This window comes from Pan paniscus, chromosome 4 (genome assembly GCF_029289425.2).
Source record: "Pan paniscus chromosome 4, NHGRI_mPanPan1-v2.0_pri, whole genome shotgun sequence".
Lineage (NCBI taxonomy): Eukaryota > Metazoa > Chordata > Mammalia > Primates > Hominidae > Pan > Pan paniscus.
This window is the reverse complement of record NC_073253.2, coordinates 168822721-168894663: the sequence shown is the minus strand read 5'-3', so window position 1 is coordinate 168894663 and position 71943 is coordinate 168822721. Positions and strand designations below refer to the sequence as shown.

Here is a 71943-nt window from a genome sequence, read left to right as displayed (position 1 = left end):
TTAAATTGGTTTTCTCTCATTATAGAAATCTCTTAGGTCAGCTGGAGTTTCCATTTTCCTCCCAGTCAGTTTGGAGCCTCCATCTCTCGCTTGAGGGTCCCTCGTGCTTTCCTCCCTCTCCCTGGCAGTGAGATGTGATCACGTATTCTCACTGTGGAGACCAGATATCCTGAGAAAGGCATCTGCATCCCATACGAGCTTGGAGTGTGTCTCACAGGAGAAGGGGGACGGGAGGGAGGCGGGGAACGGAATATCCTGGCCCCTGCAGTTGCGGGAGGAGACCCCGTGGTCCTTCAGCTTCAGGATTTAGAACTCATTTTCTCATTTATTCCAGAAACATCTACGAAGCATATTGCTGGGTGCTTGGAATGCAGAGATAAATAAAACACACTTGCTGCCTTCTAGGAGCTCCCTGTCTAGTGGAAGAGACAGAAAAGCAAAATTTAAAAAATATATATGTTCAAATAATTGCTTTAATATGGGTCAGAATATATTCCAGCCAGACTAGAGGCTTTCAGATAATGTTTATCATAAACTAGAGTCTCTCTCTCTCTCTCCCCCCTCTCTCTCTCCCCCCTCCCCTCTCTCTCTCCTCTCTCTCTGTCTCCCCTCTCTCTCTCTCTCCCCTCTCTCTCTCTCCTCTCTCTCTCCCCTCTCTCTCTCCCCTCTCTCTCACACACGCACACATCACTGTACATACATGCACACACACGCACACACAGGTGTGCATACATACTAGCTAACATGGTTATAGCACTGCCTAAGTAAACAGGTAGTCTTGTAAGATATAGATATAGATATAGATATAGATATAGATATAGATATGCACACACACATACATACACACACATATATTCACACATTCACATATGTATGATATAAATTATATGCTTATATATTAATGTAATATACATTATTCACTTAATCTTCATGAGAAACTATGAAGAAAGTACTGTCATTATCATTGTTTTACAGATGAGGAACTTGAGACACAGAGAGATTAAGTCACTTACCAAGGTCATTGCTAATATTAGGTTGGTGCAAAAGTAATGGCGGTTTTTGCCATTACTTTTTAAAATGGCTAAAACCGCCATTACTTTTGCACCGTCCTATAACTATAGAGCCAGACTGGAACCCAGGTAGTCTGGCTTCAGAGCCAGTGTTCTTCATCCTATGCTAGAACCACACAATAAAGAGTGATGTGCTCTTGCATTTTCTCATCTAGCTCATCTTTCAAAAGGTGCTGGCCAAGATCCATGACCCCAATTTTCTGACCCATTTATGGGCTGTGAGCCATGGTTTGTGGAGACTAAAGTGAACCCTGGAAGGAGTGCTCAAGTCCTCCCAGAGAATCAGGAAGAGTGTCACAGGGAGGAGATGCTTGTGTTGGGGCTTCAAGGATGACTTGGAATTTGGCAGATGAAGAAGAAGAAGGGCAGAATAATTCATGAAGAACAAGCATATGCCAATCCCCAAAGTATGAGCAAGCATGGAGGCCTAGGGTCCAGGGATCCCCCATTGTAGAGCAGTGCTCAGGTGTGGTGGAGGCCGAGCAGGTGGTGAGACATGAGACTGGCAAAGACCAGATCACAACAGGCCTTGAATGTCACACGCAAAAGCATGGGCTTTTCCTGAGGGCAGTGGGCATGAATGAATTTGAGCAGGAGAGGGACATGGCCTGTTAGGAAGATCACTGTAGCTCTAGGGTGGATGGCCGCCTGGACAGGGAGAAACTCAAGGCTAGGAGACAGTGTAATCAATAAACCTGGCCAATGGTTGCAAAGGCTGTCATTCATTGGGCATAATCAACAGGGTTTGGGGTTTTTGCCCAGTACACCAGTGTGTGACATGGAGCTTCATCTACCCAGAGGGATGTCTTTGTCTCATTCACCTACAGACACCTTACAGGATGGTGGTGGTCCTGACTTGTGCTAGTCAATGGGAGTTGGGACAGGGCTGAACTGAGCAGTGGTATTTGAGGAAGCGATGGGAGATTAGTCGCATGAGATAGAATGAGGCAAAGTAATCTGGTGGCCAACCAGCGTCAGGGCTGAGGGAGAGCAGAGAGGTGGGAATGGTGCTCAGGTTTCGGTCTTGCTCAACGAAATAAACCTTTAATCCTTTACTTTTACACAAGGGGTTGGCAAACTTTTTCTGTAAAGAGCCAGATGGAAAATACTTTAGGCTTTTCAAGCTCTGTGGTCTCTGTCATAGCGACTCCACACTGCCATTTTATTGCTAAAGCAGCCAGAGACAACACATAAATGAACTGTGTTCTAACAAAACTTTATTTAACAAAACAGGCAAGGGGCCAGATTTGGCCCTAGGGCTGTCATTTGTTGACCCCTGTACTATAGCATGAGGTAAGCAAAGTGCCAAGTAGACTGCCAACTAGGTGTGCCAGGTTGCTATTAAGTGAGAGAAAGGCAAGAACCCTTCTCAGACACAGAGGAACTATCTATCTCTCCTTGAGGGTGCTTCATGATCATAAAAAGATCCATCTGAAATTGTAGAGTAATTCCAACATCTAGCCCTGGGAAACCAGCTCTGGCAGGATGGAGGCAGGGTGTCTAGCCAGACGCTCAGTCTCTGTTACAGTCAGAGTGGAGGTCCTGGTCTGATACTACCATTGGGTACAAATGCAACACAATAGTAACACTAGCGAAACTTCATTAAATATTCTTTCTACACCAGCAACTGAACTCATTTAATTCCAACAAAAACCAGCAGGGCAAGTGGGTGCTATTACACATCCCCGTTTTACAGATGAGTAGACTGAGACACAAAGAGGCTCAATACCTCACCCACATCATATGGCTAGCAAGTGGCAGAACTGAGGCTTGCAACACAGGCAGTCCAATCCCAGACCCTGACTTGCCAACCACTCTCCAAAACGGAGGCCGTCAAGTCACATGGATGCCCACTGCCATCACGGCAAACCCACATGCTAGACCTGACACTCAGGCTGAAGCTACTCAAGGACTTGGGAATCTTTTGTTCTCTGGCCTGCATGGTGCAGTTGTTGAAAACAAGCAGATGCAGGGAGACAGACCCATCTGCTTCAAAACCAACATCAGCAGCCACAGAGGAGGCACAGCTCTCTGAAATCTCTTCTATTAAGCCAAATGGTTGTCAGAATTAGTTCGGATGAACTGAATATATTTATATGTGAAGGTATTGCTGGAGGGGTGGGGGCAGAAAACGAATGATCTCTGTGTGCTTGCTCTGCAAACACCCACCAAGGACTGCTGGATACCCTGTCCCTGACCTCCTGGAGGGCTCCCTCTGGGAGGCGGCCAGGCACAGAAGCAGACGGTTCAAATGCCCTGGACGTCATGCACAGTGGGGTGAATCCAGGGTGCACTGGGGACACAGAGCAGGGATATCTGCCTTAGCCTGGGCACAGGAACCTGGATCCAAGCCCAGATTGGCTGAAGGGTCGAGTGGCAGCCAAGGATATTCCAGGCAGGGGGAACAGCATCTTCAAAGACAAGGGGGATTTGAGGTTTTGCTGAAGGTGAAGACATCATGTAGAAAGGATCCAGTTGGAGAGACTGGGGACAGGTACTAGGGAAGTCTGCCACCCAGCCAGCTGGCCTGGACCACTGTGGGCTAGAGGCCACCTTGTTCTCAGCTCCTCTCTGCAACTAGAACAGCCTCTGAGTTCTAGATGAAACACAAGGTGCTTGCCAAGAATGTGGTAATGCCAAGAACACTCTGCTGAGGTTGCATCTTGAAATAGTAAAAACGAGAGATAGTAAATCACTGCTGTCACACTATGCATTCATTATACCTGCGCTTGCAGAGGTTTAATTTGCTACACTCACTGAAAGTGTGAAAGTGGGCAGACATTAATATTGCTGTCAGCCCTTTGTAGTATTAAAAATGTTAACAGCTCCCGTTTTAGGGGCCCTCACATTGGCCAGCACATTGCCTTAGTGCTTTATATATGATGCTATCCTATTTAACAGAGGGACAATTTGAGGCTCAGAGAGGTCCAGTAACTTGCTCAGTGTCGTATGTTGAGGAAAGGAAGAAGTCAGGGCCCAAACCCACATCTCCCTGACATCTGAGCCCAGGGTCCTCCCTCTGGGCCCCCTTGCCTTGACATCCTATGATTTAAGGACTTTGTGGACTTCTGAAAACGTTTTCATCTATTGTTATATTTGCCCCTCCAAGGAACCTTCTCATAAGGTAAGGAATCTTGGCTCAGAAAGCTAAACTGTCTTCTCCAAGGTCACACAGCTTTTGAAGGGGCAGACTGGAGACTTGAACCGAGCTCTCACCACTGCAAAGCCAAAGCTGTCTCTTTACCATGGCTCCCAAGTTCACAGCAAAGAAAATGGACAGCTAACATTCCATGCAGCTATTTTTTTTTTTTTTTTTTTTTTGAGACAGTCTTGCTCTGTCGCCCAGGCTGGAGTGCAGTGGCACGATCTCGGCTCACTGCAAGCTCTGCCTCCCGGGGTCACACCGTTCTCCTGCCTCAGCCTCCTGAGTAGCTGGGACTACAGGCACCCACCACCACGCCCAGCTAATTTTTTTTGTATTTTTAGTAGAGACGGGGTTTCACCGTTTTAGCCAGGATGGTCTCGATCTCCTGACCTCGTGATCCGCCCTCCTCGGCCTCCCAAAGTGCTGGGATTACAGGCATGAGCCACCCGGCCGCAGCTATGATTCTTTAAAAAAAAAACCCACACTCGTGTTCTCTTGATCTTTGGCAGGTATTCGTTAAACAATCAAAAGACAAATACCTAGGAGAGCGGAATGTGCAGGTCACAGCCAGAATGACATCATAAGGAGCAGACTGTGCCAAGTACATTTCATTTCCTCTGACAGGATGGCAGGCTGGGAGATACAGCCCAAGCCACTGACGTTGTCAGTTCCCTTTGTTCTGAAGGACAAGCTAGATCAGCTCCACAGAAACGACTGAGGACAGAAAAGGAGACAAGTCATGCCACACACCCACAGAGGCACACCCACATAGACCTTCACAGACACACCAACACACACTCACAGGCACAGAGAGACACGCAGACAGGTAGACACACTGAAAGACATATCAAAAGGCACACGTGTATAGAAACACACAAAACACCCACACATCCCCAGAGACACACGTGCAGACTCACAGATACACACACACAAATACACACACAGACACACAGTCATGCAAACACACCTGCCTCTCTTCCATGTGTAGTCATGCAAATACAGACAGGCGCAGATACACAGACATTTTACACACTCACAGAAATGGGTGCAGACACACACACACACACACAGACACACATACATGCATATATCCACATCACCCCTTGCTGCCTACTCAAACCCCCTCCTCAGTAGTCCCGGAATTATATTCTTCCCACATTGGAGACTTGGGAAAAGGAATACCTCTGGTATTTGTGCATTTTCTTGCCCCTTTCTTGCCTGATGTCTTTATCTCAAAGCTTGAGAAATGCACCCTGGTAGATATGCATTGTTAAGAAAGGACACGGTCCTTGGAATTACGCTGGTCTGGGCTACAATTGAGGCTTAGCCCCACTAGCTGTGGGAGACTTGGGGAAATCTCTCAAGCTTTCTGAGCCTCAGTTTTCTCATCTGTAGAAGGGGCCGATAATAACTGTGATGAGCCTGCTGGACTGGAACCCTTCGAAGCTTTGGCAGTCAGCGAGGGAGGAGCTGCCTATACTACTTATTTGTAGTTTTTTGAATGTCTGTCTCCCTTGCCAGCCTGGGAGCCTAGCACAGTGTCTGTCAAGCACGTAGTAGGTGCTCAGCAAATATCTGTGAAATGAATGAATCAAACAAGTCTATATCCTTTGTGTTTAGCACAAGACTTGGCGCAAAATATGTGCTCAACTAAAGTGTGTCAAAAAAAGTAATACATGATTATGTATTATGTATGATTATGAACCACGTTCTGTTATATGCCAGGCACCTCTATGACTTCATTTTATCTTCTCCAGACCAAGAAATAGACACCTATTTCTAGACTAGGAAAATGAGACCCAAGGAAGTTAAATGTTACCCAAGTTTCCCAGATTCCTGGGGAAGCCATTCAAAGCCAGGCCTCTGATTGCTAAACTGACACTCAAAACAACAACTGTAGACTCTACGAAGAAATGGATGAATGAATTTTTCCCTGTGTGACACAACTCAGTGATGACCTCCACAGCCGGCTGTGACTTATCCAGGTGTGAGGTAACTCTGGAGAATGAACCGTCACGTTGTCTTCAATCCCAGGGTGATGGCTCAGTCTCCAGCATCTGTCTGGAACCTTCCATGGGATTGTATTTTGAACATATTACATTACATTTACAGATACATATAGTGGATATCCATAGATCTATATCTATATATAGATATAGATATCCAAAAGCCGCTGATGTTTGCATTTCTGCGTGCTTCCTCTCAGCTTACACACACGCACACGCACAAAGCACACATATATTATATATATGTTTGTGTATTATATTACTATATATCTGAACATTTGTCGTTTGAGGCCCATTCTAGCCCCAGATGTTTTTCTTCTATGTTTGTGTAAACCACACAGCCCCACCCAGAATCTGTCAAATATTTTCATTTCCTTTGCCTTGGTACAATCCGTGGGTTTAAAACTCAACCAACCTGTAGGCCAATTAAGCTACTTTGCATAACAGCCGCTTTTGGCAGTGATGGATGGTGCCTGGTTGAGCATCTTGCGAATCCCGAAAGGCTCCTACCTCTGTATTATCTGCATGCCTGAGACCTGCTCAGATTCCCCTCTTTGGCCCCCTCACCCCCGCAGTTTCCCTGAAAAAAGGAGGGCTGTGCAGAGAAACTTTGCTTCTGTCTGGGGCAGGCAGAATATGGATAGAGACACAGAGCACAGAGGTCAGACTCTTTCCCCACAAAGGAAAATAAAAATGTCCGGAGGTAGTGGCCTCCTGGTAGGCAGGGGGCCAGGGCAGGCGGTGGTGACTCATCAACACCAGGTGGCCTGACTCAAGGCAGAGCAGGAGAGTGTCTCCGGCTCCTGTAATGAGCTCCACACTTACTCATAGCTTTGCCAGGCTAAGCACGGAGACATCTGAGGGCAAGGGAGGCTCTATTTCTGATAGCTTGACCCCAAAGATGACGTAGGTTGTTGTCTATCACTTTCTTTAAAAAAATCACTCTGTTGTGGCCAGGCACAGTGGCTCACGTCTGTAATCCCAGCACTTTGGGAGGCCAAGGCGGACAGATCACCTGAGGTCAGGAGTTTGAGACCAGCCTGACCAACATGGAGAAACCCCGTCTCTACTAAAAATACAAAAATTAGCCGCGTTTGGTGGTGGGTGCCTGTAATCCCAGCTACTCAGGAGGCTGAGGCAGGAGAATTGCTTGAACCTGGGAGACAGACATTGTGGTAAGCTGAGATCATGCCACTGCACTCCAGCCTGGGCAACAAGAGTGAAAGTCCATCTCCAAAAAAAAAAAATCACTCTGTCGCTTCCCAGTTGCACACTCTATTCACTGGGGAGCCCTGCATGAACAGAGCAGAGTTTTAAACACTGCTTTAAAAGCAGTGGCCAAGTAGCCCATATTTTCCCTACCTTAGCCACCTCAAATGCCTCTCCCCACCAGCAGCTACCTGAAATTCCCCATTAGGAGTTCACTTCATGAGACTGAACTTAGCCCTCTCCTGGGGTTGTTCTTTAAACTATACCCTCATGAGGAGTGAGATGAGATGGAGGGAAAGGGTGGTAACAAAATAAAGGAGAGAGCTACTGCTGGCCCAAGCCAGACACTTGACAAAATCATCTTCTGGACACCCACCGTCCCTAAATCTCATTTTCAGAGATACTGCAAGGGACAGAAAGAGGACGCGACCTCCTGAACATTCACAGAAAGGCTAGATTCAAATGCAGGTGTATGTGGCCCCAATATACTCTTTCCACATATCCCTGCTGACTCCCGAATGCTTTACGGTCCTACGAAAAGACTGCAAAACACCACACTGTGTCTGCATCGGGATTACAGATAAGAGTCCACTCAAGTGTCAAAGCTAATACACTGGTAGGACCCAGAAAAATGTAATGCTTCAGGGAACACTGGTCTATTTCATGGAAATATTGAAATTTAGAATACACTGCCCATCTTGCTAGCAAGGAGACCAAAAGCCCGCAGTAAAGGATGGCAGAGCAGAAGGAAAGAAAAACGTGGGTCTCCTGATGGGATAGTGAGCTGCTGACTCCAGCCCTGGAACTCTCTTCTTCAGCGAGTCTTAATGCCTTATTTATCTGGGCCACTGTCAGCTGCACTGTTTTTTTCCTCTCTGTTGAAAACATCCTAATTGACTACCACCCATGGCAACTATGGCAAAGTACTAGAGTTCCACAGCTGCCTCTTGCATGTACTTCCAATCTGGGCTTTTCTGCTCCAGAACCTTCTGCTAAGGTTCAGAACTGCAACACTGAGAGGTTTCTTATCCACAGGATCCTGACTCCTTCCTGGACTTCAGACTAAACCAACCCTCTCCTCCTCCCCAACCCTTTTTTTTTTTCCCAGACACGGTTTCGCTCTGTCACCCAGGCACCCAGCCTGGAGTGCAATGGTGAAATCAGGGCTCACAGCAACCTCGACCTCCCGGCCTCAGGCGATCCTTCCGAGTAGCCACGACCACAGGGGTGTGCCACCATGCCTGGCTAATTTTTTTTTAAAAAAATAGTTATATAGATGGTTAGAGGTAATTTTGTCCAGGTTGGTCTCAAACTCCTGGGCTCAAACAATTCTCCTACCTCAGCCTCCCAAAGTGTGGAGATTACAGGCTTGAGCCACTCCATCTGAACCTCAACCTCTATTTCTTTGGGTGTCCGTCCTGTCAACTTGGCAAATGGCACCATTAGAGGGCTTGGAGTTGCCCTGGTTACCCACATCCCCTCAGATACCCAGTCTTGCCAGCCCTACCCTCCAATCTGGGAATTTATCCCCTGCACATCCCATCCATCTTCCCAGTGCAAGCTTCAGGTTGCCTTGCCGGTATGGCTGTCCCAGGCTCCTCACTAATACCCTATCTCCAGCCCATCCTCTACCCTGGCCCAGGAAGAAAACACTTTCTAAATACAAAGCCTGCCGTATCACCACATGCTTAAAACTTCTCCCATGAGTCTACATTTCCTGAAGATAAAATCCAAATGCCTCACCCTGACATCCAAGACATCTTGTTACCTGATTCCTACCCACTTCTCTCCAACCTTATCTGCAGCCGTTCCTGGAGACACAACTTGTGTTCCCTTCAAAGAGACACAACCACACCACTGACTGTTCAGAGGCTGTCTTCCTACCACCCCCCCGCAACCTTCGGACGTACTCCTATCTCTGCTGAACTCCCCTTTCCTTGATTCTATAACTCCAGTCCATCCTTCAAGCTCAGTCCTGGGCTCCCAGAGGGTCAGCCTGCACGGAGTGCCTCCTCTGGCGTCTCTTATCACACTATGCCTGTCAATCTGTTTGCAAGCCTGACCCCCACTTTTCCTCATTAGGCTGCAACTTCTGAGGACTGATGCTAGGTCTTTATTTTGTTTTATTTTTATTTATTTATTTATTTTTTGAGATGGAGTCTCGCTCTATCACCCAGGGTGGAGTGCAGTGGTGCAATCTCGGCTCACTGCAACCTCTGCCTCCTGGGTTCAAGCAATTCTCCTGCCTCAGCCTCCCAAGTAGCTGGGACTACAGGCATGCACCATCACACCAAGCTAATTTCCGTACTTTTTATAGAGACAGGATTTTACCATGTTGGCCAGGCTGGTCCCGAACTCCTGGCTTCAGGTGATCTGCCCACCTCGGCCTCCCAAAATGCTGGGATGAACCAGTGTGTCCAGTCTTGGTGCTGAGTGTTTTACTGTTTTTGTCTTTAGCACCCAGAACAGTGACTGACCCATGGCAAGAGCTAGTAAATGCATATTGGATGGATGTGAGGGGCAGATAGTGTTAAGAAGGTCTGTGGTTTCCTCTGGCTTTTTATTTTCCTGCCTTGGCCTTCCCTGCTTGAAGTCAGTTGAGGCTGTTCCCTGTGACAGCAGAAAGGAGACAAAAATGAGTCTTCGTTGGCTTTTCAGCTTTGAAGATGAGTTTCTCAGGAGATTGGAAAAAAATCATGGCTTAGCCAAAAAATGCTGGAGGAGGACATCATGAGCAAAAGCTCTCCCTGGGGGCCTGTGGACCAAGAGAATGTTCCCAGGCTGATGTGGAAAGGTTATCACAGCGGGAGTGCTGAGACTGTCAGTGTCCTCGAGAAACTGATCTCTGTGCTCTGCTCTCTCAGCCAGGTGTCAGGGCAAAGATAAAAGTCCCTAGAGGCATGGCCCATGAAATCTCACAGCAGAAAGGAAGAGGGGGTGCCTAGGGATGAGGGAAGCGCCAAAGGAAGTGCCCACATAGTACATCTAGGAGACTCGGGGCTTACATACCTCATGGATCCTATGAGAAACAAGAGATAGAACAGTGATGACTGTGAGCCCCAGAATGTCACAGAAGCACAGAGTCACCTGACTGGAGACAGGTTGCAGACAGCAGCAAGGGACAGCTCCATGGTGGCCTGCATTGACCCATGACCCAGAATGATAAATGCCAGGGACAGGTGGCATGGGAGAGCAGGTGGCCATCCTTCTATCACCTTTGTATAACACGCAGAAATGCAATCTCTGGGAAAAGGAGGGGCAGATCAGCTGAGACTGATTTGTTACCTACCTGGGCTGAGTGGAGTCTCAAAACAGGAACTGAACTCAATTATGATAGAGATATTTCTATCTACCCCACACCTGAGTTTATGGACTGAAACTTATACCTTCTACAAGCACAGGACTGAACTCAGATGATAAAAAACAACATGCCCCAAACACACACATATTCAGAGCTGGGGCCGGGCCTGAAATAAGGTCCATCTCTTTCCTCCATTCTGACTGCTGGGGCAGTGCAGCATGACATGCCAAGAATCCGTGAACTAGATCCAAAGTCTCTCTGGTTGAGGATGACAACTACAGCTGAAGGTCCAAACACAGTTAACCATACAAGGAACGAGAGTTGAACGGTCAGGGCCCAGGCTTCTGCTTGAAGGCAACATTTTGGGGCTACCCAGTACTGAATAGGGCTTCAGGCACCCCTCCTTCCTGTGGCTCAGAAGCAGGGTGTCCAAGAAAGCCTTCTTGGAAAAAATGAGGTTGGGGATGAACTTTGAAAATGAGTAGAACTATGAAGGGAGAGAGGGAAGAGTCACCAGGAAAACAGAACTACACAAGCAAAGGCCCCATGGGAGGAGGAGTTGGGCTTGCTCATGGAAGGAAACAGGCCCCATGTCTGGAGCCTGGGAGTGGAGGTGGGTGGATGAGGCAGGACCTCGCTTGGCACTTCCAAAAGCCAATTGGCACCTCCCTGCCCCGAGTGATCCCTTCTTCTGATGTTCATGCCCATGTGGAATCCCCTCACTTGAGTTTGGGCTGGACCTAGTGACTTGCTTCTGATGAATGGAATAAAATAGAGAAGGATGCCCCTTCTGGGGTTTCGTTATAAAAGACTTCCGTCTTGCTCCCATTCTCTGTCTTCCGTTCTCACTAGCTCATTCTGATGAAGCAAGCTGCCACGCTGTGAGCTGCACTATGGAAAGGCCCATGCTGCATGGCACTGAGGAGCCTCCAGCCAGCAGCCGATGAGGAGCTGGATCCTGCCAGCCACCACGTGAGTGAGCTGGGAAGCAGATCCAACCCCATATCAGCGCTGAGATGGTCACAGCCCCACGGACAGCCTGCTTGCAGCCTTGTGAGGGACCTTGAGCCTGAGGACCCAGCTAAGCCACACCCAGCTTCTCAACCCAGAGAAACAGTGAGATGATAAACTGTGCTGGCTTTTAAGCCACTAAGTTTTGGGGTAATTTGTGACACAGTAATGGATAATTAGTACAGCCAGTAACATAGGCAGATGTGAGACAGTGCAAAATATTTTCGATTTTAGTGGTTATCCTTTGGGTTTTACAGTGCTCCAGGTAGGTTCTCAACCTGGTACCCACATGTAATCCATCTGAGCTTCTGGTTCTGAACCTTCCTGATTCCTAAAATCTATGTATCATCTGAAGTTGGATGAAAACCGATGTTGCTTTATTAACATCGAGGTGGTAGGTGGGCAATGGGAGGTTGAAAACGTCGGGGACTAACCTCAACTGACAACCTATTGAACTCTGGCCCCTGCAGGATATTTTGCTGAGTGTTCAAGTATCTCACTGATCCTTAAGGGTATCCATGAATCCTGAGGTGTGCAGTTAAGTAACTCGCCCAGGAATAGCCAGCCAGCCAGAGGTGTGGCCAGGACCTTCCTGCAGCTCTGCCTTTGAGACCAGCTGTATGCCACAGGGTTCTGACCTTACTCTCACCAGTGGCCCTTTCCAGAAACAGCTGGTCCACTGAGTGAGGACTGACGGTGGAGAAGGCAGAAAACCTGAGATACTTTATTGTTCCTGGGGAAATATGCCCAGGAAACCTTTCCAGGGAAGTTGAAGAAGCTACATGTTGGCTATGGCAGAGGTGACATTCTGCCATTGCTCTCTACTAACAGAACCCCTATTATTATTGGGAGCGTCTACCTGCCCCATAAATTTCCCAGCCCCTCTTGCCGTAGAGGGTACCCAATAAGATGTAAGTTGAAGTCATTGGGAGAAGCTTCCGGTAAAGATTTTTTAAAGTGCTGACTCATCTGAGAGGTGCCTCCTCTTGCACTTCTTGCCCCTTCTTGGTGCCGGGAATGTGGACATAATGGCTGGAGCTGCAGTAGCGTTTCATGACCATGCAGTGACCTTGACAGAGGAAGCCACTCTGTAAGGGTAGCAGAGCACAAAGATAGAAAGAGCCTTGTCTTCTTGGAAGGGATAACTGAGGAGCCATCATTCTAGCCTTTGACTATTTGCATCAGGATTTATTTTATATGAGAGGAAAGAAAGTAAACTCTTTTGCTGTTTAAGCCACTGGTATCTGGGTTTTCTGTTACAGGTATCTGGTACTAGCCCTGAGTGATATACTTGCATTCTTAGTAAGGTATTTAAGCAGGATTTGGGGGTTTCATTTTTAAATGGCCAGGATCCCAGACTCTCAAAAAAAAAAGTTCCCCTTCTCCCTCTCTTAGTTGAATAGTTATTAGAGTGCTCTCCAGAATACAGGGACACTGAAATTTCCTGAGCACCTGCTTTACCCCACGCACTGTGCTCAAGTTGTATTCTTTGTACTTGCCTCACAGTGAATTTGTGAGATGGGATCACCAACCCATTTTATGGATGAGGAAATGGAAGTTGGACAGACTATACCACTGTTCAGGGAGACACAGCTAGAATCTGAACCCAGACCTCTCTGACTCCATGGCCCAGACTTTCTCTGTCTCCTGGGTCTAGAACTCTGTGTTCCGGTTTGGGCAGAAGGTGGGGCCAGTTGGACCATTCAGAGGGCCCTGGCTCAGGGTACCATCCCTAACCCCAAATCTTCCACCTGCAGCCACAGGCAGAAGTCTTCTCCACTGCAAGGTGATAAAGCAGACAGCCCAGCTGGCCGTCCTCTCCTCACTCGCTGCCATCCTATTTAGTGGCCATCTGGCTTTCATCTCTGTGATTCTCTGACTGTCCCTCCTCGAGGTCCCTCTTAAAGAGGCAGACACCCTGTTTGGCTTCAGTAAAGGACCTCCACTCCCAAGCCAATGCATCCCCAGCCTTTACCAGGACAAGCCTAACAAAGAAAAGGCCACACAACAGGGGTTTCTGGTAGCAACACAAGTCTATTTCAAACCTCGGATTAGAGTATCCGAAAGGATTACCTGTTCCAAGCAAACACATTCCCACCCTCTGGCAGAAATGCGGTTGGAGCAGCCTGACGCCACGGCAGACTCCAAATACTCTCCACTGAAGCTTGCTTTATCCTGTTTGAAACTCCTCTGTCTGTCCCCAGAGAGTCTGCAAATACACTCTTTCTAGGAGTTGATGGAAAATTAACCCACATTATGAGAGAGCTAGTTGATGCTGCATTGGGGACAGGAAGGTCCATTTGAAAGGGGGAAAAAAACAACAAAAAAAAACATGTTCTTTGTAACCAGGACAAGGCGAACCATGCCTCCTCTCTATTGGTCCAAATCTATGCCAGCCTCCCACTGGCATCTGCGGGTGTGCTGAGAGCAAGCTATGGATTTCTATAGAGATTGTCACCATGGTACTAGGTATCTTATTCTGTTATGTCAAGAGGAAAAATAATCAAAAGGTCAAAGGAAGAAAATCTGCCAGAGGGCTTTTCAGTCTACAAATATTTATTAATGCTTTGGTGTGTTCCCAGCATCACATTAGATGCTAGCAATAGCAAGATAGGCCCAGAGAACTCACCTGTATTGCAAATCCACGGTGCGGCTATAACACAAGCCTAGCCACTGTTTATCCATGATCCGATTTCTCTCTCATGGCAGCATTGAAAGGGCAACAGCAAAATCCCTATTTTCTCAATTGGGGGATAAAATGAAGTGTAAGTGACTTGCCCAGGTGCATCTAGAATTTGGGATGAAGGGTGTGGTCTGGACCAGGCCACCTCAGTTGGAAATAGACAGTATGTGCGGTGGGGATTTGGAATATAAATGAATGAAAGGTCTAAGATGTGAGACAAGGGAGCCCACAAGGGTGTTGAGCACCTGCACCTAGTCACAGGGAGACTCTCTTGCCTCCCATTGGCTTGAGACGCAGGGAAAGGAAACTGCATTACCAGAGTCCGGTGGGGGCTGCAGTGGAGGAAGGGGCCTGGGCTTGGAGCAGGTGAGAGTTGGGCAGAGAATGGACAGTGGGTGAGATGGGAAATCAGGAGTCGTCAGCACAGATACGCTTCCTGACCAAGCTTGGGTCATGATCCCCACCCTGGTGTTGAAGGCCTGGGACAGGGGATGCATCCCTGTAGTCATTAATCAGTTATCACTGCACTAATTCTGGGAAACAACTACCAAACTCAGTGGCTTATGCTAACAAGCCTTTCTATTTCTTACTCATGAATCTGAGAATAAGTTGTGTCCCTGCCGGGAGGGACTGGGCTTGACTCTAGACTAATGTTGGGTTTGGGTCTGTACTGTGTCCCTGTCATCCTGTATAGACCAGGACACATGTTTTTCTCACTGGATAATAGGGGCACAGAAGACCAAATCACACAAACACATTTAGAGCCTCTGCTCAGCTCGCAAACACTCATGTGCCACCGGTTCACAAGAGTCACATGGCCAAGCTCAACTTCAGTCCCTTGGAGAGATAAATTCTCCCCTTCAATGGAGAGATACTGAAAAGTCATGTGATGAAGGGCATGGATGTCTAATTCTCTTACGGGGGAATGAAGAATCGAAAGCAATACTCCCATCTATTCTATTCCCCAAAGTAAATAAAATGTTAACCCCAAACAAGAAATAAACGTAGGTTGAAAACCACCAATGCCCACCACAGTGGTTTTGCATAATGCCCACTCGGACAAGTTGAAGAAGTTTGGTGGCAGGGGGCGGGAGTGAAGATATTTTCACTGGATTCTTTCTTGTCCTTGGGTCAAGACATGAAAAGTGCTGGTCAGTGCGACCATAGAGGCTGGGATGGGGCAGGTCTCTGATGGAGACTTCAGGAGTCTGAACACAACGCTGTCCCATTTGTGACATTTATGAATGCCGTGATGATGAAATTCAGAGAAATGATGAAGTTGGGGATCATACCCCAACTCTGGGTCCTGAAACATTTGGAACTCCAACATATTATGAATGTCACGTCTGAGAAACTGAATCCAAACTCACTATTTTCACAGTGGTTGTTATCGGTCCTGCCCATTGGGCTTCAAAACCTGACCACATGGGCAAAAAGTTTGTGAGATTTTGCTTAGTTCTGTGTTCCTAATTATAGCCCTTCTCTGAACCTCAGTTGACTCATTTGCAAAATGGGACTAATAAGACCTGCTTCAGAGACATATGGAGACAACTCAAAGCAACACTGTGTGTGAACTAAGCTTGGAACCCATGAGGTGCTCAATGCATGTTGGTGCCTAGGCACCCTCCCCTTAGACGCACGCCCATAACTGGTGGCTCCAGAGGACTCAAAGATCATGTTTTGTAGGGTGTGCCCAACAGAAAAGCTGATGAAGCAAGCACTCACTATTGGAGATGGGAAGCCTGCTCATTCCCGCACTTCAGCCCTCATTGGAAGTGGCCCATTCGACTTCAGGCATACTGCTGAAAAGGACATTTTGACAAAGGGTAGCAGGTTCAGCAAGAGCCACAGGAGAAAAAAAAAAGGAACTCAACATCCTTTCTAATAAAAAAAAGTTGGAAGAACAGAGGAGCATTAGGAAAGACAGAAATACAATGCCAAATATTTGCCAGAGTGACTTCTATTTTGAGAATATAGAACACTATCAGATGCAAATGGCAGGCTGGGGATTTTAGCTCAAAGTAGGGAAGGAATTTGCACCCATAACAGTTGCCTGAGTTTAGAACACACGGCCTTATCATGGGGCTTGGGTCAGACATATCTAGTTCAAATCCTGCCCTAGCTCCTCACTCCTCAGACAGCCTTGGGGCAAACATGTCTACTTCTGTAGGCTTCAGTCCAGACCAGAGTTTTGATCACATTAAAAGCTAAGAAAGGGGCAACAGATGACAAAGATTCTTGGATTTGGCCTTCCAATCATTCCCCCAACCCCCAGAACCAGAGACAAGGCAGAAGCCATAGGAGGGGAAATACTGATCCTCTTGGTGCCAGAGAACACGGAACAATGGGAAGGTCATGGTTTATCGCCTGCACCTTGCAAGATGGCAGGTTCACAAGAGAGAGTGAAGGAGAAGGCAGCATTTGCCTGGTTCACGCCATCTCTCCAGGACCAAGCACAAGACCTGACATAATGGCAGCCCTTGATCAATATTGGAAAGCAAGAAAGAAGGCAGGAGGGAAGGGAAGGGAAGGGGAGAGGAGGGGAGGGGATGGGAGGCATTCTATGTGCTAAGCCCTCCACTTTACAGAATCTAACCTTCCCAAGTACCTGGTAAATCAGGGATTATTATCCCTTATTTTCCCAATATGTGGAAATTGGGCTTAGCAATTTACCTTTTGTAATTTATGTGACCTTGCGATTTGCCTTTTGCAATTTATGTAAACTCTCTGTGCCTCAGTTTCCTCATCTGAAAAATAGGAGGGATAATAATAACATATTTTGGCTCATAGACTTGTCATGTGAGTGCCTTGTCTGAGACACGATGAACTCAGATTCAATGTAAGTTATTATTATCACATTGCAAAAGGCAGCTTTGGGACTCAAGACCTGGTCTTTCTGATTGAAAGATTCTTTTTACCTTACCATGCACTTCTGCAAACAAACATTTAAAAGGGTCTACACTGTAATCAGTGCCCAATATATAAATTAATTTCCATTTAGTTTCCTTCTCCCAAGTTGAGGCCTGAGCACAATTTTGATAAGCTACAGATTTATAAATTACTCAGAGCTGGATTTACTGGGGAAGGGTGGTGAAAATGTGGCACAGGGCAGAGGAGGAGAAGTAATTCCTATAAAGTAGTGTCAAAGCAATAAATGCAGATCGTGGGATTCCTGATGATGACAGCTCATCGGCTTCCATGAATATTTGATCAGGTTGGGTTGCAGGAGTGTGGCCTGGAATTTCCAGGCAGGCTGTGGCTTGGGCTTATAAATAGTGAACATGCAGGAATGAAATGGACTCCCAAACCTGAGTATCCCTCCCACCAGAAATTTCTGCTGCGTCAACTGGGGGAAGGTGGTGGGTCAACTAGAGGGACCAAGGGGCGAGGAGGAAGAGGGGAGCTGCTAATCACCCACCATCACCCCACGCCTCTACCCTGCTCCCTCCAGTGCCCCCAAATGACCAGTGGTTCCCCTGGCACTGATCTGAGATGGCGCCATTAACAAGGGCCAGAAGCCATTTAGTCTGCGATGGAATAGCTGGGATAGTGTGAGCCAATCTCCAAGCCCCAGGCTGTCTTCCAGCCCTCTCAGGAGCAGCTCAGGTTTCTGGCCCAGTGAATGGCGCAAGCTGGGGCCTCTCTAAGCAGATCCGGTTACGCTCCCGCACTGCCTGCCGAAGCCAGGGACACTCAGTTAGAGGAGATCAGACTCTGGCTTGTTGGTGACCCTGAAGTGAGGGCCTATCAGCCCTAACCATCTCCACTGCTGCATCCAGGCTTATGACTGTGACCTGAACCTTTGCTTAAGGGGGAGACCATGGACACAGGAAAATTTGGTTTTCCAAATTTCCAAATCCTAGATCTGCCACTTTCTAGCTCAGGGACTTCAGCAATCCTTTAGCCTCTCTGAGTTTCAGTTTTCTCATCCTTAGTGTAGGGATGATATAAATATCCAGCTTGTGCCTTTATCAGGAGATATAAGTGAGATGGGCCATGCAAAAACTATTTTGCTCAGTGCTTAGCTCATACTACGTGCTTCATAAATATTAGCTACTTTTATATTTTGTTATCATTGCTGCTGCTAAGAGTATGTTTCCAGGAAACAGAATTCTGTGCCACATTGGCCAAGGTAATCTTTGTTAGACTCAAATGGAAAAATGAGATCGTGTAGTGTCCAACTATTTCTTAGGGACAGACTGCGGCCCAGATAAGCAACTTCCTCCAGGTCACACAGTTAGCTGGGGGCAAAGCTGAGCCTGAAACCAGGCCATGTGAGCCACATTGTCCTCCTCCCCCTTGTTGTACACTATCCAGTGTACAAAATGTTTTCGCGTGTATCTGTCTCCATCATGCCATGCTGCAGCAACACACATGCAGAACAAAGAGAACTGGGCCCGTGCAGCCTTGTCTGCCTCACTCACAGTGCATTCTGGGAAACTCCTCCAAGCCCTGGGAAGCCTTGACAATTAGCATCCTTCTGGCAGGCTTTTTAACGTCCAAAGGAAATCAGCATAGTCAATCTCTTTAGGATTTTAGTTTGAACTTTAATTTCAGCCCCAAGCCTCAACAATATCTCTGTTCTTTGCTCCCTCCATTTCATTTTTTTTTTTTAAGACAGGGTCTCAGTCTGTCTCCCAGGCTGGAGTGCAGGGGCGCAATCACAGCTCACTTCAGCCTCTGCCTTCTGGGCTCAAGTGATCCTCCCATCTCTGCTTCCCGAGTAGCAGGGACTACAGGTATGTGCCACAATGCTTGGATAATTTTTGTATTTTTTGTGGAGACGGGGTTTCACCATGTTGCCCAGGCTGCTCTTGAACTCCTGAGCTCAAGTGATCCACTCGCCTTGGCCTCCCAAAGTGTTGGAATTACAGGCGTGAGCCACTGTGCCAGATCTTACTCCCTCCATTTCAAAGGAGAGCTGGAGAAATGAATCTATCCCTGGGTGTGTGTGTATCTGTGTCAGTGTCTGTGTGTGTATGTAAAAATTAAAGCAAATGCTCATGGTACAGGATGTTTCCCCGCCCAAGGAAGAGCAAAGGAAAACCTGGGCTGTAAAACTTGCGCTCTGGGCACCAACCTTGCTGCTACAATATGGAAGTCACCTGTGTTGTTATGAATTTTAAAATGAACCTGAACTGAATTGTAATTCAGACAAAACAGTGTTTTGCCTAAAAACAAAACCCTAAAACTGTAAGCCACAAGACACATGGGGGGGTCAGGGTCCGGATGCAGGAGACACAGACTTCAAACCCAGACAGACTTGATTTCAAGTCTCAGCTCTACCATGCACTGGCCATGAGGCCTTGAAAATACCACTGAGCATCTCTGGGTCTCTGTCTTCTCATCTGTAAAATAGGGACAGTATCAACTACCTCATAGGCTCCTTGTCAGACATAAAATGAGAGGATGTATAGCAAGTACCTGATATAGGAAATGTGCAGTCAATAAGAGCTGTCATTAAGTGTGACTGTCACCATGGCATGACTTCCCCCAGTGGCATTTCCGGCAGAATTCCTAGATGGTTCTGCTGTGGCGGGGAGGCCTGAGAAAGCACTGACCCCTTCTACCCATTTTTTCAAATGAGGAAACTGAGGTCCAGAGAGGTGATTTAGAAGGGAACCAGGAAAATTAAAAGCTGGAAACGTCATGGAAAGTCTGTTCTTGAGCTGTTTCAGGGCAGTCCTGCTGACTCAAGGGGCTAGGGAGGGACGGACCGTGGAGTCAAATTTTTGAGACTTATTTACGAGACCAGGGCCCACAGCCTGGACCGCAGTGATGTCAGTGCCACAGCCAACTGCACCACCTGCTCCACCAGAGGATCGGGTGATTAATACTCTTAATCACTCTAAGCCAAAGTTCTTTCATTTGTAAAATGGAAATAATATTAGTTCCTACCAGTAGAATTATAGTGAGAATTAAATCAGATAGCACATGTAAATCCCTTAACATGGTGTATGAAATACAGTCAATGCTCACTAAATGTTTGGTACTTTTCATCAAGATGTTAGCGGCAATGGAGTAAATTGGTGCAAACTATTTTGGATACAATGTGGCACATCAAATTAAAACTGAACATACCTATGGCCCAGTGATTCCACTTTTAGGGGTTTATCCTATGGATATATCAAGATACATGTGTGAGAATGCTGACTGGAATATTGTTTGTAACAGCAAAACACTGGAAACAACTCAACTGCCTCAGTAGTGAGGGAACTGGTTACATCAATGGCAGCAATACCCACCAAGAAATGCCACGTAGTTGTCAAAGGAGAAATGCAGATTCATGAGTGGGATGTACAGAAAGATGTCCAAGGTATACTGATAAGTAAAAAGGCAAGTGATAAAAGAGGTGTATATATTAACCTGTCTCTTTAAAACTTTTTTTCTGAGACAAGCTCTCACTCTGTCACCCAGGCTGGAGTGCAGTAGCTCAGTCACAGCTCACTGCAACCTCCTCCTCCCAGGCTCAAGCCATCCTCCCAAGCAGCTGGGACTACAGGTGTCTACCACCACACTTTACTAGTTTTTTGTATTTTTAGTAGAGATAGGGTTTCACCATGTTGCCGAGGCTGGTCTCAAACTCCTGGGCTCAAAGAGATCCTGTAATCCCACAGTGCTGGGATTACAGGGGTGAGCCACTGAGCCTGGCCTTGTCTTTTTGTTGTCGTTGTTTGGTTTTGTTTTTTAAAGGCATTCTCATGTGCTTAGAAGTATTCTAAAAATATTCTCAAGGAAGTGTGAACCCAAAGTATCTGAGACAGTCTTAATCAGTTTAGAAAGTTTACTTTGCCAAGGTTAAGGACCCACCCATGACATAGCCTCAGGAGGTCCTGAGGCCAAAAATTGTTTGGCCCCAAGGCAGTTGAGATACAGCTTGCCTTTATATGTTTTAGGAAGACAAGAAACATCAATCAATATGTGTAAGATGTACATTGGTTCGGTCCAGAAAGGTGGAGGGGGTGGTTTCCAGGTCATAGGTAGACAAGAGACAAATAGTCGCATTCTTTTGAGTCTTTAATCAGCCTTTCACTGAATACACAATTTACATGCGGTGGTGGGGGGCGGGGGCATAGAAGAATAGTCACTTATGCCTTAGTCTGGCTCAGTGAATCAGCATTTTTACATAAACAATAGGGCAGAGGAAGCAATCAGATAGGCATTTGTTTCAGGTGAGCAGAGGGATGACTTTCTGTCCCACATCTGTGAAGATCAGCTGTTGGTTTACATTGCCAGGATGAAATTCAACAGAACTAATTTAGGGTGAAGATCTTGAGGCCCACAGGGAATTTCCTTGTGGGAAAATTGTGAGGAAGGTAAGTAGCTTTTAAAAATCTTTGTAGCTATCTTCTTCAGGAAGGAAATGGGTGGTGGGTTTGCCCAACATGGTTTCCAGCTTGACTTTTCCCTTTGGCCTAGTGATTTTGGGGTCCCAAGATTTATTTCCCTTTCACAAAATGATTAACAGTGATTATTCTAGAGCAGTGGTTTTGCAGGGGCGATTTTTCCCTCCTACGGGACATTTGGCAATGTCTGGAGTCATTTTTTTGGTTGTCACGGGGGGCGGGGAGGGGGTGCCACTGGCATTGAGTGGCTAGAGGCCAGGAATGCTTCTAAACATTCTGCAGTGCACAGGTCAGCACACGACAAAAAAAAGAAAAAAGTTTGGCCCAAGATGTCAATAGTGATGAGGTTGAGGAATCGCTGAGAGGTTTAAAATGTTGAGCGCTCTCCAATGTGGGGAAGAAGACTTATTTTTCATATAATGCTTCTCTGATGCTTGCATTACATTAATAGCAACAGCTACAAAATCTGCCCACTCTTAGCTATGAGCTAATGCGTGTAAAATGCCAGCATATAGTAGGTGCTCACAAGGTGTTCCTTTCTTGCTGGGCTCTGGCTTTCACATCTGCAGAAATGGGTGTGCCAACACCTGCTCTGGGGGTGGATGCAAGGCTCATTTTAGGCTACAGTTCAGGCCCTGACCACCTGGCTCTGGGTGCAGCTGTTAAAAGCGTCACCAACCTGCCCGGGGGCAGCTTCCCATATCCCTTCCTCTGCCACTGGTTATTCTGCTGAAGTTCAAGGGCCCCCAGCTGCTTCTCAAAGCAGGAACACTTGTGCAAAACACACCCTGAATTTGAATAGCCATGTTGCTGTGTCTCTGACAGACAGGGCTGCCAGATAAAATTCAGGACATCCAGTTAAATGTCTCATGCAATATTTGGTATATACTTATACTAAAGAATTATTCATTATCTGGAATTCAAATTAAATTGAATCCATATGTATATAGCTGTTGTTGCTGTTTTAATCTGGCAGCTCTACTGTCCAAGCAAGGTAGAGATGAACTGTGTGCTCTTTTCCAAGGAGCTAATCTCATCAGATAGAGATTTTGCTTTTGTTCCATCAAAAGTCTTGCTCACTTACCAAGGGAGCTTGGATCCTGCTGGGAGACTAAGATGGTCACTGCCTCTGACAATTTCGTAAAAATCTCAGGCTCCTGGGGCTTATTCAGGCAAGTTGGGAGGGACGTTTCTGAAACACGTTTGGCCCGGTCATTACGGAGGAGGAGGGATTGAGAGCAGAAAGCAGAAGCGAATGGAATTCAGGCCTCAGGATGCCTCCCCGGCATAGGCCCCATCAGAAGCCCTATTGTATGTTTGTAAGTTCAGATGCTCCTTCTTAAAGAGGCGCTACACACTGTATGAGCCCCAGGGTCCACCAAGTCTGGGTCTGGTCCTGGCTGAGAGGGCAGTGCACTGAAGCTGTTTATCCAGTACCTGCTACGTGCCCAGCCATGAGCACACTCCTGGGCCAGCATCCTGGGCTAGGGCTCACTGTGGGCATTCTACAAAGGGGGAAACCAAGGCTCGGAGTGGTGGAGTAACTCCCCCAATGCCACCCAGCTGGGAAGTGGCAAAAAAAAAAAAAAAAAGGATTTGAACCTGGGTTGAGTTTCCTCTTTGCTGAGAACAGCACCTCAGGGCCCTGGTTCCTTGGGGCCGGTCGAAAAGAGAGAGTTGCCTCCCTGAGGGTCTCTGCTGGGTGTAAGCACTGCAGAAAGGGGCTGTCTCCTTAGGGGAAGTTAGGGCCCTAGCCAGGGCCAGAGCAGGAGTAGGTTCTGGGAGCACAACTGAAAGTTTCAGAATTATGCTCAACATCTAAAAATATCAAGCACCGATTTCATGGCAGGCAAAGTTGCTAAGAGACTTCACAAGCATCATCTCATTTAACCTCCCGGCAACCCTGTGACAGTTTGATCACGTGCTGTGTTTTGCAGATGAGAGAACTGAGGCCCAAAGAAATGCTGTATGTACCCAAAAGCACCCGGTGGGTAAGGAGAACAAGGATTTGAAGCCAGGCCTTCTGAGAGAGGGGAGCCAGGAGAGAGGCAGCACTGGACTCCCACGCGGGGCAGCTCAGGGACTGTTGGATTAGTCTCCTGTTACTGCTGTAAAAGATTACTATGAGCTTTAGTGGCTGAAAACAACACAAATTTATTACCTTCCAGTTCTGAAGGTCAGAAGTCCAAAATAGGTCTCACTGGGCTAAAACCAGTGTGTCAGCAGGATTGCATTCCTCCTGGAGGCTTTAGGGGAGAAGCCATACCTTTGTTTTTCCCAGTTTCTAGAAGCCACCTATATACCCTGGTTCACGACCCTTCCCTCCACTCCAAAGCCAGCAGCATAACATCTTCCAGACTCTCTCTGACTCTCACTTTCGGCCTCCCGTCTCCATTTTTTAAGGACCCTAGCAATTACCCTGGGCTCAGCCAAATAATGCAGAATAATCTCTCCATCATGAGATCCTTGACTTCATATCTTAAAGTCTCTTTTGCTATGTAAGGCAACATAGTCACAGATTGTGTGGATTGGGACATGGATGGCTTTGGAGGGGCCATTGTTCTGGCTATCACAGTGCTGCCTTGGCCTTCGGTGGGCTTTACCTCTGTTCTGGGAGTGAGGGGTGAAGTCATAGAGCTGGAGGAGGGGTTAGGAATGGGGCTGGGCTGGTGGTTGAAGAGCGGCAGTGAAACAATGATCCTTGATGTGGGACCATGGGCAGGGGGGTCACAGGATGGCCTCCCTGAGACGTCTCCAGCCAAGAATCTGAGGAGACCACTCTGGGCACTGCCATCTTCCAAGGGGCATGGAACCATGCCAGGGGCCACATGGCTGGGCTCAGCACCTCTCAGGACTGTCGCCCAGGTCTGCATCATTGGGTGGGACTAGGGAGGGACTCAGACAGAAGGACATGTGGAGTGGCCCAGCGGTTCACAGCCAGTTATGCTAGAATAGTATAACCCTTTCACCCAGAAGTTCTATTCCTATGAGTTTATCCTGCAAATAGATCTACTCCTGCATGAAGTGATATATGCAAACTTAATTACAAGATTATTTTTAAATTAGAAATAACCTAACTGTCCATCAGTAGGGGACTATCCTGGTGGTACAGTCATAGAGTGGAGTTCTACGTTGTCATCAAGAAGGCTCTTTACATATCACCATGAAAAAAATCTCAGACAAAAATATGGATCAGGATACTATGTTGAGCATGCTACAATTAGTGCAAAACTGGACAAAAGGAAGAATGTATTATATATAAAATTTATATTTGCATAAAACATCACTGCAAGATGACGCATGAAACTGAAAGCATTGGCTGCCTTGAGGGAGGAGGAGGAGTGTGTGCCTGAGAGACAGGGTGGAAGGGAGGTTTGTCATGATTGACTCGTTTCACTTTTCAAATGTGGAACAATATGAGTATGTTCCCTACCAATAAATGAATGGTTAAAGTGTTTTAAAGAATCCTTTGAAATCATATGTTCAAAGAAATACTCAATTGTCTAAGTTGGAAGAAACTGTGAGCCAAGCTACCCCTGAGTGATAGTCTTGAGCATGAGTCTGCCCGTGACCCTTTTTATTTTTTTTATTTTTTTTTGAGACACGGTCTTGCTCTGTTGCCCAATGGAGCAAGCTCTGTTGCAGTGGAGTGGTGCAATCACAGCTCACTGCATCCTTGACCTCCTGGGCTCAAGCCATCCTCCCACCTCAGCCTCCTGAGTAGTTGGGACCACAGGCACGGGGCACCACACCTGGCTAATTAAGGGCCAGGGAATCTTGTTGCCCAACATAGTCACTTCCCTCCCACCATTCCCCACTCCTACACCCAGGGCCAGACAGCTGAGCATGTGGCGGTGCCCCGGTTCACCTTGTTAGTATTCCTCCAGACTTTGGCACACAATGATCCATCTATCTGGGGTACCCTCCCACCTGCTTCTTGCACTGCTTTCAGCAATGGCCATGCTCTCCTTGTCTGCCTGAGCACGCAGCTGAATTGCATCTTCTAGGCTCCCTTGCAGTTAGATGTGGTCAAAAGTTAGGGCTTTTAGGAGGTCACTGAGGTTAAATAAGGTCATAAGGGTGGGGCTTTAATGCAGTACAAGTTGTGGCTGTATAAGAAGAGGAAGATCTCCCTCTCCCTCTCCCTCTCCCTCTCCCTTTCTCCCTCCCCCTCCTCCTCCTCCCCTTCCTCCTCCTCCTCCCCCTCTCCCCCTGTCCCCCTATCCCCCGGTCCCCCTGTCCCCCTGTCTCCCTGTCTCCCTCTCCCTCCCTCTCTCTCAGCATTATTTTTATTTTCATTACCATCATCATCTTTATTGGCTTAGTATATATTTTTTGGCCACCCAACATCCCTCCTGTTCCTTCCCTTTCCCCAGGAGAAGCTGATCCAGGTATCCATTCTCTCTTCCTCCATGCTGCCCTGGGCCCTAGGGAAGCTGATTTTTCCACCTTAGCTCAAGCAGTGCCTTCGGTTAGTCAAGGGTCCTTCCCACCCCTGCAGCAGTGATTGGGTCTGTCTCCTTGTCGCCTCTTCCTGGTTCCTCCTCATTCCCTGACTCTGCAGGTCGCAGAGTCTGGCAGTGCTCAGTCTCTGACCTCTTTGCTTCTGTAGCTGTATTCTCTCCCCAGGCCGTCACTGCCAGATCCTTCGATTTAAATCCCATCCTTATCAGAGGTTCTCAACTCTGGCTGTACGATGGAACCACTTGGTGAGCTTGTAACATTCTCAGTGCCCCACTGCACCCCACCGGTTCTATCAGACTCTGAGGACTCAAGCATCCACAGTTTTGAAAGCTCCCCCGTGAATCCACAGAAGCCAGGCTTGGGAAGTGCCGCTGGAGGCAGGGGCAGAAGACCTGGAGGTCAGGAGGACCTCGGTTTGGGTGGCGGCAGTGGAGGTGCGAGCGGCCGTGCTTTCTGGGTGTGTTTGAAGGTAGGGTGAGCACTGTCTTCTAAAGAATCGGATGTCAGGTGTTAAAGCAACAGAGGAACCGAGGATAACACTAAGGTTTTGGCCTGAGGAACTGGACAGAGGACACCACAGGAAGAGCAGGCTTGGGGAGGGGTCAGAAATCAGATTGAGGTTCAGTTAAGTTGGAGACGATTATGATGATGATTTGACATCCAAATGGAGACCCTAAGTTGGAAGCTGACATCAAAATATGGACATCAAGGGAGAGCCACGAGTCGAGAGTCAGAGATAAGGATTTGGGAGTCCTCGGCACATAGACCCACGCCTCTCAACCTCATCTGCACGTAGACTCTCCTGTGTCTTTTATAAATCCTGATTCCCAGGCCCTATCCCTGACTGATGACATCAGAACCTCTGTGGGTGGGCCCCGGGCATCTGTATTTTCTAAAAGCTCTCCAGGTGATTCCACTGTGCAGCCAAGATTAAACACCTCTGTTTTAAAGCCTAAATGAGATTGGGACATTTCTCCATTCAAAATCCTCCATGGGCGTCCTATCTAAGTCGAAGTAGAGGCCGGGTGTGGTGGCTCACACCTGTAATCCCAGCACTCTGGGGAGCCAAGACGGGCAGGTCACCTGAGGTCAGGAGTTTGAGACCAGCCTGGCCAACATGGTGAAACCCTGTCTCTACTAAAAATACAAAAATTAGCCGGGCAGGTGGCAGGCACCTGTAATCCCAGCTACTCAGGATGCTGAGGCACGAGAATCACTTGAACCTGGGAGGTGGAGGTTGCAGTGAGCTGAGACGGTGCTACTGCACTCCAGCCGGGGCGACAAGGGCAAAACTCCGTCTCAAAAAACAAAACAACAACAATAAACAAAGTAGAAGCCAGAATCCTCACCACAGACCTCAAGGGCCATAGCTCCTGCCCCCACTTACTCCCTGACCCGGCCTCAAAGGCCATAGCTCCTGCCCCCACTTACCTCCCTGACCCCTCTCCTACAGTATCCCCCTCCCTCATTCTGCTTTAGTCATCTGGCTTCCTTGTTGTTTGTGAAACATACCAAGCATACTTCTGCCTCAGGGCCTTTGCACTGCTGTTGCCACTGCCTGGAACGCCCTTCCCCTCGATGCCCTCATGACTGACTCCCTCACCTCCCTCGGTCTCTGCTTAGACCACTCTAGTTAACATGGCTACTTCCCCCACGTGCACTCGCCTTCTCCCTTCCCTGCTGTATTTTTCTCCCTAGCACTGATCACATCTAACAGTATTGCATATTTTACTCATTTGTTTTTTGTCTGTGTCCTCCTGCTAGTTCTAATATGTCAATTTTTAGAACTTTCTTCTATTTTGTTCATAGCTATGCTGCCTATAGCAGGTACTTAATAAATATTTGTTGAAAGGAGAAATATGTTAACCCAGTCCTTGCCAATAGGAACCACAAGGGCTGACTTAGGAATGGGCATGAGGCCCAATTTAGGCAACGGAGATGCAAGGGAGGCTGACTGGAGACTTCTAGGAAAGCCTGGAAGAGACGGTGTAGATGTGTAGCTGCAATGCCACAACCACTGCTGCCTTGTGGGGTGAGGGATTCGGGTCGGGGTCAGTGCTGGCGGCACCCCAGCAGGGTGGAACTGAAGGAGAGGGGACACCAGACTCGGCCAGTCCCCAGCTTACCACTTCTTTGTTGTTTATGCCAATCAGAGACTTTTTGCTTTTGTTTCTGTTTGTTTTCATTTTTAAGATTGTCTGGGAGGTGGTTGTAGCATTTTTTTTTTTTTGAGACAGAGTCTTGCTCTGTCACCAAGATGGAGTGCAGTGGCGCAACCTCGGCTCACTGAACCTCCGGCCTCCTGGGTTCAAGTGATTCTCCTGCCTCAGCCTCCCAAGTAGCTGGGACTACAGGCGCATGCAGCTAATGTGTGTGTGTGTGTGTTTGTGTTTTGTAGTTTTAGTAGAGACGGAATTTCACCATGTTGGCCAGGATGGTCTCCATCTCTTGACCTCGTGATCCGCCCACCTCGGCCTCCCAAAGTGCTGGGATTACAGGCGTGAGCCAGCATGCCCAGCCAGTCATAGCCCTTTTAAACAAATTAAAACTCTCCAAGTATGACCTGAGTTTTTCTCAGGACACAAAAAGGATTCCTTTCTGAGGGCAGCACTCCCTTTAGGGCTGCAGCTCTGGAAGCCAAAGCATCAAGGAGTGAGTCCTAGTTCTGCCATCAACTTGCAAGTCTGCTTCCCAAGGGAGGCCTCAGTTTCCCCGTTCTTGAAGGAGAAAAGCCTGAATGTCTCCTCCCAACTGGGAGAGTCTATGATGATCCCTGATGTTTTGGGATTCTGTTCCTTATTTCAGCTTCACACTGCTCACGGAGTAGGCAACAGGACCATGCTTGCCAAATGAACTATCTGACCAAGAAAACCAAATCAAAGTGGTCCCACCCTTCTCTCCAGCACACGATGACGGGATGTAGCTATAGCTCAGCGTAGGGTGGCAATGCAGGAGCAGTAAAGGGAGGCGTTGGAGGGGTCTCAACTGAAGAAGACACTGGATGGCCTGAGAGGGAGGTTGAAGGTGGCATCGCTTTTCATGTGAGTTCATTGCTCACTTAACAAGCACCTACCAGGTGCCCGCTGTGGTGGGCCAGCACCCTCAGCAGGTGCTGGAGCCATGGGCTCTGATGTTAGTGTTGAATCCTTATGGAGTGCCAGTACTTTCTATGCATTGTCTCACTCCGTCTTCACAATATCCCCATGGGGTAGCTACCGATATAGTCTGTTTGGTACTTAAGGAAATTGGGGCCCAGAGAGGGTAAGAAAAGTGCTCTGTCTATTGAGTGAGAAAGTGTCACAGCTGAGATTTGAACCCAGGTCATCAACTCCTGACTCCCGAGCCATGCTCTTAACTACTTCCCAATGGCTCCTGCTACAGGAATTTGACCCTGTCCATTCACTGGACATAGGCATGCCCAGTTTCTGGACATCGACTCTGGCCCTGTGCTGGCAACTGAGGGTACAGCCAAAAATTGGACCCTCCAGAGCCCAAGGAGGGGCTCCAAGGTCTCAGCACAAGACCCAGCTGTCGAGATGCACGTGAGAAAACCCATAGCCTATTGGCCTGGTACCACACACAGAGGCCTGTTCCCACTTAGGTTCAGAGAGTTTGGCCCACTCATCCATCCATCCGTCCATCCATCCATCCATCCACCCACTTACTTATTCATAGCTCACTCATTCACTTAACAAACATTCACTCAACCCCTGTGGCCCACTCTGTACTAGGCTCTGTGCTAAGACGTGGGGATAAACCTAACCAAGAGAGACCGGGTCATTGACTCACAACTGAGGGTATAAAGGAGAGTCAGGCAGTAAACACAGAAGCAGATGAGATGGTTCAGGGTGGGGTGAGTGCTGGGAAGTCAATAAAATCAGACGGAGAAGAAGACAGTGACTGAAGAGAGACCAGGAATGAGAGAGGCAATTTAGGTGGGGCGGTTAAAGGAGGTCCCTAAGGAGATGACTTACAATGTGGCCAGAATGAGAAAGGGCCAGCCCAGGGGAGCAGCGAGCACAAAGCCTGCAGAGTTCAGAAGAATTGGAGTGTGCTAGGAGGTGATAGAAGGCCTCTTTGGACTGGGAGCAAGTGGCCTCTGTGATGCTGGGGTGTGGTCAGGTCCAGACCTGCACACCCTGTATCTACAACTGATGCTCACTCCAGCAGCCAGTGCCTGGCTCCTTCCACAGGGGCCTCTCTTGGAAACATTCCAGCTCATAGCCGTGACTGTGGTTGAGGCCCTTCCTTCTCCAGGGTGGGGCTGGCAGGTGTCACCAGTCTCTGCCGTCATGGGTCAAGGAGTGGGGCCTTCCTGAAAGGGCGTCAGCCGTGACTGACCTTAGCTTGGCCTCTACATTCTTCAGACCGTGGGTTTCTTCCCCCAGCCCCAGGGGTGGGGGCTTTCTGAAACCTTCTGTGCTGCAGCAGAGAGAGGCTAAGAGACTGGCCTGAGGTCGCTCAGCAGGTCCGGGGGACAGATGGGTCTAGAATTCCTCCTTTTTTGTCTCCAGTTTCTTTCCATGATCCTCCATCCTAGGTGGTCTCTCTCTAGGCAGAATATAGCCTTCCTTATTCCTGAACGTTTAACCCAGCCTGGGCTTGAATAAAGCAATATGTGGGGAAAAGGGCACAGTTTCCTTGGACCTGTGCTTTTCTTATATCAGTGTTTAATGTTCCCTATACTCATCCATTTGTCCATTTATTTGTTTCCAGCAGTCATATATTCATTCAACTCAAGAATCACAAAACATCCACGCTGTGAATTACCAGGAAGAACAAGTAGAGGCCTTATCTTTCATGATCTCACAGCCTAGCCAAGGGCTCAGGGTACATCAAGGATTGCCGGTGCAAGGTCGGGGGGCAGGGCGGAGGGCAGCGGGAACAGTTACAATAGTTACCATGCAATATGACTGGATTGCATCAAAAGCAAAAGCAAATTACGTTGGAGTACAGATGACAAAGTAACCAGCTGCTCGGGTAGTCAGGGAAGGCTTCACAGAGGAAGGGACATTTGAGCTGGGTCTTGGAGAATTAATAGGAGTTTGCTAAACAAATCATTCAGGATATTGATATTCTGGGTAGAGGGACCTGCATGGGCAAAAGCACAGCCAAATGCTGGAAAGGAAACAGGATGGAACCCGGCTAAAGAAGATAGCAGCTATCATGTATTATTTGGAGTGATTAGTGTATCCAAGTGTTTTGCATCTACTTAATCATCATAACAAGCTTCTGAAGTGTCATTTGCGCCATTTTTACAGGTAGAGAATTTGAGGCCCAGAACAGGGAAGTCACTTGTCAAAGGTCACACAGCTAGTAAGAGGCAAAGCCAGGATTCAGGCCAGGTCTGCCTGACACTTGTATCCTTCACTCCTCCCTCTCAGGCTGAGATGTCAGGGTGAGGACAGTTATGTCAGGAAACCCCAAGAAGACCTAACTTGTTTCAGAATCTGCAGTGCAGTGGCCTGGCAGCCTAGCAGAAGACGCTGCAGAGTTCTCTTTCTGGATCCCTTCCTTGCCCTCCCTGCCGGGACTAAGTCTGTGTTCTGTCACCCGCCTCTCCATCCATCCATGTCCTGCAGGTCTTGTCTCAGCTGACCCCAAGTGAAAGAGGGTCACAGGAAGAACAGACATCACCTCATTTCCAAGGATGGCTCTGTGCACGGAGATGAGGTCTCGCCAGCAAGTAAAGGGGCCTCTGCAGAGGCAGAAGAGCCAGGGGTGCTGACAGGCACATTCTCCAAAGCCAAGCGACAGTCTAATTACAGGCCGGCTCTGTAATGAGAAGTGCAGGCTGGCTGGGGCAACCCGGCACGGCTCATGGCTCACGGCTCTGAGGCAAAGAGGGGCAGTCAGCATCCAGGCCGGCAGGAGGGCCCTGGGGAGAGACCACCAGCTCAGCTGTCTCCAGACCACACACGTGCTGACTCTGGAGAGGGTGAAGGGGAGATGAGAGAGAACCAGGCTGAATACTGGTCATGGGCCAGGTGCTAAGCTGGGACTTTTACCTCCATCTCTCATGTAATCCCCCAACAGCCAGGAGAAACAGGTGTAATTTGCTGTTTCATGCAGGAGAAAATGGAGGCTTCCAGAAGTGAAGCAAATTTCTCAAAGCTCATGCACCTGAGAATGGTGACGTGGGCTTCCGACTAAGGTGTGGGGGAAACTAAAAGCCTGTTTTCTTCCCGGGGGAAATAAAGGAAGAGGCGGTTCCATTCTGGAGCTGAGAGAGACCAGGAGGAACAGGAAGAAACAGGCTTGGCTGTGGCCCAACCGGGTGCGCCCCCCCCACCACCAAAAAAAATATGTGGGTGAGACAGGAACGTGAGGCATCATTTTGGATATTAAAGCACAGAGTGACATCAGAAACCTGAGTAACCTGGGAACATCAGGGGTACAAATTTGGGCTCTTGACTTTACCTTTCTTTCTTTGTGCACCTTTGCGTTTCTTTGGGGTATAAATCCCTAGGGAAGTGAACCGGCTCTAGGCCCCCATGCCACGCTATGTCTCAGATCACCTCCCTCTGACAATCCTCGGAAAACTTCTCCCCCACACACCTTCCTCCCCGGAACATCCAGGTGGTTCTTTGGGAAGAGAGCCATGCTTTTTCAGCTGGGCCTCGGGTCCTTATTTGGAAGGGATTGCGGTGGGCAGGGGCTTGGATGCAGCTGTGTGGGCCGAGGAGCTATGACAAAAGTCCTTGAGCAACTGCTGGGGCCCTCATGGCACAGAAAAAGCTGCCACCACAGCAGGGTAAGCATTCTCAGCCCCTCTCAGCGTCACCTGCTTCTCTTCTGATTCACCTCGGGGCCTGCCCGGGGGCTGTGGATGCAGCTGCCTCTTCCGCGCTCATGTCACGACCTCCACTCCAAGCTCTGGCTGGAATCTGGGTCTCCCCGCCCCATGGGACCCCTCGTATCATGTTTTGGCCGTGCTTGGGAACTCAGGAGGGGGTTTCCTGCTTGCAAAATGCCCACACATAACAGGACAGCCCTGTGTCTGATACAGCTGAGCAAAGTCTGGGACATGACAGAACAGGTGTCACATCCTGGCTTTGCCACCAGAGCCTCAGTTTATGTAAATTGGGGAAGATCTCCACCCTCACACTTGTTCACAGCAGAGCTGTGGAGCCGTGTAAGACCTCAGGCCCTGCCGTGATGCTTCTTCCCTCCCAAGCCCGGCTCCGGTGCCTGCCAGCCGTGCCGCCTTGGCACCACCTTCTTTGCCCTCGCCAAGCCTCAGCTTCCTCATTTATGAAGTGGGCATACTGGTCCTATCTATTTCACAGGATGCTGGTAAAGATCAAACGAGCTGATCCAAGTGTCCCCTGAAGTGCTACACCAGCCATTTAGCAACCTCGCCATGCGCCACCTCCATGCAGCCCGGAGTGGCAAAGGCCCTGAAGACGCTGAAGCTGTTGACCTTTTCCTCTTTTTCAGGAACATGGTCCCTGGGAGTCATTTTCTTTCATCATCCACAAATAAGAAAAGATGTTGTTACATTAGCTCCAAGATAGCTCTTTCCACAATGGGAAATTTCTGCTGACAGTCACTAAGGAAACACAGGCCCACCGGGCGGGGCTCTCGGCCAGCATCTTGAAGGCGGGTACAGGAAGCAACTCACTAGTGACTTTGAGTGTCACCTAGCAGGTCTCCACCACCTCAGGGGTGGCTGGCAAGGGCAGCGTAGGCCTCCACCTCCACGGAGGGGGCTCCATCCATTGTACCAGCAGGTTGGCTGCAGGATGGCACCCCTGGGAAAGCAGGGTAGTGTTGAGGGCCAGGAGAAGGTTGGCATTAGAGGAGACTGGGATGGGCCCCAGGTATTTTGTTCTCAGAGTCTCCGACCCCATCTGGTCAGCTCCATGGCCGCTCTTGCCTCGCTGTGGAGGCAGAAGCAGCTGGCATTGCCATGGTAACCAGGCAGCACCAACTTCCAACTCACCTCTGAATTTTCTATGACAACGAACATGTTTGCAAAGTGAGAGCCATGAGCAGAAAACTATGCCAGGGAGCTGTGGGGAGCTGATAAGGAAGGGTGGTCAAATTTCCTACCTCCTTGATTAACCAAGAATGCAGAAAAAAGGCACAGGACTAACCCAAATTCAGGCCTGAAAGAAACGTTAGCTACACTTCCCCGTGTTGGGTTAGAGAGTACAGTAACTACTGTTCCCTTTACACATAAATGCTCTAAGCAACTGTGACCTCTCAGGCTCTGGTGCAGATGCTGGGACGAGGAGCTAAGGAGATGAAAAGACAGACGGGACCTGGTTATCAGTGAGATGAAAGTCCCTGGAACCCAGATCGGAGAGGGCTTCATGGGAAGGAGGGCTTCACAGATTTAAAAAATTCAGGCTGGGCACAGTGGCTCACGCCTGTAATCCCAGCACTTTGGGAGACCGAGGTGGGTGGATCACCTGAGGTCAGGAGTTTGAGACCAGCCTGGCCAACATGCTGAAACCCCACGTCTACTAAAAATACAAAAATTAGCTGGGCGTGGTGGTGCGTGCCCGTAATCCCAGCTACTCTGGAGGCGGAGGTTGCAGTAAGCCAAGATTGCACCACTGCACTCTAACCTGGGCAACAAGAGGGAAACTCCATCTCAAAAAAAAAAAGAAAGGAAAACAAAAGAAAATTCAGATTCCCAGAAGATGCAAAGGGCATTCCCTATGTGCCTGGCAACAGGAAGGTAATTCCACATCTATCCCACACCCATCTCATGATGGGCCTGGTCTCTCCTCGCCATTGTAGAGTCAGCCACATAATTATTTTAACATCTCTAGTATCCACATTAATAAAAGTAGGCAGAAACAGGTACAATGAACTTTAATCATACATTTTATTTCATATAATGCATTCAAAATATTATTTCAACATGGAATCAATATAAAAATGATTGCTGTGATTTTTTTCTTTTTTGAGACATGGTCTTACTCGGTCACCTAGGCTAGAGTGCAGTGGTGCGATCTCGGCTTACTGTAGCCTCTACATGAGGATCAGGTGATCCTCCCACCTCAGCCTCCTGAGTAGCTAAGACCACAGGTGCCTGCCACCACACCCAGTTAATTTTTGTATTTTTTGTAGAGACAGGGTTTCGCCATATTGCCCAGGCTGGTCTCAAACTCCTGGGCTCAAGCGATCCGACAGCCTTAGCCTCTCAAAGTGCTGGGATTACAGGTGTGAGCCACCACGCCCGGCCTACTGTGATGTTTTATGTTCCTTTTCCTTTCTAAGTCTCAGAAATCTGCTGTGTCTTTTACCTTGACAGCACCTCTCAAAATGGACTTGCACATTTCAAGTGCTCCATGGCCACATGTGGCCAGTGGCTACCATACTAGATGCTGTGGTTCTGGGTGCTGAAGGTGGAGATGTGGCTACGTGATATACTTTGCCTTGGGTTGGAGAGCTTGTCCACTTCAGAGCTGAGAATCCAAGCCAGGACTGTGCCATGGGAAGGGGTCCGAGCAGCAGGTGTGGTCCTGGGAACAGGGAATCTGCTGCAACAGCTCTGCTCAACCTCTGCGGACATTTTGGGCCAGGTCATTCTTTGTTGTGGGCGGCTGTCCTGTGCATTGTAGAATGTTTACAGCATCCTCAGTCCCTGCGCACTAGAGGCCATTAGCAGTCCCTGAATTGTGACAGCCAAAAATGTCCCCAGATGTTGCCAATCTGCACTGCAGATTCTGGGCTTGCCAGCCCCCATAATTGCATGAGCCGATTCCTTAAGGCAAATCTCTTTCGAATACATGCACCCCCTATCAGCTCTATTTCTCTGGAGAACCCTTATTAATACAACAGATTTTCATTAGCTACTTTTTGAAGAAGTAGGAGAAAGATAAGTTAGGTTTTCTGTAAGTGCCAGGAAGAAACACAGTGTTTAAAGAAGGAAAGTCACAAGCGGAAACAGCATTTGGTAAGGAATCATCTCATGATCAGATACTGGAGATGCTGGAATGCCGGCCAGGGTGGGAGACAGCTTTAAGTAAGACCAGGTTGAGGCATGGAGTGGGCCGGGGCAGGTCCCAGCTGGGCTGGGTGAGGTGACGGGCCTGTGGGGAGCTGAAGGTCTGAATGTTAGTGCAGTGGTAGCTAGGACCAGCTGGACTTGACTGCAGATGTGTGGGAGGGCAGGAGATGGAAGCAGAGTCAGTCAGCTCAGCAGCTAGGCTGGGCCCTGGGGAATATTAGCAGGAGCAGGTGACAGGAGAGATGAGAAGGTTCTGACAAACAATGATCAATTCTTAATGGGGACCCTGCTTGATTGTACTTAGTTGCTGGGCACCTGAGCAAGAATAGGCCGGGTGCACTGAGGAACGTGGCACCTGAAATAAAGCAGGCCGGTGGCGGGGGCGGAGGGTCCTGGAAGCTGTGAGGCAGATGAGCTCTCCGAGGAGAAGAGCAGAGAGGCCTGCGCTGGATGCCTGGGGCACTGCCCCTGGGAAGCAAAGGATAAGAAGCCAGTGAGGGAAAAGAAGAGGCTTGACCGGCAGTGCCAGGAAGGCCCCACCAAGCAGCAGAGGCTCTTCCTTGAGACCCTTCCTCTGCTCAGGAGCCTACGGGGTGCAGTCAACTGAGTCTGGGCTCCCGCATACCCCACCATGTGACCATGTGACCTTGGCTGATCGCCTCCCTAAGCTGCAGCTTTTCATCTGCAACTTGCAGGTAGTAATTGCCACCCCGCAGTTACTGCAAAGATCGGATGAGGTTATAATTGCTAACCCTGAGGCACTTAATAGGTGCTTAATAAACCTCTTGGCCTGTTGGTAGCTGTCTGGTCATAGCAGGTGTCCCATCCTGACCTGTGTGCAAGGAAGAGCATGCTGGCCTCTCCTGCTCTAAAACACTATTGTCAGTCACTCCCTGGGGGCAGAGCGTATGCCCTAACTCTAACAGCCCTCTCGGGAGGGACTGGTGTTATCATCCCTACTTGACAGATGAGGAAACTGAGGCTCAGAGACTTACCCAAATGTCCACAGCTGGTAAGTGCTACAGCTGAGTTTCCAATCCAGGCTGCTGGACTTGACAGCCTGCATGGCTCTGCTCAGCCACCCTATGCTGTTCTGCCACTAGACTCTGAGCTCCTTGAGGACAGGGATGGCCTCACTCAGAATCTCACACTGCGCCAGACATAGCAGTCAGGACAAAAGCTCTGCAGAGAATTCTGGCAGTGCATTGACACAGAGCAGGACCAGGCTCCTCCTCTGGGCCTTCAATGCCTCTTCTTTTCATGTCAGAGGCTCTGGGGGTCAAACAGTCATTATGCCCAGAAAAACAATGATCAGGATGGTTTGATAGAGGGGAGGCAGAGAGCACTGCAGTGGATAGATCATAGGCTCTGGAGACAGATGCTGGGGTCTGAATGTTGAACCCATCACTTCCTAATTAGGGGGCTTGGAGCAAATTACCTTACCTCTGTGTGCCCAGTTAGCTCAGATATAGAACAGATCATGAAAATGCCAACAGCCAGGACTGTTGTGCAGGTTAAATGGGATCATATAGGTTAAGCCTGCTCCACAGTGAGTGCTGAATAAATGTGATTCATTTGGAGATCAAGTAGGGAAGACTAAAATGAAAGATAACACTTGCCACTTATCAGACATCTGAGATGTTTCCAGTAATTTATCTGCATTCATTCCAATAACCCTCACCACCTGCCCGGGAGGCAGGGGTTATTATACCATGTGGCTGACAGATGGGGAAGTTAGGGTCAGAGATGGCACGAAGTGTCCGAGGTCACACAACTGAATAACAAAGCCAAGACCGCATTTTGTTTTTTGCCTGAGAATGCCACGCCCTCTCCTGCCCTCAACAGCTCCTGGAATGCTAAGGAGGAACACAGACCTGTTGGCTAGGCTACATGGTTGAGAACTCACGATTGGAGGGAGAGGAGGAGGGTAGGGGAGTAGAAACTCTCAAGGGTTGGACCTGGGAGAAGGGTTTTAGAAGTGCTCTGTGTGTGCCATTCCTATCCCGGTTTCACAGGTGAAGAATGTGAGGCTCGGCCACTTGGAGGGCCCTGCCCAAGGTCACAGAGCCAGTAGGCACCCAGTGGGGATTCAAGTGAGATCTGATTCTGAACTGCCTGAACGTGAGGTCTCACTTCTGTCCAGGGCACCCCGGAGTAGGAGTGGCAGGTGGATGGGGAGTGGGCTGGGGAGGTTACTGTCTCCATCCACAAGTATCCAAGGAAGTGCCTAGAGCATTCAGAGGACAAGGATGCTGCTAAGTGGATTTCTGGATCCCACGTGGATTGTGATAAGCATTAGCTCCCTCCCAGGCGAGGACAGGGGCTCCGGACAGAGCCAGGATACACTAAGCCCATGGGCCTGTGGAGAGACCCCACACGCTGATTGGAGCTGCACTCTTCCGTTTCAGTTCTAACCACACTGTTTTCTGCCTGGCATGCCAGTTCCTAGAAGAAGGAGCTCCATCTCTGTCTGTATCCCTGGCAATTCCTACACCGACATGTAGTATTTGAACTCACATCACGTCCTCTGCTCCGCACACCCACCTTTTCGCTCACTATCCCCACACCCTTTGTTTTTCCTCAAAGAACATGTCCCTACTTGACACCAGGTGTTTATTTACCCATTAGTTGGTTGTCTACGTCTATCCCCTATGCGAGAATGGGAGCTGCAGGCTGAGAGACAGCCTGTCTGTTTTATATGTGGAATTCACCTAGGAGAATTCCTGGCACACGGGAGGGGCTCCATAAATACCTGCCGAGTAAATGAATGAATAGTAGGTGCTCAGTATGGTTTTCCAAAATCAGTGATTGAGCAGACACTGTATGTTAGGCAGTTGCACATGTTACTGCATTTAATTCTCATGCTCAGCTTTGAAGGGAAGAACTATCTGTCTTTCAAAGATCGGATGAGAGAAGAGAAGTGACTTCCCCATGGTCACATGTCTAGTTGGCAATGGAAGTGGGATTCAAGTCCAGTTCCGCCTGACTTCAAAGCTTATTCCTGTTTGACTTCACCCTGCTGCCTCTAAGATAAAGGGGAGATCAGGAGAGCAGAATGCTTGCTTCCCCAGAGGAACATGTGGTCTCATTTTCTGCTTAGGGATAGCTCACAGGATTCATGAAGTGGTCACCAGAGGATAAGGACCAACCAGGTTAACGTAAAGAAAACACCCAGCTGCAGCTGTTTAATGAGCAACTCGAAGCTGTGGATAAGGTAACTGACCTCACTGGAAGGCCTAGGAACAGCCCTGCTGCTTTCAGCTCTTGGTTTTACAGGGGCTCGGAGAGGTGAGGTGACTTGCCCAAGGCCACACAGCTAGCTCCTAGAAGAGCTATGTGGAGATCTGATCTAGCTCTGCTTGGCTCCAAAGCCTGTTTTCTCCCAAGCCGTTTCGTGGATCCATTGACAGGTCCCGGGGCCAAATTGCAAAGCCATCTCATAGGCGCCGGGTCTCATCCCACTACCACAGGATTTTGCTGTCAGATCCTTGGCAGCGAATGTCTTTCTTTTTTTCTTTCGACTTTTGTTTTAGATTCAGGTTGTACATGTGCAAGTTTGTTACCTGGGAATATTGTGTGAAGCTGAGGTTGGGGGTACAAATGATCCTGTCACCCAGGTACTAAGCATAGTATACCCAACAGTTAGTTTTTCAGCCCTTGCTCCTCTCCGTCCCTCCCCACTGTAGTAGTCCCCTGTGCATAGTGTTCTCATCTTTATGTCCATGAGTAGTCAATGTTTAGCTCCCACTTATAAGTGAGAACATGTGGTATTTGTTTTTCTGCTCCTGTGATATTTTGCCTACAATAATGGCCTCCAGCTTCATCCACGTTGCTGCAGAGAACATAATTTTGTTCTTTTCTATGGCTGCATAGTATTCCATGGTATAGATGTAACATATTTTCTTTATCCAGTCCACTGTTTATGGCCACTTAGATTGATTTCTTGTCTTTGCTATTGTGAATAGCGCTGGGATGAACAGGGGAGTGCATGTGCCTTTTTGGTAGGTCTATTTGTTTTCCTTTGGATATTTACCCACTAATGGAGTTGCTGGGTCAAATGGTAATTCTGTCTCAAGCTCTTTGAGAAATCTCCAAACTGCTTTCTACAGTGGCTGAACCAACTTACGTTCCTACCAGCAGCGTACAAGCATTCCATTTTCACCACAGCCTCATCAGTATCTGTGGTTTTTTGACATTTTAGTAATAGCCCTTCAGACTGGTGTGAAATGGTGACTCGCTGTAGTTTTGATTTGCATTTTTTTATGATTAATGATGTGCAGCATTTTCTCATAGTTTTTTTTTTTTCGGCCACTTGTATGTCTTCTTATGGGAAATGTCTGTCCATGTCTTTTGCCCACTTTTTGATATTTGGTTTTTGCTTGTTGAATGGTTTAAGCCCATTGTCAAATGGCTAGTTTGCAAGTATTTCCCCCATTCTATAGGCTGTCTCTTCACTTTGTTGATACTTTCTTTTACTGTGCAGAAGCTCCTTAGTTTAATTAGGTTCCATTTGTCAATTGTTGTTTTTGTTGCAATAAATTATTAATTTATTATCATAAATTATTTCCCAAGGCTGATGTCCAGAATGGTGTTTTCCAGGTTTTTTTCTAGGATTCTTTTTTTTTTTTTTTTTTTTTTTTTTTTTGAGACGGTCTCACTCTGTCTCCCAGGCTGGAGTGAAGTGGTGCAATCTCAGCTCACTTCAACATCTACCTCCCAGGCTCATGATCCTTCCACTTCAGCCTCCTGAGTAGCTGGGACCACAGGCATGCACCATCACACTTGGCTAAGTTTTTGGGTTTTTTATAGAGGCAGGGTCTCCCTGTGTTGCCCAGGTTGGTCTCAAACTCCTGAACTCAAGTGACCCTCCTGCCTTGGCCTTCCAAAGTACTAGGATTACAGATGTGAGCCACTATGCCCAGTGTTTCTAGGGTTCTTATAGTTTGAGGTCTAACATTTAAATTTTTAATCTACTCTGAGTTAATTGTTGTATATGGTGAAAGGTAGGGATCCAGTTTAATTCTCCTGCATATGGCTAGCCAGCTATCCCAGCATCACTTATTGAATAGGAAGTCCTTTCCCCATTGCTTATTTTTGTCAGCTTTGTCAAAGATCAGATGACTGTAGCTGTGAGGCTTTATTTCTGGTCTATGTGCCTGTTTTTGTACCAGTACCGTGCTGTTTTAGTTTCTGTAGCTTTATAGTATAGTTTGAGGTCAGATAATGTGATGTCCCTGGCTTTGTTCTTTTCACTTAGGATTGTTTTGGCTTTGGCTATTTGAGCTCTTTTTTGGTTTCACATGAATTTTAGAATAGGTTTTTTCTAATTCTGTGAATAATATGTTGGTAGTTTGATAGGAATAACATTGAATCTGTAGATTGCTTTGGGCAGAAAGGCCATTTCAATGACATTGATTCTTCCAGTCTATGAACATGGAATATTTTTCCATTTGTCTGTGTTATCTGTGATTTCTTTCAGCAGTTTTGTAGTTCTCCTTATAGAGATATTTTACCTCCTTGGTTAGCTGTATTCTCAGGTTGTGTGTGTGTGTGTGTGTGTGTGTGTGTGTGTGTGTGTGTACTGTAAGTGAAATAAATGCTATTGCATTCTTGATTTGGCTCTGAGCTTGATCATTATTGGTGTATAGAAATGCTACTGATTTTTGTGCATAGATTTTATATTCTGAAACTTTACTGAACTCATTTAACAGTTCCAGGAGCCTTTTGGTGGAGTCTTTAGGGTTTTCTAGTTATAGAATCATATGGCCTGCAAAGAGAGATAGACTGACTTCCCCTTTTCCCATTTGGATTCCTATTATTTCTTTCTCCTGCCTGATTGCTCCTTGGCATCTAATTTCCACTTCAGTGTGGATCTTCTCAGCCTTCTTTGAGTTTTAATAAGTGTCTCTAGAAACTGAAACACCTTGTGGTCTGATCAAATAAACCTCTGAAGAAAATTCCAACATTTGGGCCCATAGATTGGGTGCAGTTGATAACCATGACCCTGTCTTCCCAGCATCACTTCCTTTTCCTGGAACTTAGTCTGCCCCCACTCCAAACACTACCTCTGGCTGAAGACACCATGTCTCATATGATCCTGCTCCCTCATCACTATTGATTGGTCCAATACAAACTGAGCCAGTCATGGTATTTCCTACCTCGAGGACAGTTTTGATTGGTCCAATTCAGACCAATCAGAGACTTCCTGTGATACTGGCATATAAGAAATGCACACATTTGTTCTTCCTTCTCAGTTTCTGGCACAGAGCTCCCAAAACCCTTGTAATTTTCCAAGTGATAGGGGTGACAGGAGCATCTTTTGTTATAATATTTAGTCTTAGTCCCTGGTTCCTGACACATGAGCTTCTAAGACCTTTGGAATCTCCAAAGCAGTAAGAGTGTCTTTTTGTATGCTAATGAGCTGGGATCTCTAAGGAGCCTCAGGATGGGGCTGGTCACCAGAAAGACCAAGGCAGGACTGGAGGGTTGGAACTTTCAGCCCCACCTTCCAACCTCGGGGAAGGGGAGAGAGGCTGGAGACTGAGTTAATCACCATTGGTCAATAATTTAATCAAGCGTGCCTACGTAATGAAACCTCCATAAAATGCTTGGATGATGGGGCTCAGAGAGCTTCCAGGTCAGTGAACACATGGGGGCACTGGGTGGAAGGGGTGCACCTGGAGAGGGCATAAAGCTCTGTGCCCCTTCCCTCCTACCTTGTCCTACATATGCCTTCCTTCCAGCTGTTCCTGAGTTGTACCCTTTATAGTAACCCCGTAATAATAAGCAAAGTGCCTTCCTGAGTTCTGTGCGCTATTGTAGCAAATCATCAAACCTGGGGATGGAAGCTCTGATGTATAGCCAGTTGGTCAGAAGTATAGGAGGCCCAGGACTTGTGAATGGCATCAGAAGTGGGGTCAGTCTTGTGGCACTGAGCCCTTAACTTGTGGCATCTGATGCTAACTCCAGGTAGATACTGTCAGAATTGAGTTAAATTGTAGGACATCCAGTTGGTATGAGAATATTGGAAATGGGTTGTTGGTGTGGATAAACCTTACATGTCTGGTGTAAGAAGTATTCTGTAATTAGAAATAGGTTGTACTTTCCCTAGGAATTTTTGAGTGGGAACTGAGGGAGGGGGAATGTTTCTCTCTGGTGATAGAATGTGTAAGATGTTCAACTTAAAAACCAAGAGATAACTAATTATCAGAGAGAAATTTGAGAGTTGAGACAGTCTGCCACAGGACCTTTAAATCATCTCAAACAGGCATCACCTTCCTAACTTCCTTGACTTGGGAAACCAACCATCCTGGGGCCACTCAGTCCCTGTGGCATCTATATGGCTCATTATCCATGCCCCCAGAGCACAGAGGCAGTCCGGAGCCATGGCTGAGGTGCAAGATCTAGAATCAGGATGCTTGGGCAACAGTCCCAGCCCTGTTACCTATGGTGTGTGATGCTAGACAAATCATTTACCTTCTCTTTGACTCAGTTTCCTTATCTGAAAACAAGAAGGATTATAATGGCTTCTTTCTATAAACTTGTGAGCATTAAAAGAGAGAAGATATTAGAAGGTGCCCAGTAATAGTAGGTGCTATGATTATGATTATGATTATTATTATTATTATTATTTTTTGAGACAGAGTCTCTCTCTCTTGCCCAGGCTAGAGTGCAGTGGCACCATCTCGGCTCACTGCAAGCTCCGCCTCCCGGGTTCACACTATTCTCCTGCCTCAGCCTCCCGAGTAGCTGGGACTACAGGCGCCCGCCACCACACCTGGCTAATTTTTTGTATTTTTAGTAGAGACAAAGTTTCACCGTGTTAGCCAGGATGGTCTCGATCTCCTGCCCGCCTTGGCTTCCCAAAGTGCTAGGATTACAGGTGTGAGCCACCATGCCTGGCCCGTAGGTGCTATTATTAATTGCAAACATAGTAAATTTTCTTTGTCCCTGTGGACACACTCTTTGGTGCCACAGCCTGCTGTACTAGGGTATTTCTCCATGGAAATGTGGACCACATAGATGCCAGCCTCACTTTGGCCCCACAACGTCCTCTGAAGGCTCTACCCGCAACCCCTTCCTAGCCCAAGCCTCCCCCAGCTGGGCCTAGCATGGCGAAACCCAGAATTCCTGGCTGAGCCCAGAACCCTCCTGTTATCTGAAATCTGCCCGCAGAGAAGCCCCTCCCAGCCAGGCTGCTCACCTCTCTCCAAGATGCCTGGCACACGCATGCACCAGCACACACAGCCTCCTGTGCACATGCACACGCATGCAGGCAAACCCCACCCCCTCACAGGCACACTCCTCTTTATAGACACAAATTAATATGTTCAACAATTATATTCATACCCTTGAATTTAGACCTCATACTTCCACTCATATGCACCATACTCTCCTTCATTGAGCACATGGATACAGGATTATCCATAAATGCAAGTGTTGCAGCCACGCACTCACGCATGCACACGCACATGTGCTCGTGTGTGTGTGTGCACACATAAACACACACACCTGCACATGATTCTGATATGGGACAGAAGTTGACTTTCCTTGGGAAGGACTGGTAGCCCAGACTGTGCAGTCAGGAGGGCAGGAGGAAGTTAGCCAATGGGCAGTGGGCTGGGTAGCGGAGGATACCCTGGCGGGAACTGAAAGGTACTTCCGTGGTGGACAGAGGTGGTTCTGTTTCTTAGTTACCCTGAGAGTACCTTTTGCTGAGTGCTCCCTCCTGGCCAGCCCTGTGCTCAGGGGCTTTAGTCAAAAGACCTTCTTGGGGAGGACTTCCCCAGCATCCCAACACGAGCTTGCAAACCCCCCACGTTACCCACACAGAATCACATGAATGTCCCCTCGCCCTCAGCTTGCCTTTCCCTCCCAGCACTTATCAGCCCTAAAACACCGATGCTGTTACCTTAAAAAGGTTGTTTCCATTGTTCATTCCTTCCCTCTAGAATATACTGCTTCCTAAAAGCAGAGCTTTTTTTTTTTTCTCTGATATGTTTCCTGCTTAATTTCCAATACTACAATGCCTGGTTCATAGCAGGCAATCAAGAAACAAGTGGTTTTAGGAATATCTTGTTTCATACTCTGTACAGCACCCTGAGGTAGGTGCAGTTCAGAGCCTAGTCTTACAGAGAGCAGAGGCTCAGAGACGGTAAATGACATACCCACAGGCACACAGCTCCCAAGTCACCACCAGGCTCTGACGCAGGCAGGTTAGCTCCAGAACCTGGGCTATCAGGGCCATGGTCTACCTCACCAGCGTATGAGAACAGGGAAGTTCACTACCCTTATCTGGACTCGGTTGCTCATCGGCAAAATTCAGTTCGACGCTATATTCTTTCATGTTTCATCCAGCCGGGGGATGGTGTGATTTCACGCTTCACGGGAGTAAAGGACTTGATGCTTGCCAAAGCATTTCCAAATAGCTTACCTCATTTCATTCCCACAACCCAGGCTTTCCCAAAGGTTCCTTTTGGCAAGGAGCCTTCCTGAGCCTCAGGAAGGTGAATACCTGGCCTGAGGTCCCATCCTCGGGAGGGGTGGGGCCACCCTTGAGCAACTGAGTGTCCCCAGGGCCCTGGGTTGCCAGAATGGCATAGACTTCTTCCAGCCTCCTCTGTCCAGGGACAAGTTTGGTTTGCTTCCCCAGAGAATTATCAACGCTTGCTACCTTCTCTTCTCTCTCCTGTCTTTCATTCAACTTATTAATAATATCAATGAGTATCAATATCAATGAATATCAATATCACCTACTAGATGCCAGGCACATCACTGGCCACTAGGGCTGCAGCTCATCTCTGTCTCCATAAGCTTGCATTCCAGGGAAGGTGCAAACACAGCCTGATGTGGTGAGTGGGCTGATGGCAGAAGTTCGGGAAACGTTAGGGGTGCATGGGTATGGCCCCCAAGGGTCCAGGAAGGCTTCTTTCCCCAAGGAGGAGGTGATGCCTGAACTGAGACTAGCAGATTTGTAGGAATAAATTAAGCGACAGTTGGGGAGGGTGTCCCTGGCCGAGGCCCAGAGGTCAGCAAGCCAGGCCATCGGGAAAACTCACCCCACCCACCTATCCACTCTGGGACTCAACCCTGCACAGTCAGTGCCTCTGGAAGCCACCGACTCTTGTCGGAAGGGAGGTCCTTCCAGTACCATCGAAGGGCTGGCTGCTGCTGGAGCTTCTCTGGGCCCTTCCATCCCTGCTGCCTGGCCTACCTCCTCCATCTCCAGGGAAGCAGGATTCATTCTAGGCCTGATTTATTAGCCTCATCCTGGAGTCATCCCAGATGCTGTCGCTGGTCTCATTTACTGACCTGCCTGAGGGTGGAGGAAGGAAATTCATTAGGCCTGCAGAGCCCATGACCAGGCCCATCTGTCTGGGCATCTGCCTCCCCTCCCCTCCCCTCTGTTCTGCTCTCTTCTTCCTTTCTCTCCCCTCCCCTCTTATTCTCCCCCCGCCCCACAAAGGAAGGAAGCTCTGTGCCTGAGTCTTCGCTCAGGATTACCAAGGCAGTGACACTACAGAGCCAGGTCCCCAGGGGAGGATCCTGACCAAGGAGGAAGGGAGGCACAGAGGTCTGGAGAAACTCCTGTGCAGCCTCCAGCACTGCACCCTGAGGCTCCCCCAGCCTCCTGCCAGATCCAGGAAACACACATTCTCCATCTGGGGATTTGGAAAGCTCTCTCCCGGGTACAGCAGACCTGCCTGTTTTTATGCAAAAGGTGTCTTCCTGGGCAAGTTGTAAGAAAATAAGATCTCCTGAAATAGATTGCTACCTTTAAAACAGAAGGCAAGAGGCAGCCTCGGAGGCATTTTCATTCCCGACACAGGGCCAGCAAGGCGATGTGAGGGAACAGAGGGCTCAATGCTTTTTATTTTCATATGTTTTAAGGATATAAAAATATATATAAACTTATAATTAGCATATCTAACCCTTGATCACACAAGATAAAATTGCTTTGAATAAAGCTAAAATAGGTACTTACGTTTCTAGAAGAAGATCAATTTAAAGAAAAGCGTAAGTAGAGTTGCAGAAGAGAGTTACAGAGGAGAGTTACAGAAGATACACAGTGGTTGACAAAGACACTAGAGTTTAGGACACATTACTCTGAAAGAGTAGGTCAGTGAACGCATTGCCAAGGTTAAACTTCTTGTGAGATGAAGCAAACCTTGATTTCAGCAGCGCATCTCACGGAGGGAAGCTGCAACCCCGGGTACCTTGCCAAGCCGGCACCTGCTCCCCTCAGCCTGCAGAACAGAAGCCATCCAAAACAGATCGCATGTGTGCAGTGACCCCAGAGGTTTAAGCAAACATGGCCTCAGGCCTCAGTAAATGTTTAGCCTTAGTGACTGGCTGGCAGGGGGGTGAGGCCTGAGGCCCTCTGTCCCTGACAGCTGGCACTGTGGGGGCAGGCTGGGGCGGTGAGGGTGGGAAGCGAGGGCCTGGGTCAAGCTCCTCGCCCTGTGCTCATCTTTTCTGACCTAAGGAGAGGCTGACATTCTTGGAGGCTGAAAGAACACATGGAGAGCAGTGTTTTTGCAGCTTCTGTGTTGGTAAGAGCCTGGAGTCTCTCTCTCTGTCTCTCTCTCTCTCTATCACACACACACACACACACACACACACACACACACACACACACACAGAGCAATCACTGCACCCAGCCACCTCTATATACATGTACACAAAGCCACACAGTTTACACAGTCACAGGTATTTAAGTACAGACACACTATTCACACACAAATACATATATAGACACATATGTACAGTCCGTCCAAAATATATGTACGTAAAAGCACACCATTACACCTTCATATGTGCACACACACACACCCAGACTCACTTCATACACACATAGATACAACAGCCACAGCTCCCCATCACCTACACACACACACACACCTGGACACCCAGCTCTAATATAATCAGATAGAGATATGCATGCAGACATATTTGCCTGTATAGTCAAACACATAGGCAAATAGAGAACGAGACACCACATGAACAAAGGCAAACCAATACACAAAGACACAGAGCACACTTACACATATATCTATAGACCCACCATGGCACATATGGGTAAGTGCACACAGGCAAACTCACACACACGAGCATGCACAGGCAGAGAACACAAATGTACACTCCCAGGTGTCATAAAGAACAGCCCAGCTTTGGCTTGGGAACGTCACATCAGACAATAGGATCGGCTGCACCGCGCATTTCCTCAGCTGCCAGCTTCCCAGCCACAGAGGATGCCTCACCTGCTATGTCAGCTCCCCTCTGCCCCACCTCACAAGAAGCTCAGAAGCTGAGGAGTCACAGGGAGACCTCCCTACTGTGTCAGAGGTAGGTAGGCACCACCAAGATCACATCCAGGCCTTTCCCACCCACCAACTCTTTGTCATGAGGTTTGTATCAGATGCCCTGTCTGCTGCTACAGCACAGAGCCAGCTGGCCTACAAAGACCATTCGGTGTAGTGAAGTCAAGCAGACCTGAGGTCAGGTGCCGCCTCTGCCCTCCACAGCTGTGGATCGTGAGCAAGTCACTTCACCTCTCCGAGTCTCAGTATCCTCACCTGTAAAGTGGGTGTAATGATAACACCTAGCTCAAAGAAGAGTGTGAAGGTTAAATTAGTCCTGCATGTGCTGACCACTTAGCACAGCTCCCGTCGTGCCGGAAGCACCCTATAAACCAGGCATTTGTGAGAAACACGGCACTATGGACATTTTGAGCTGGATAATTTTTCGTTGTGGGAAATTAGCAGCTTCCCTGGCCATTACCTGCTAGATGTCATTAGCACCCCCTTCCGAGTTGTGACAACCAAAAGTGTCTCCAGACATTGCCAAGTGTCCCCTGGGGAGGGGGGCGTGGCACAAAAGCTGCCCCGCTGAGAGCCACTGCTATGCATGTTGACTTTTATTATTGCTATTGGCATCATCATTGCTAATACACTGGCTATGAGATGCTCAGAACAAAAAGGGAACCTGAAGCTGGAATGAGGACAAGCTCCAGGTGGCTCCTGTAGTCATTTCCTGCCTCTTTCCTCCTCCCTCCCGCTTTCTCCACCTTTGCTGCTGAAGCCACCTCACAGGGCCAGGCCTGGCCTTGTGAGCAGCTGGAGGGAAGAGAGTTGAGGCACCCGCGCACGTTACTGTGGGAATGGAACTGAAATGGCTTCCCATGGGTGGGTAGTCTGGCCAGGCGCAATTCTGCACCTGGAAACTGGGCCTCCTGGGAAGTTAGGATGGACCCCACTTCTGGGCAATCTTGGGTGGGGCTGCGGGGGACGGGGGCTGGGGAAATCAGGAGCAAAGAAAGCTCAGGACAGCAAAAGGGCAGAATACGTGACATGTTGAAATAACCTAGCCTCATCTATTAAAATACAAAATGCATGTATCTTTTGACAAAGGGATCCCTTACGTGGGAATCTGTCCTATAGAACAACAATCATTTATACGATTTGTAAGTACAAGGTGTTACTGCAGTACTGTTCATAGTGGCAAAAATCTAAAAGCCACCTTTGCATGTCTGTCAGCTGGGGAATAGTTGAATAAATTGTGGGTCACTCACACAACGGAATATTTTGCACCTGTTAAAAAAAGTTTGCTACATATCCAGTTGTCTGGATTAATGTCCAGCACATTATTGTTAAATGAGAAAAACAAGATACAGAATACTGTAGGATCCCACTTTTTTGGTAAAAATCAACTAAGAAGCCCTATTTTTTGTATGTGTCTGAATATGAGGACAACTAATATTAGTTGCTGGAAAGAAAGGTAGAATGAGATGAATATGGAGAGATTACTTTTCATATATGTGTGTGTATAAGTGCATAGACCTATGTGATTATCATATGTTTTATGCATTGTTATGAGTGCAAGCTACTTCACTAATTTCTGCAGAGGAATTTAATAAGGAGTTGTTATTTTTTTTTCTTTGAAAGAGAGTCTTGCTGTCACCCAGGCTGGAGTGCAGTGGTGCAATCTAGGCTCACTGCAACCTCCGCCTCCCGGGTTCAAGAGATTCTCATGCCTCAGCCTCCTGAGTAGCTGGGATTACAGGCACACACCACCACATCCGGCTTATTTTCTATATTTTTCATAGAGACAGAGTTTCACCATATTGGCCAGGCTGGTCTCGAACTCCTGATCTCAGGTGATCCACCAGCCTCAGCCTCCCAAAGTGCTAGGATCACAGGTGTGAGCAACCGCGCCTGGCCAAGGACTGTTTTTAAAATGAAAAGGAAAGAACTCATTCCTGAACCCATCTCTCACAGCGAGGTTTTAAAGCATGGTGTGGACTCCTTCACTCGTAAATAGGTTCAGCAATTCTATCTTGAGAATCTGCTATGTGGTGGGCACAGCTCTGAGCACAGTTAACCCAACAGGTGAAAAGATGCCTCCCTACCCCAAAGCACTCACCTTCTGGTGGAAACACAGAGAACAGAGGAACACATCCATGTATAAGGCGTTGGGAGGTCATGTTTACAAGAAAAACAGAGCAGGGTGAGGTACAGCCATGCGTGGTGGCCTGTCTTCTGGACAGGGTGGTCAGAGAAGATCTTGGGCACAGACCTGAACAGACTGAGGGATGGAGGAGCCTGGGGAAGGAAAATCCAGGGAAGGGTGACCCTCCAGAGGGCCTCTGAGGGTGAATGTGCAGAGGCAGAATGTGCCTGAAACGCTGAGCAACCAGGAGGTCCGTGCAGGAGCTTGTGTTATTTTGGTGCAGGAGCTGGTGTTATTTCGGTGCAGGAGCTGGTGTTATTTCAGCACAGGAAGGACTTTGAATGTCATTCTAGGGGATTTGTCTTAGAAAAACAGGTTTCATCATTCCTGGACTTGTTCAAGACTGCGGTCAGCCCAGGCTATATCCTGGAGGGTCTGAGCAGACGTTCAGCAGAGGTCCTGGTGGGCTCCAGGCAGGAACTGAAGGTGCTGAGCAAGACCTTGGTCATTCGTGCGAATGAAAGCCACAGTGGGGTACCCAGAGGTTTGAGCAAACATGGTTTAAACCTCTGTAGAAATTAACGAAGTCACGTACACTCATAACAATGCGTAAAACATATGATAATTACATAGACTTATGCACTTATCCACACACATATATGAAAAGTAATCTTTCCGTATTCGTCTCATTCCACCTTTCTTCCCAGTTGGATGTGGTAGAACAGACACTGCTGGTGGGAGAATCCTTGTGGAGCAAGCCCTTTGGCAACAGTTGGTGATTCCTAGTCAAGCTGAACATGCGCACACACTGGGATCTACCACTGCACTCCTAGGTGTGTCCCCTCCAGGAACTGTAGCATTCCAGTGCCAGGAGACCCACTCAGCCTGCGCACAGCAAGATCATTCAAGATAGCAAAACCAGGAACAGCCCAAATGTCTACAGAGAGTAGAATGTGTGAGAAAACTGGGCTACCTTCCTCCAGGGCAGTACGATGCAGCAGTGGCAATGAATAAGTGGCTGCTGCAGGCATGGGCTTGGGTGAATCCCAGATCCTCACGTGAATATAGGAAGCAAGTCACAGAGCACAGAGAGTATGATTCCATTTGCACAAAGTCCAAAACCAGACAAAATAGCTAGACTTTGTTTAGAAATCCATAAATAGGTCATAAAAGTATACAGAGAAACAAGGCAGTAATTGACACAAAATTTTTTAAAAAGTGTTGTAGACTGTAATTTTTTCAGTGAAAATGGTTGATATTTCATTGTATGACTCATTTAAACAGAAGCCAAAATGGATGAATGTCTTTTACTTTGTCGTTGTTAAGTAGGTGATGAAGGTGAAATTGTCAGTGGATGACATTAATCTTTCTCTCTCCGCCGTTTTCCATAGGATTGTAGGTTTAAAGCAAAAGAGTGTTCCGTGGGATTTTCCATGGGATTGTAAGTTTAAAGCAAGAAAGTCAATACTGATGATGCCTTGAAATAAGTTATACAATTATACCCATTTCAGAGATGAGCAGAATGGGGCTCAAAGAGGTGACAGCACTTACTCAAGGTTACCCGGGATTCAGATCCACATTGGTGGGACTCCAAAGCCAGAAAGAACTTGACATATTTGAGGAACTGAAAAGAGGGCAGGGGTGGCGGGAGCACAGTGTGTGAGGGATAGCAGAAGGATTTGTAGGTCATGGAGGGAAGCTTGCAACGTTATTAATGGTGCCCTAGGGAGTCACCAAAGGGTTTTTAAGCAGAGGAGGGACAGGGCCAGATCTGCATTGTATAAAAACTTCTCTAGCTGCTGTGTCACAAAGAGACTGGAAAGGGGCAAGGTAAAGGAGGAGACCAGCAGAGCAGCCACGGCCGGGACAGTGCAGAGGAGGGAAGATGACACAGCTGTGAGACATTTTGGGGTGAGTCACAGAATTTGGCAATGGACTGAATTTGAGATTTGAGGTAAAAGAAGAGGTCAAGAATGATGCCAGATTTTTGACTTCAACAGCTGAGTAGAAAGAGGCGACATTTGAAATAACCGAAGGAACGGCAGTCTGGGGGGACACAGGCCTGGGTGCTCTGAGAGTGGCACACTTTAATGCAAATGGCCTTCTGCTTTCTGCTCCAGTCCCCGCACTAAAGGAAGGAACAGCCACTGAGCTGTATGAACAGCCACCCCTGCCCTCCAACAGAGGCCATGTTCTTGACATGCTCGTGCACCTCACTTTTCTCCTGGGGTGAGTTCTTTCCTCTGCTCTTCTGCTGACTGACACCTAGTCGGCCAGTCCAGGCCTGTCTGAAGCCTTGGGTGAGACCCCTGGTGCATCTCATGTTGTTAATTCCTCTGGCCTTTTGCTAAGTCCTCTACTCCTCTGCCTTTTATAAGGTCGAAGGGAACTCTAAAAAATCTATACTGGCCCATCAGCTGCAAAAAGTAACTGTTTGGATCTCTTAGAAGTTGGGTGGTACATGAAGAGCAATGGAAAACACTCCCCTTTCCTGGAGCATTACCTGAATTATTTAATAAGTTGCTTTCACTGGAGTCAATATAGTACCTAAGTCAAAGGCCTTTGAAGTCAGACAGGTGTGAGTTGGAATCCAGCCTCTGCAACATCAATAGCTGTGTGATCCTGGGCAAGGGACTTAGAGTGAATAACACAGGGTCTGGCAGATAGGAGGACCTCAATCAACAGAAGGTGGTAGTGATTTGGGAAAATTGTAAAAGAAGAGACTTTTGGCTGGAAGAGCCAAGATCTTCCCGCGATTATATAGGTGGAGGAACGGAGGCCTGGAAACATTACAGGGTTTGCTCAAGGACCCACATTAGAGGTGGAACTCTACCAGGAGTTAACGCCACAAATGACTCCCAGCCCTGTTCTCTCTCCAGACCCCTTGGGGAAAAGCCGCAGACATAAGTGAAGGCAGCAGGACCTGTGTGACGTGGGTTTTCAGTTGATTGCAAGGTTGCTGGGGAGCAGAGGGACCCACTGCAGTCCCACAGGCTGGATGGCTTTGTTTTATTACACAGGGTAAAATCTGAACTAGCTGCTACTATTTACATATCAGGAGGTTTCCTGAAAAAATCAAAATTTCTGAATTTTTTTGAAAAATCAGAAAACATGGCCACCCAGCCCTGTATTCCTACAGGGTGTCAGTAGTGGGAGCTGACCTGCTGCTGTGCCCTTGTGGATCTGTGCTCTCCAGTTTGCCACAGTCCCTATCCCTCTCTATTGTCTCCTGGACACTATAGCCTGGTGTCACCTGCAGCTGGCTATCATGCTTGAGCTATTGTGTTTTGAATATGTGGTCCACTTTCCTCATTTGTGTGACCTGCTCTGTCCACAAAGACATGCGCTTGCGATTCTGGCCTTAGAGTGTCTCCTTAAAAAAATGTTTTAGAACATAAAGATATATACATTCTCCAATCCATTGCTGCCCTATTAGCTATTGTTGTGGAACCCTGAGTCATTTCTCTCAAAATTCTCCTGGTAAACATGTTCCCTCTGAAATCTTCCTCCCCACATCCATTTGGAAATAGAAACTCCTGCCCACGGCTGTAGTGGTCCCTTTCTCTGCATCCTCCACTATTCCTCTTCTTTTGGATCTTGCCAAGGGTTATGGTCTGCAGTTTTCCATACCTTTTCCTTTCCCCACCCTACCCCCCTCGCCTGCTCGCAGGGCCACTCCTTCTCTCCACATCGTGGAAACCTGGCCCTATGCTCTGCCTCGCTGCAGCTCTGCATGACTGGCCCTCCTTTCTGCATCCGGTGGGCAAGAGGAACCAAAAACAGACATTTACAGGGAGCGGGGGATGGGGAGAGGTCAGGTTTCTTGAGTTTCTTGGAGCAGGAATGTCAGTCACCAACCCTGTACCCTTACGATTCGCTCTGGACAGTGGCATACTAAATCTGTACTTGCCTCCCTTTCACTTTCAGAGATGAATAAACAAGCATGTCCTGCCTAAGATGTCTGGGGCTTCTCTTCTTTGACTTTCTATTCTACTGCCTCTGTTTAGACCTGTGCCACTTGCAAACTTGCCATGGCCTCCCATCCAGCCTCCCTGCTTCCACCTCGCCCTCTCCTGTCCCTCTTCCACCCTGCCTCAAGCTTGATCAGGTCTCCCATCTGCGTGAATCCCATCAAAAGCTCCCTATTACCTTCAGAGGGAAGCCCAGGCCCTTGGCCAACCAGGCAGGGCTCACCTAACTTCCCAGCCTCATTGCTCATTTCTCCCCACCAGCACTGGCACTCAGTCTCGAAGGCCAGGAAGCTCTCACCCGGTTTTTCTCCTTGCCCTCATTTTTTTTCTCTATCAGAAAAACTTCTCTCAACAGGATGGAGTTGGGGAGGGGGCTACTCCCACTGATCCTTCAGGAATCAGTTTAAACACCACCTCCTCCCCACCCTTGTCTGACTGCTTGTCTCCACCAAAGCGTTTAGATTGTTTTGTTTCTCCTCTGCTCACACCTCTGCTGTGGCCTGCCTGGTTGCACAGTTTACAGATCTGTCTCCCCCAGACTCTGAGGCCTCAGGCAGAGACCCTCTGGCTCATCTCTGTGTCCTCAGAACATGGCCCAGGATCTGGCATGACGACAGCCTAATACAAGCTTGAGGAATTGAGTGACGCAGTACTGAATTTCAGCAAAGACATAGAGAGGTTGTTCATAAAAGGCTGTCCTTGGGTTTTTTGAAATATGTTTCCTGCTTCATAGAAGCAAGGACCATTCTTCAAGAAGATGACCATGGGCCTCTCTCCACCCTTGTCAACCACAAGGCCCTTTCTATTCCTTTCACAGGAATAGGTCCTTCTGTCACGGGGCACAGGACCCTTGACCGCAAAATGACGTGAGTTACCACTGACCATTTTCTAGGTCTTGATCTTGTGACTCCAAATGGATGGTAAGCTCCTTAAGGGAAAGTCTATGCTATTCATCCAACCATCCATCCATCCTTTCATCCACCCAACCATCCATCCATCTGACCATCATCCATCCATCCATCCATCCATCTATCCATCTTCTATCCATCTATCTACTCACCCATCCACCCATCCATTCAATTATTCATCCATCCCTCTTCCATCCATTCACCCATCTTCCATCCATCTGTCCACCCATCCATTCCACCATTTATCCATCCAACCACCATCTATTCATCCAACCACTCGTCTATTCATCCCTCTGACCATCCAACCATCCATCGATTTGTTCAATTATTTTACCAAGCATCTACACTGCACCACACACCCTAATGGGTGTTGGGGAGAAAATGGAGAGTAAAATCAGATGGGACCTCTGACCTCAGTGCGGCTGACCATCAGTCCGGTAGAGGAGACACGTAAACTGACAATTATAAATAAACACAATGTGTCAACTCTGACAAGTGCTGTGAGGGAGAAATCAGCAGTACTGAGAAAGCCTTTATGGTCCTGGTGTGAGAGGCGGGATGAGCCCAACACAGCAACAGCAGCAAGACCATGGGGGAGTGTGGTGCAGATGGGCAGGTGTACAGAGCATGCAGGCCATGTCTGCCAGCCCTCTCTTTGTGCATTAGCAACAGTAAAACGGGGCTTGTGTTTGGGCAGATTATACCACTGGTCTTGCATCCCAAATGTCTCTTTGTTCACTCGTTTATACAAACATGCTCAATAATATTTATGCATTTTTACTGTGACATCATTTTCTTATATAATAAAAGTGTCTATTTATGTACCGTATATGTATATATATAATACACAGATGCACACACACAAGCACACATGCACAGAGCTTCTTGACAGTCAGTCCCTCATAAGGTAGTCCACTGAAGTGCAGTCATCACCATCCTCAGACCTCATGATTATATAACTAGAGCACCTTATATTTTTATATTTTATTATGTATTTAATAATCACATAACTCTTTAGTGAATGCCAATTAATTAGGAGAATGACATGCCTTCTCTCTGCTCCTCATAACATCCCCCTTAGATAGGTTTTGTCTCCCCACTTACAAGATGTGGAGACTGGGCCGGGCACAGTGACTCACGCCTGTAATCCCAGCACTTTGGGAGGATGAGGCGGGTGGATCACATGAGATCAGGAGTTTGAGACCATCCTGGCCAACATGACAAAACCGTCTCTGCTAAAAATACCAAAATTAGCTGGGACTGGTGACACGTTCCTTTAATTCCAGCTACTCGGGAGGTTGAGGCAGGAGAATTGCTTGAACCCGGGAGGCAGAGGTTGTAGTGAGCCAAGATCGTGCCACTGCACTCCAGCCTTGGTGACAGAGCAAGACTCTGTCTCAAAAAACAAACAAACACACAAAAACAAACAAACAAAAAAAACAAAAAAAAAACAGACTTGGAGACTGAGGCTCTGAGATGTGAAGTCACTTGCAGACAGGTCAGACAGCCAGGTCAGGTCAGACAGCCAGAAGCTGGGGAAGGCAGCGCTGGAGCTGGGTCTGTGTGACACCTCCTCCATCCATCCTGCCCCCTCTCTAGCATTTTAGGACCCAAAGGGACCTAAGAGAGTGCTCAGACAGCTGGCTGCGTTAGGAGCTACCTGTGGCTGCTGAAGAAGAGTTTGCCTCAATTTAAAGAAAGAGCCATTCAAGGAATGAGGACCATGACCTTGGCTGCACTGACCAGCTGGGCTCCGGAGACTCAGTGAGGCTGCCCAGCCACCAACAGGCCCTGCACAATAGATCCACGGACCCAGCAGTCAGAGGTGACCCTGGGGGTCACTGGCCCGTGGCTAAGGAGGAGGAGCACAGACCTGCGACCCCCTTTTCCCATGGACCACCCAGGGAGGCTGAGCGGGGACTCTGAGCTCAGATGGACAACCTCAGAGCCACTGGGAATTTGCCTGAGGCCACTGGGGCCAGGGTTAAATCCATATGAAGCAGCGCGGGCTGTGCACCTGCCATTTTCTAGGCTCTGTCACATGCATCTTTCTGCCAAATCTCATGGTGATCCTTCAAGAATAGTACTATTAATCTCCCCATTGACAGAGGGAGAAAGGGAGGCTCAGAGAGGTTAAGTGTCTCACCAAAGCTCACACAGCTTCCAAGCAATAGAACTTTACTCAGTACTCAGTACAGGTTAACATTGATTCATTCACTCGATAACCATTTGCAGCACAGCTACCATATGCCAGGCAGTGTTCTAGGCACTTAGAATACATAGATGAGCAAAACAGGCAAAACCTTTCCCTCAGGGCATTACCATTTGAGTGCCACCATGCCACGGCTGGTACAGTTGCTATTGAGACAAACAAAATAAGACCCAGTTTTTGCCTTTGGGGAGTAGGTAGTCTAGTGGAGGAGGCACATACACAGAAAATTCCAAAGTACTGTGGAAATTTTAGGGTACTTTGATAGGGATTAGCAGAGGGGGTGTGAGAATAAAGGCTGGATATCAGGGAAGGCTTCCTGGAAGAGGTGTTGCCTGAAATGAGCCTGGAAGGATCACTTAGGGACAGAAAAGTCATTCCATGTAAAATTCATGGTGAGTGACAGAGCCTAAACCCAGTCTCTCTTGCATGCTGAGCACTGAGACCCAGACACTGGTGCTCAGACCTGACGACTTATTCTCCCAGGTACCGCTTGAGCAAAGACACAGAAGCAGAAGGCAGGTTTTTGGTTCCATGAACTCTACATCTGGCTACATACAAATGGTGAAGAGGAACAGGGAGAAACATGGTTGAAAAGAACAGGCTTGGACTTCAGGAAGCAGTAAAATGAGCGAATGCCATTTATGGTTACAAAGATAACTCAGCTGGGGGGGCCAAACAGAGACTGAAATGGAGTGGGTGAGGATGGAGGCCGGGAGGAGATGGCTGCAGAGGTCCCAGCAATGACAGTGGTTGTGGGAAGGGGCAACCCCAAATCTTGTGCTCCCAACTGCAAATCCAGTGCTTTTTTTAAAAAAAATATTTAAATAATTTATTTATTTTTGAGATGGAGTCTCGCTCTGTCACCCAGGCTGGAGTGCAGTGACACAATGTTGGCTCATGCAACCTCTGCCTCCTGGGTTCAAGCGATTCTCCTGCCTCAGCCTCCCAAGTAGCTGGGATTACAGATGCACGCCTCCACGCCTGGCTGATTTTTTATATTTTTGGTAGAGATGGGGTTTCACCATGTTGCCCAGGCTGGTCTCGAACTCCTGACCTCAAGTGATCCACCCACCTCGGCCTCCCAAAGTACTAGGATGACAGGCGTGAGCCACTGTGCCCAGCCTTATTTTTTTTTAATTTATATTTTCAGAGGCAAATGATCCTTGTTCATTAAAAAAAGGAAATAGAAAGTCAAAACAAAAATGCCTGTATCTGATGGGAAAGATGAGCCCAATATTCTTTTTTAAAAAACCTTTATTATGAAATATTTCAACTGAACATATGCAGTTTATATTGTTATAAAGCATAACAAGCAATCAAACAGCTGTGAACCCACCACTCCATGTCAGAACTAGAACTTCCCAAAGCAGTCGGAGCTGAGGTGAGATCCACTCTGATGCCCTTCCCCGACTCCATGCCACCCCCCAAGACCTGACCACCTGACCACTCTGGGATTTCATTTTTGTCTCGTTCTCTTGCTTTGCTTTATGTCTTTACCAAATGTGAATGTGTGCCTAAACAATACAGTGCTCGATTTGCTTGTGTTTAAGCTTTATTACAAATATAACTTTGATCCTTCTGCTACTTGCAATTCTAAATTTGATATTACGAGTCTCAGCCTCATCGGCGTTGATGCATGTGGCCGTCATTGATTCACTCTCACCAGTACGTGGTGTGTTCCATTGCATGCCTGCACCCCTGCTGGGGTATCCATTCTCCTGTTGGTGGGCCTTTGGGTGGTATTAGTTGCTGGTCATCTCCATGGTGCTGTTCTCTTGCAGGTCTCCAGGACACATGTGCATGAGTTCCTCTAGGAAACCACGGTGTACAACTGCTGGGTTGCAGGCCCAGAGTTCTTTCCACTTCTCTACCCTCCCAAGTAGGGTCCAGCTGGCCCCACTAAGGCAGCTGGCCTTAGTGCTGCCATGCTGAGAGCTCTGGGAGGGGCATCCCAGGGCAGACAGGCCCAGGCCAGCCACCCTGCCCCAGGCATTTCCCAGGACTCATCAGGCACCCAGCGGCCCCTCTCAGCAGTGAGCAATACCAGAAATCTGCCAGCTGGCTACTAACTGGGTCACAAGAGAGTATTGCTGTCTCACTCAGGGTGCGTTCCATTTCCTTCAGCACTTGGGCCAAGTAAGGCTGCGTTCACAGGCCACAAGACCCAAGGGAGATGGAAATCAGCTCACAGATGCTGAGCTGACTGCACACCAGGCAGTGTGCAAAGCACCTTACATATATAACTCACTTAATCCTCATCCCTGACTGCACGAGGTAGGCACTATTATTAACCCCACTTTACAGATAAGAAACTGAGGCGCAGGAAGTTGAAAATTTTGCCCAGACCAACATGTACAACTTCAAATCCAGACAGCCTGGCCGCTCTGCTCCTACTACTCTGCTACCCCATCTCTCAAGAGGGGAAAAGGACTAGCTCCTTGCCCAATCCTGAGGTTGTCAGCATTCTTTTACTGGCAAGGAAAACAAATGGAACTTCAATGAATGTATGTAGAAAGAGAGACTTATTAGCTGACAAAAATCAATAGAGAAAACACAGGTTAGAAGCAGATCTCAGGGCCCACTGGGTCCAGGGAGGCGAAAGCGCCCCTCCTTCTCCGTCTTCCTCCTCCACGTCTCTCTTTGTGCTGTCTTCATTCTTTCCTATTGCAAAAGGGCCTCCTCCCCTGGGCAGGTAGGTGGCTGCCTGCAACTCTCACCTCACCTTCTCACAGATCTGCCTATTTCTATTTTAAAATACAAACAAACCAAAAGCCAGAGAAGGTTCCTGACAGGCCCAGGAAAGGATGTGATTAGCTTAGTCTGGGCCACCTGCCCATTTTTTATGGACTAAATGTTTGTGTGTCTCCAAATTGGTATGTGGAAGGCCTACCCCCAGTGTGACAGTATTAGGAAGTGGGGCCTCTGAAAGGTCATTAGGTTTCAATGAGGTCATGAGGGTGGGGGGATCCATGATGGAATTAGTGCTGTTATAAGAAAAGGAAGAGACACCAGAGTTTTCTCTCCACCATGTGAGGTTACAGCAAGAAGGCAGCTGTCTGCGAGCCTGAAGAGAACCCTTACCAGGAGCCAAATCTGCCAGCACCCTGATCTTGGACTTCCAGAACTGTGAGAAATAAATTCCTGTTCCTGAAGCCACTCAGTCCGTGGGATTCTATTAGCAGTCGGGACTGACTTGGACACTGTTCCTGGAACAACGCTAGTGGCCTGGGGAAGCTGGGCCCTGGGACTGGTGCAGGGAGGGCCACAGTCCCAGCCTATAGCAGCTGAAGCTGCATTTGTCCCCAGGAAGAGGACATCACAGACACAACCCCAGAGGCAGTGGGAGGGGGCATGATTCATTGGGAGCAAGGCAACAGTCTAACAGGGCCCATCTGTGCCCAGGAGTGGAAGAAGCTCCTGGCCATGAAGAGAGCCCTCACCAGAAGCCAAACCTACCAGGACCTTGATCTTGGACTTCCAGCCTCCTCCCTGGAAACATGGGACAGCACATATGGGTGGTCTCCCTTCTTGAGCAAGGCCTGAGTCTTCACCCAGGATCCAACTAGACTGAAAAGAACTGTCTCTTTAACAGCACTCCATCAGCATTCAGAGAAAAGAGATTTCCACCTGGTGTTTTTAACCAGCACAACCTCCTTCTACACCCTAACCCATAGAGGGCCCTGGGACCAGTATAAGAAGTGTGGGGGTTAAGCTGGGACTGCTAGAAGGAGCAGCAGCGCCATGGGAGCCGGGCAGGAGGGTCCCCTCTTGACCTGCTGATTGCAAACACTGCAGCCGGGGAGACACTCACTCAGGCCACGCTGGGGAAGCCCAGGGGAGGCGCGTGTCCTCATTCTGCTAAGGCGATGGGGCTCAGGCACAGGACAGGCGATTTGACATCAGAAAATCCTGCAGGGGCCTGGCCTGGTCTCTAGATGCACATCCTCCCCTTCAGACCCATCCCACACTCACCCAGCCCCGGGCTCCGGCCACTCCATGGACCCCGTGGCAAAGGCCTGATGTGTCCTCAGTGAATCCAGGTCAGAGAGCGGTCGAGCAGCAACTTGGGGAGCCAAGTGGATGAAAATCTGGACAAGAGAACAAAGCCAACCTGTTGGCCAAGGAAACTCAATCCGATTATGCCCCAGAGCCCCCCGTGGCTGGGAGCAGCCGTGTGACAGAGAAGAAAGGGCGCTTTCATGGGCCCGGCCCTGCCTGCCGGCAAATGGGCCCCACGAGTGCCCTGCCCCTTCTCCAGCGGCCCCACGGGATTGTCTGGGTGTGGGGAAGGAACCCCTCCATTGAGTCTCAGAGGAGACAGGATGGGGGAGACGGGCATCAGGATAAGCCTTGGCCAATGAATACCTTCAAGGTTAAGGCTCTGGAGATTAAAAAAAAAAAAAAAAAAAAAAAGCCTGTGCACGTTTGTCCTGGAAATTGGCTCATGGACAGATTAAATTTAGGAGTAACTGGGGCAGATACGCAGGGAAGCATGTTTCCTTAATGAGCCTGTCTTTATTTAACTGCTTAATCATTTACTGGGCCAAAAAATCTGGAGGTGACTCCAAAAGTCACGATGGTTAAGACAGTGACGGATTGAGCCCTCGTCGGGCCATTTCAGGGCCTGGCTCTGGTGACATCAATTCCCTGCTCCTGTCCTTGTCACCCCTGATGGGGCAAGGAGGGGCTACACTCACCGCCAGGATAACCCCAGCGTGGGTTATCAGCCACTTGGTTCCAGAACAGTTTTGCTTTGCCATTTCATTGTCCTCAAAGGGAGGCTCCTGGGATGGGCAATGTTGATTTGGGTGAGGCTTCCTCTTCTTGCCCTGACACCTCCTTCCTCCAGCCTCCTTCATTGCCTCTACTTCACTTCTCATTCACTCATTCATTCATTCATTTGTTCAACTGTTTACACTAACATATGCCATGCACTGTGAGAAAGCCCAGGAGACACAGTGTGGCAAAGCCCGACGTAGCGGTTGCCCTCGTGAAGCTGCTTACGGTCCCGTGGGGAAGGCCGATTTTAATCAAGTAATTCCAAATTCGATCTTTACAACTGCAGTAAATGCACTGAAGAAAAAGTGAAGAAAACTGGGCCCAGGGTAGAAGGAGGGGGGTGATGCGTAGCCGGAGCACGGGGCAATTTTAAGGCAGAAAAACAATTCTGTATGGTACCGTAATGATGGGTGTGGAGACAACGCATTTGCCAAAACCCGTAGAACTGTCTAACACAGAGAAGGAACCCTAAAGTAAACTATGAACTGGAGCTAATAATAGTGTATCAATATGGGTTCACCCATTGTAACAAATGCACCACACCAATGCAAGAGGTTAGCAATGGGGCAGACAACTGGGAGAGTGGGCGGAGGGGATATACTGAAAGTTTCTGTATTTTCTGCAAACCTAAAACTGCTCTAAAAAAATAAGGTCTACTTGTTTAAAAAGTGAAGAGAGCTATGAGATGATATTAAGGAACTTATCTACACTTGGGGGTCTGCAGAGGTGCTACTCGAAACCGGACTCGGATTGACCTTCATCTGGCCATGGCTGCAGGGTCTGCCTGCAGGTCTCCTTTCCTCTGCAGGGTGTGGGGACCCACTGTTTAGTGAGTGCCTGTCACCTGCAGCTCATCACCGGGCACTGCCCACCTGTTCCATTTGTGATGTGGGGGTGATCTTCTGGGGGTATACTAGAACTAAGATAAGGAAGGCGAGGGGAAGCAAAAGGGTATAGCTCGGAACAACAGAGCCAGCATCAAAACATAATTTTATATTTTTGGAAGACAAAAAAAACCCTTTCATTTCATAATACAAATTGTGGGAAAGTTGGACAAAGTGTTCTTGGCTGGTAAATGTGCATGAAATACTTATCAGTGGGGCGGTATAGAAAGGTGGAGTCTTCCACAAGGAAGGCAGAGATGTCTGTGTTTAGCAAAAGGGACATGGGCTAGAAAAGTTTGGAAACACTGCACCATCTCATGTGAACTCACTGCCACATGGTGAGCGAGATAACAGAGTCTTTGCTTTCCAGAAGGGTCAACCGAGGCTCAAAAAGTTTATGTCACATGCTCATGTCACACAACTAATAAATTGCAGGGGCAGAATTGGAACTCCAACTAGACACACAAATGTAATATCCATCACTGCTGACAGGGTCGTGTAGAGGGCTCTAGTGGACATTAGGGGCATTCTTTGGGGGACTTAAATTCATGGACAGAGTGTCAACTGGGGATTGGGTTCTGGGCTCGTCACCCTCTGCCTTGATAGCATGTGTGGGACAATGGCAGGGAGTCCCCCGTGGCAGACAGTCCTTCAGGAGAGAGAGGAACCTGTGGTCTTGATGCAGTCTAGATGCTGGGGGCACCAGCCTAGGAAGTAGAGTAAAAGCCTCATTCGTCTGGACATCACTAACGCTGTGGGACACTGTGACCCTGACCTGGGCTGAGCTGAAGTCCAGGCTGCTCCTAGGTGCTAAGAAAGGGCTATAGAGCAAGTGATGGAATAAGATGGGTGAGAGAACCCTTAACCAATTTCAGCTAACTCTGCAAGTGTTTTGGATATTTGCATCTAAAAGAAAACTAGGTGTGATCAGACACAGCGGCTCCCGCCTGTAATCCCAGCACTTTGGGAGGCTGAGGTTGGAGGATGGCTTGAGGCCAGGAGTTCAGTGAGCATGATCACACCACTGCACTCTAGTCTTAGTGACCGAGCAAGCCCCTGTCTCAAAAGTCAATCAATCAATCAGTGTAGGAGCAAATAAAATCATGTAGTGGATGATTTCAAATGCATGTTCCCCTCTTTCTCCAAAAAGCAGATCCAAGGGGACTTCCACTAGGCTATGTGTCATTAGCAGTGTTAGGACATGAAAACAATAAGCATGACACAACATAGTGGGACTTGGTGCAGTCCCATTGGGCTCTTTGCCATGGTGGACATGTCCCCATCTGCACTGTCCAATAGAGTAGCCACTCTCCAGATGTGGCTACCGAATACCTGTGATGTGGCTACTGTGCAGAAGGAACTGTGCTTAATTTAACTTAATTATCTGCTGAAAGTAAATAGCCACAGGTCTCAACTGGCTACTGCTTCAGACAACACAGACTTAGATGGTTCCCTGAGGTGGTGTGACTTCTCTCCCTGTTTAGTTCAAATTCTTCCTCTGAAGGCTGCAGCCTAGCAGCAGCTCACCTCCATGGGATGGCCCACTGTCCCAGAGGCTTGCATGCCTCCTGAATTGGCACAAAAGCCCGGGAGGGAGGCCCATGAGAATACCTGTGGCCCAGAGGAGAAAGGGACTTGCCCCAGGTCTCGCAGCTCTGAGGGGGCAGAATGGGACTCAGATGTGAGGCCCCCGAGGCCCGTGTTTTCACCTATGCCCTTGTGCTCCAAGCTACCTGGCAGAAGAGGCATTTATTTCTCCAGTCAGCAAGCAAGACTGGCTGGCTTAGGATGGCCCTTCTGGCTACTGAGAGCTATAAGAAATAAACATTTGCTACCAACAAACAAATATAAATACATACATATGTATATGCACACGTGTGTGTGTGTGTATCAAGCACCAGGCCCTGGGGCCACCACACTGCAGAGAATGGTCAGGCTCCCTCCTGCCCCGTCTGGAGCTTCCAGCCCAGTGAGCACACCACAGGCACCCAGCTGCCTGAGCTGTGAGGATGGGGCTTTGGAGACAAGGGGACAAGCCAGGAGTCCTTGAGTCCCTAGTATCTGATTCCCAAAAGGCACTCTGCACTTAAAAAAGAAAATGAGAAAAGAAGGAAGAAAATAAATGAGTTTCAACTGACAAATAGGCTTGGGAATCACTGAAAACAATATTTCTCCTCCAGGAGTCTGACAAATGCTCCTTAGCATCTTAAAGAAAGGGACAGGGAGGAGAGAGGCAGTCGGAGGAGTGGACAGAGGCCTGGATTTAGCCTGTGTCACTCCAAGTCCTTGCTCTGTCCCACTTACCAGCTGGGTGACTTTTGGGAGGAGCCTCTCCAAGAGTAAGTCTGTGCATCTGTGAAACAGGAATGAAGTGAGTACTACGTCTTTTATACGCCAGGGTGCGGGTCTGCGCCCGGTCTTGGGTGATGCTCAGTGAATTACCAAGTCTCTTTTTCTTTCACCTGGTTGGGAAGTGGAGGGCAAGGAGGGGAGGGGAATAAAGGGAGGTTGAACAATGATTATCTGTCTGGCCAGCCTGGGCAGGCCTTGACCATTAGGTAAGGAACGGGGACCTCTAATTAGCAGTCACCTGCCTCCTTGCAGAGCATGCAGTATCCTGGACAAGCGGAACTGAGCAAAGCCCATGCACTCGGCCCCAAACCTCCCAGCTCTTCACCTGCCCAGGGTTCTATCCCAGCTTGGTGTCCTTGCCTGCAAGCACAGGGTAGCTTCACAGCGAGACCTGGCCTGCCCTGCAAGTCCACACAACAGGAGCCCACCATGGCCCAAGCCATGCCGACCACACCAAGTCCTGCAGGAGAATGTGAGCGACCTCCCGGGGCCATGAGGCAAGCCGTTAGGAACGAGCATTGACACACCCTCCAGTTTTCTGGCAGAGGCAAAATTAAAATGTAACACCACCTCCCCGAGGCCACCTCTTTGGATGGTAAATCAGGAAACCTGGGCTGAGTTCTGGTTTTACAAACTTTCTGGCTGTGGACACAGTCACCTCCTTTCACATCCTATGTCCTAGGTAAAAGACACTAGGAAAGCAAATTCACCTATCCAAGCTTCCATTTCCTCATCAGAAAAATGAAAGTGAAAGGCCGGGCGCGGTGGCTCACGCCTGTAATCCCAACACTTTGGGAGGCCGAGGCGGGCGGATCACGAGGTCAGGAGATCGAGACCATCCTGGCTAACACGGTGAAACCCCATCTCTACTAAAAATACAAAAAAATTAGCCAGGCGTGGTGGCAGGTGCCTGTAGTCCCAGCTACTCGGGAGGCTGAAGCAGGAGAATGGCGTGAACCTGGGAGGCAGAGCTTGCAGTGAGCCAGGATCGCGCCACTGCACTCCAGCATGGGCGACAGAGCGAGACTCTGTCAAAAAAAAAAAAAAAAAAATGAAAGTGAGGATACCTACCTCTCCTATTTGGGCAGTACTGGGCTTACAGTAAGGATCCGCTAGGCTGGTGGTCTTCAGAGTGTGATCCCGGGACCAGCAGCACCAGCATCACTTGGGAACTTGTTAGAAATGCAAATTCCTGGGTCCCACCTCAGACCTGCTGAATCAGTAACTCTGGGGGTGGGACCCAGCAATTTATGCCTTAATGAGACCACCAGGGATTTCTGACACTTGCTCAAGCTTGCCAAGCACTGCATTAAGTGGTAGCTGTCTGGGGGTTGTTGATATTCTCAAAAACCCTGCAAGCTGAGTCTGACTATAGCAAGGCTTGTGGTCAGACAAACAAGGGAGAAGTCCTGTTATCTCCACTTTTCGCCAGTGGCCTCAGGCAAGCTGATTGGTCTCTCTGAGCCTCAGCTTTCTCATCCTCCAAATGGGAGTAATACTTGACTGACAGATTGCCCTAAAGCACCTCAGCTTACGTAAAGCCCTTATCTGGGCGCCTGGAACATTAGAACTGCTTGCTAACTAGAAGTTACTATTATTGCTGTTGTGGTTATTGTTTTCTTCTTAAACCATCAGGTGCCAGAGGTTTTTGTTTCTTTTTTTTTTTTTTTTTTTTTTTTGAGACAAGGTCTTGCTCTGTCACCCAGGCTGGAGTGCAGTGGAGCAATCTCGGCTCACTGCAAGCTCTGCCTTCCAGGTTCACGCCATTCTCCTGCCTCAGCCTCCCGAGTAGCTGGGACTACAGGCACCCGCCACTACGCCCGGCTAATTTTTTTGTATTTTTAGTAGAGACGGGGTTTCACTGTGTTAGCCAGGATGGTCTCGACTCCTGACTTCGTGATCCGCCTGCCTCGGCCTCCCAAAGTACTGGGATTACAGGCATGAGCGACAGCGCCCAGCGCCAGAGATTTTTGTTTCTAAAAATGGTCAAGTTTCTCTGGCATAAATCTCCGCTCATACTGCCATCATACCCCAAAGAAAGTCCCCAAAAGGACTGGCAAGTAAATTGCCAAAGGGCCCTCTGCTACCCATCAGATGGTGGGCTTTCCAAGTTTGAATAAGGCAGAGGATTTCAATTACCCAGGATTACAAAGGAGGGCCTCGGATGCACCATATGGCCCAGGCCTGGCCGCCCATCGTCCTGCATGATCGGAGACTCTCGTGTGAGATATTAACATAATATCCCTTCCAAAAGCGATTACAGAGTTGCAGGCAGCAGAATGTCATTTGGTGGCCGTGGCCCGCTCTCATCAGCAGCGATGACTAAACAAGCTAATCAAATCAGCACAAATTTGCACACAAGCCCAGCCGCTGGGCCTGGATATCATTTCGGTGAAGGCATAATCCTGCCTAGGATGACTTGACTAATGGGCTCCTGGTGGGCAGCCAGGCCAGCCTGCAGGGCGAGGGTGGCAGCACCCACAGGCAGCCACAGCCAGGGGCCCGGAAGGTACAGAGGCTGTGGGAGCAAACAGCAAACAGAGGGGGAGGAGAGGCAGGGAAGACACCTGTGCATTCATCACTCCAGTCTCAGTATGGGTGTATGTGCACGCGCGCACGCGTGTGTGTGTGTGTGTGTGTGTGTGTGAGGCCGCCCCATGCACCTCCCCTAGCTTCCTGAGAACACTGGCTACAGAGCTGCTTTGTTTCAAGCCTCAGTTCTGTATTTTACTGAGTGTCCTTGAGCAAGATACTAAACATCTCTGAGCTCAGTGTCCTCATTCATAAAAATGGGGATAGTGTTTGATCTTAATTACTGAGGCTGCTATGAGGATTCAATAAAATAATATAAATAAAGTCCATCACGCAGTGTCTAATGCAAGGAGTATTCAGTGAATGGCAATTGTTACAACTATTATTACTGTTCAACAGTCTTCACCATGGACCTTCCACGGGTCAGGCCCAGGTCCTGGGAATGTCAAATTAAGGAAGGCCCTGTACTTGCCTCAAGGTGTGCATAATAAAATGGGGTGATGGACCCATAACCAGATAGTCACGCTATCCTGTGGGAAGTGCTGTGGGAGTCGCAGGGGGCTGAGAGCAAAGCGGGGGTGCCTTCACCCTGGGGCCCCAGGAAATGGTGCTAGAGAAAGTGAGGCTACAGGTGAGTTCTGGACACTGAGTGGAATTTCCATAGCAGCCTGGCCAGGAAGTGGGAGCCCCGTGAGAGGGCAGACAGGTGCCTAGTGTGAGGGATGGAAACTGGGGGCGTTTACCTTCCTGCTTACACGCCAGCAGGCCATCTGCCGAAAGACTGAGGGCTTCTCAAGTATGAGGCAAGATCAGAACTTGCAGCAATGTCTGAAGAGGCTGGGATAAAGAGGACACATTTCCAGGTGTGTAAATGACAGAGGGTGCAGAGGGAGGCATTGCAGGTCCTCAGGAATAAAAAGGTAGTAGGGGAGGTGCCCACTGGCAGCCTGGAGGACTGGCTTCCTGCACGTTTTGGGGCAAGCCCCGCCCTGTCTCTACACTCCATTTGCAGAGTGGAGGGCCAGCAGGCTCAATGCCTCCCACCTGCACTGACTTTCCTTCTATTCCACAACATTGCCACAGCCTAGGAAGCCTGCAGCATTCATGACTTAATACTTGTCTCCCAAACAGCAACCTCTTAAAACCTAAATCACTAACTTAAAGGAGGTCTTTATAATGTTACTGTCATTAATGAGCTGGGACCATTTGCCACTGATAGAAGGTAACAGTAGAAATAAAATGAAAACTGAATGAGGAAGGTTACATGCTTTAGTTAGAGGCTGGTCCTTCCTAAACACTTGGAGGGGTGGGTGAAAGGAGACTGGCAAGTGTTAGGGGACGTGTTAAAGAAACGCCAGCACCAAGGTGAGACCCTTCTCCCTGCGTGATCACAGGCTTGAAGGAGAACTGAAGAGGGACTGCAATCCTCACTGCTTAACATGTTATTTAGAACCAGGCTTATGCACCATCTCCCTGTCCTCGCAGACCCCGAGTAATCACCCCCATCTATTGCCCCCCCCCTACACACACACTTTGGGAAATGCTGGTCCCAATAATCTGGATAAGCTATAAGCCCTTCGACGCTGTGAATTCAACACTTCGGAATAGGTAGGAGTGACTGGATGTGAACCACCAGGTCACTGCACCTGTCCTCCTCTCTGAGCCCCTCCCTAGTCCTACCCAATGAATGCAGACCTGGTGCCACTCCTGGGAGGTGCTGAGCCCAGCCATGGGGCCCTGGTATGGTTCCATAGATGGCAGTGCTCAGTGTGGTCTCCTCAGATTCTTGGCTGGAGGCATCTCAGGAAGGCCATCCCGCGACCCTCTCATGGTCCTACATCAGGGATATCTGTTTCCATGGCCTCCCTTCACCCACCAGCCCAGCTCAACCCCTACCTGCAACTCTAGCCCTGTGACTTCCTTCACCCCTCGCTCCCAAAATGAAGGCAAAGCTCACCAAAGGCCAAGGCTGCCCTGACTACCCAGCTCCAACTGGTTGCCTCATCCGACTCCCCAGCTGCCTCCCTTTTCTCCAAAGACCTGGCTTCAAATTCTACCTCTGCTACTTGCCTGCTGGGATCTTGGACCACTTGCTTCACCTCTCTGAAACTCAGTCTCCTCATCTGCATCTTTGTCTCATCAGCTACAATGTAACTGATCCCATGAGTTTTTATTTTTTGAGAATCAAGTGAAATGATGTAGGCAAACTCACTGAAATGCTGCTCAAGGGACTGAACAAATGAATGAGTGAATAATTGAATGAATGAATGAATGAACCTAGGAGGCTTCTAATAGATGAAGAACTGGATGCAAAGTCTAGAGACCAGGATTCAAGCCCCAGTCCAGAACTTTTCCTTCCTGAGCTTTAGTTTCCCTAACTGCCAGCAAAAAGATTAAATTTAGATGACCACAGAGATTGTTTCCAACTTTAAATGCTAAACTATGATTCAGGGTGTGAGACCAGCAAGCATACTTTTGCAAGCCCTTGCACAAAACCCAAAGCACAGGCTACACCTATAATTTCTCCAAAGCTGGGAGGCATAGGCAGGAAGGAGGTTGGCTGAAGAGTCAAGGCCAGATGAAAAAGCAGTCTCTCTTTTGCAGCAGAGTTGGCAAATGTTTAATAGCGCAGGTAAAAATCACAGCCCTGCCATTTCCTAGCTGTGCAATTATCTGAAGAAAGTAATGTGAGTTGCGGGCCTCAGTTTTCCTCATCAGGATAATGGGCATAATTTTACCATCCTCCCTGGCATGTTATGAGGATGGAAAGAGAGTGTTGACTCTTACCACTTGCTCATTCTTGCTTCCTACATGTAGCAAACTCTCAACAAATGGTAATATGCTTACTTTTAACATTTTAAATGACTGTTATCCTGTTATAAGCAACAACCTTCACATTGAATACAACAGTCTAAAACGAAAGGCAGGAAGGGCCCTTTAGTGATGGCAAAGGAGTTTGGAGTTGCTCTGTTCTTCCACATCCTCCCCCCACACACACCTGGTCACCTGACGCAGCCAAACCTGCATAGGCCCAGAGGGATGGCAGAGGCGACCCTGCTGAGAGAGGAGCCCGGTCTTAGGGATGGACAGTGGCCCTGTCCAGCTCCTGCCCCTTCTCAGTCCAGCTGAGCACACTCTGCCCTGGGCCCCTGGAGGCTGGTGTGGAGACCCCCAGCCCTCACCCTTCACACACTCACATCCCTGACACCTCTCAGGCCCACGTCACAACCTCAATAGACAGAAATTGAACATGCGCAGGCAGATGTGTGTGTTGGTGAGCACACAGCGGGCTGAGAGTTTACTAATATCAGAGGGAAGATGAGACCCCGAGTCTGAATCCTGCTGCCACCAACTCTGCAACCAGTGCAAATGACTCCACCCCTCCGGGCCTCAGTTTCCTCCTCTGTAAATGAGGAATTGTTGTAAGAATGAAGTTAAAAACCATGCAGGGAGCCCAATTAGCACAGAGTCCGGGTCACAGTTCACACTCCATCGATCCCGTCTTTTTAAAAACATTTTTAAGGGATCGCAGGTATATTTCCCTTCCCTACCTCACAGGTGGAAACCTGGGATTAGTAAAGTAGAAATCAGGAAGGAAACGTCGGCTCTTAACAGCTCCCTGGCTTTCTGAGCGAGGAAGCAGTACAACAACTTG

At 48.4% G+C, this 71943-nt stretch overlaps 2 long non-coding RNA genes across 2 annotated transcripts in view; one reads left to right on the top strand and one right to left on the bottom strand.

Moving 5' to 3' along the window:
- Positions 1-21551: 21551 nt before the first annotated feature.
- On the top strand, positions 21552-59633 carry LOC103785312 (uncharacterized). Its single transcript, XR_610996.3, has 3 exons — positions 21552-21741; positions 55439-55541; positions 59523-59633. It is a non-coding gene; the product is annotated as an uncharacterized LOC103785312 (long non-coding RNA).
- A 1937-nt stretch (positions 59634-61570) lies between these two features.
- LOC130541555 (uncharacterized) overlaps positions 61571-71943 on the bottom strand; it is a 16348-nt gene continuing 5975 nt past the window's right edge. Inside the window, exons 2-3 of the long non-coding RNA XR_008955625.1 lie at positions 65709-65866; positions 61571-61829 (exon numbers count right to left, since the gene is read on the bottom strand). This is a non-coding gene — a long non-coding RNA (uncharacterized LOC130541555). The remainder of the gene's footprint in view (positions 61830-65708; positions 65867-71943) is intronic.